The sequence below is a fragment of the Salvelinus alpinus genome, chromosome 4, assembly GCF_045679555.1.
Source record: "Salvelinus alpinus chromosome 4, SLU_Salpinus.1, whole genome shotgun sequence".
NCBI classification, from domain to species: domain Eukaryota; kingdom Metazoa; phylum Chordata; class Actinopteri; order Salmoniformes; family Salmonidae; genus Salvelinus; species Salvelinus alpinus.
In genome coordinates, this window is record NC_092089.1 from 6,821,143 (window position 1) to 6,893,231 (window position 72,089).

Consider the following 72,089-nt stretch of genomic DNA (forward strand, 5'->3'; position numbering starts at 1 on the left):
CTCCATGGTAATAACCTCATAATGCTCCATGGTAATAACCTCATAATGCTCCATGGTAATAACCTCATAATGCTCCATGGTAATAACCTCATAATGCTCCATGGTAATAACCTCATAATGCTCCATGGTAATAACCTCATAATGCTCCATGGTAATAACCTCATAATGCTCCATGGTAATAACCTCATAATGCTCCATGGTAATAACCTCATAATGCTCCATGGTAATAACCTCATAATGCTCCATGGTAATAACCTCATAATGCTCCATGGTAATAACCTCATAATGTTCCATGGTAATAACCTCATAATTCTCCATGGTAATAACCTAATAATGCTCCATGGTAATAACCCAATAGTGGTCCATGCTAATAACCTAATAATGTTCCATGGTAATAACCTCATAATGCTCCATGGTAATAACCTCATAATGCTCCATGGTAATAACCTCATAATGCTCCATGGTAATAACCTCATAATGCTCCATGGTAATAACCTCATAATGCTCCATGGTAATAACCTCATAATGCTCCATGGTAATAACCTCATAATGCTCCATGGTAATAACCTCATAATGCTCCATGGTAATAACCTCATAATGCTCCATGGTAATATCCTAATAATGCTCCATGGTAATAACCTCATAATGCTCCATGGTAATAACCTAATAGTGGTCCATGCTAATAGCCTAATAATGGATGTCAGTGATGTCATATAGTATAGGCTACAATAAGTACAAAAGATAAGCTGTCTTTTCCACTGAGTTACATTTACACAAAGGATCTGATTTGCCTCTACAGACACGAGAGAGAGAGAGACAGAGAGAGAGAGACAGAGAGAGAGAGAGAGAGAGAGGAGAGAGAGAGAGACATAGAGAAAGAGACAGAGACAGAGAGAGAGAGACAGAGAGAGAGAGAGAGAGAGGAGAGAGAGAGAGACATAGAGAAAGAGACAGAGACAGAGACAGAGAGGGAGACAGAGAGAGAGAGAGAGAGAGGGAGAGAGAGAGAGAGAGGGAGAGAGAGACAGAGACAGGGAGAGAGAGAGAGAGACAGGGAGAGAGAGAGAGAGAGAGAGAGAGAGAGAGAGAGACAGAGACAGAGAGAGAGAGAGAGACAGAGAGAGAGAGAGAGAGAGAGAGAGAGAGAGAGAGAGAGAGAGAGAGAGAGCTCTTTGAAATGGATCAAAACACAACAAGGCCATAATTGAGCCTAGGAGATGAAAGTGAAACAATCTCAATTCTGTCAAGAGGGAGAGCGAATGCTCCGGCTCCCTTCAGTGGACACTAACTGGCTGAGCATGTGTCCCAGTGACACTCTATTCCCTGTATCCCTATAGAGCACTGCTGTTGACCAGTCCAGAAGTCGTGCACTATGTAGGGAATACGGTGCCATTTGGAACACAGCCTGACTGTAACATCTAAAATGCTCCCCTTATTTTCTTCAAACCGACCAACGGTCCAATCAGAAGCAATTATGTTCTCTCTGAGATGGAAGAGACCAGACATTCAGAGGCTTGTTGGTTCTCTCTCTGAGATGGAAGAGACCAGACATTCAGAGGCTTGGTGGTTCTCTCTCTCTGAGATGGAAGAGACCAGACATTCAGAGGCTTGTTGGTTCTCTCTCTGAGATGGAAGAGACCAGACATTCAGAGACTTGGTGGTTCTCTCTCTCTGAGATGGAAGAGACCAGACATTCAGAGGCTTGGTGGTTCTCTCTCTCTGAGATGGAAGAGACCAGACATTCAGAGGCTTGTTGGTTCTCTCTCTGAGATGGAAGAGACCAGACATTCAGAGGCTTGGTGGTTCTCTCTCTCTGAGATGGAAGAGACCAGACATTCAGAGGCTTGTTGGTTCTCTCTCTGAGATGGAAGAGACCAGACATTCAGAGGCTTGGTGGTTCTCTCTCTGAGATGGAAGAGACCAGACATTCAGAGGCTTGGTGGTTCTCTCTCTCTGAGATGGAAGAGACCAGACATTCAGAGGCTTGGTGGTTCTCTCTCTCTGAGATGGAAGAGACCAGACATTTAGAGGCTTGGTGGTTCTCTCTCTGAGATGGAAGATACCAGACATTCAGAGGCTTGGTGGTTCTCTCTCTCTGAGATGGAAGAGACCAGACATTCAGAGGCTTGGTGGTTCTCTCTCTCTGAGATGGAAGAGACCAGACATTCAGAGGCTTGGTGGTTCTCTCTCTCTGAGATGGAAGAGACCAGACATTCAGAGGCTTGGTGGTTCTCTCTCTGAGAAGGAAGAGACCAGACATTCAGAGGCTTGGTGGTTCTCTCTCTCTGAGATGGAGGAGACCAGACATTCAGAGGCTTGGTGGTTCTCTCTCTGAGATGGAAGAGACCAGGCTTTCAGAGGCTTGGTGGTTCTCTCTCTGAGATGGAAGAGATAAGAGACCAGACATTCAGAGGCTTGGTGGTTCTCTCTCTGAGATGGAAGAGACCAGACATTCAGAGGCTTGGTGGTTCTCTCTCTCTGAGATGGAAGAGACCAGGCTTTCAGAGGCTTGGTGGTTCTCTCTCTCTGAGATGGAAGAGACCAGACATTCAGAGGCTTGGTGGTTCTCTCTCTGAGATGGAAGAGACCAGACATTCAGAGGCTTGGTGGTTCTCTCTCTCTGAGATGGAAGAGACCAGACATTCAGAGGCTTGGTGGTTCTCTCTCTGAGATGGAAGAGTCCAGACATTCAGAGGCTTGGTGGTTCTCTCTCTCTGAGATGGAAGAGACCAGACATTCAGAGGCTTGGTGGTTCTCTCTCTCTGAGATGGAAGAGACCAGACATTCAGAGGCTTGGTGGTTCTCTCTCTGAGATGGAAGAGACCAGACATTCAGAGGCTTGGTGGTTCTCTCTCTCTGAGATGGAAGAGACCAGACATTCAGAGGCTTGGTGGTTCTCTCTCTGAGATGGAAGAGACCAGACATCCAGAGGCTTGGTGGTTCTCTCTCTCTGAGATGGAAGAGACCAGACATTCAGAGGCTTGGTGGTTCTCTCTCTGAGATGGAAGAGACCAGACGTTCAGGGGCTTGGTGGTTCTCTCTCTCTGAGATGGAAGAGACCAGACATTCAGAGGCTTGGTGGTTCTCTCCCTCTGAGATGGAAGAGACCAGACATCCAGAGGCTTGGTGGTTCTCTCTCTCTGAGATGGAAGAGACCAGACATTCAGAGGAGAGAAAAGAAAGAAAAGCAAATTTTTTGTCAATTAAAATAACATCAAATTTATCAGAAATACAGTGTAGACATTGCTAATGTAAATGACTATTGTAGCTGGAAACAGCTGATTTTTAATGGAATATCTACATAGGCGTACAGAGGCCCATTATCAGCAACCATCACTTCTGTGTTCCAATGGCACGTTGTGTTAGCTAATCCAAGTTTATCATTTTAAAAGACTAATTGATCATTAGAAAACCCTTTTGCAATTATGTTAGCACAGCTGAAAACTGTTGTCCTGATTAAAGAAGCAATAAAACTGGCCTTCTTTAGACTAGTTGAGCATCAGCATTTGTGGGTTCGATTACAGGCTCAAAATGTCCAGAAACAAAGACCTTTCTTCTGAAACTTGTCAGTCTATTCTTGTTCTGAGAAATGAAGGTTATTCCATGCGAGAAATTGCCAAGAAACTGAAGATCTCGTACAACTCTGTGTACTACTCCCTTCACAGAACAGCGCAAACTGGCTCTAACCAGAATAGAAAGAGGAGTGGGAGGCCCAGGTGTACAACTGAGCAAGAGGACAAGTACATTAGAGTGTCTAGTTTGAGAAACAGACGGCTCACAAGTCCTCAACCAGGCGTCAACAGTGAAGAGGCGACTCCGGGATGCTGGCCTTCTAGGCAGAGTTCCTCTGTCCAGTCTCAACGTCAACAGTGAAGAGGCGACTCCGGCCTTCTAGACAGAGTTGCAATGAAAAAGCCATATCTCTGTCCAGTGTCTGTGTTCTTTCGCCCATCTTTAATCTTTTATTTTTATTGGCCAGTCTGAGATATGGCTTTTTTATCTTTGCAACTCTGCCTAGAAGGCCAGCATCCCCGGAGTCGCCTCTTCACTGTTGCCTACAGAGGCTTGTTGATTTCAACGAGGAGTATTTACAGTGTCCAGAGTGCTACTAGGTCCTTCAGATATTGGTTGTGGATGATAACATTATACTGTACATAACGCCTGGATAAACTCTCCCAAAAAATGTGTAAAAATGTGTAAAGATGAAAACAAAAAAAAGCCAGAAGTTGAACAAATTATAGCTTCCAAATCCAGCAGCTCAGATCTATAAGAAGACTTGACAAAGGACAATCCTCTGCCCTTGTCACGCCCTGACCTTAGAGAGTCTTTTTATGTCTCTAGTTGGTTTGGTCAGGGTGTGATGTGGGGTGGGCATTCTATGCTTTGTTTTCTATGTTTCTGTATTTCTATGTTTTGGCCGAGTATGGTTCTCAATCAGGGACAGCTGTCTATCGTTGTCTCTGATTGGGAATCATACTTAGGTAGCCCTTTTCCCCTCCTGTCAGTGTGGGTAGTTGATTTTGTTAGTGGCCCTGTAAGCTTCACGGTTGTTTTCATCGTTTGTTGTTTTGCTGGTGTCATTTTAAATAAAAGGAAAATGTACGCTGACCACGCTGCACCTTGGTCTTCTGCTTTCGACGGCCGTGACAGCCCCCTTAGTAATAGAAGGACTGGGCCATTTCCTATTCTGTCCCCCCTTTTGTTCCATATTTACAATTACCAGTGTTAGTGTTACTTTAATAATCAACAGGAGAGACGTCTCTACAGGGGAGGTCAACTCTCCGTCCTTGAGGTTGCATTTCCCTGTACTGTCCGTATACAGACATATAGTCTGTCTAGGACTATCTCATACCCACGATTAGCAAGCCTTTTCCTTCAATGACAGAGACGTCTCTCTTTTAGCAGCATATTATCTGCTTCCATAGAGGTCTCGTGGTTTAACAATATAGAGACTGTCTGCTGGGACACATCCACTGTCCCACGGGTAGGTGATGGTGTAATACATGAAGATACTGTACTCTACCTCAACTTTTATCATGATGTCTCCTTATTAAATGGTATAACTCTCATCATAACACCAGTCCCATAATGTCTCCTTATCATAACACCAGTCCCATAATGTCTCCTTATTAAATGGTATAACTCTTATCATAACACCAGTCCCATAATGTCTCCTTATCATAACACCAGTCCCATAATGTCTCCTTATCATAACACCAGTCCCATAATGTCTCCTTATCATAACACCAGTCCCATAATGTCTCCTTATTAAATGGTATAACTCTCATCATAACACCAGTCCCATAATGTCTCCTTATCATAACACCAGTCCCATAATGTCTCCTTATCATAACACCAGTCCCATAATGTCTCCTTATTAAATGGTATAACTCTTATCATAACACCAGTCCCATAATGTCTCCTTATCATAACACCAGTCCCATAATGTCTCCTTATCATAACACCAGTCCCATAATGTCTCCTTATCATAACACCAGTCCCATAATGTCTCCTTATCATAACACCAGTCCCATAATGTCTCCTTATTAAATGGTATAGCTCTTATCATAACACCAGTCCCATAATGTCTCCTTATCATAACACCAGTCCCATAATGTCTCCTTATTAAATGGTATAGCTCTTATCATAACACCAGTCCCATAATGTCTCCTTATTATAACACCAGTCCCATAATGTCTCCTTATCATAACACCAGTCCCATAATGACTCCTTATTAAATGGTATAACTCTTATCATAACACCAGTCCCATAATGGCTCCTTATTAAATGGTATAACTCTCATCATAACACCAGTCCCATAATGTCTCCTTATTAAATGGTATTTCTGGCCAGAGGGTAGTGATAATAGATTGTAGAAGCAGACATTCTGACTGAAGGCTCATCTTGAAGATGGAATCTTCTCCTGACGGTGATACGTCACTTAGCAAAGCAGAGGGACAGACACTTTGTTCTAGGGTGTGTCCCAGATAGAACCCTTGTTCCCTCTATTGTGTATCTCTGGCCAGAAGTAGGGCACTACAAGGTAAGGAGCAGTTCAGACTCAGTGTGAAATCTCAGCTGTATATTTAACAGGAACAGGAAATAAAGATGTGTTGTAAGGAGGTGTTACTTATTCAATTAGACAAGGAGAAATCCTCTTGCCCCCCCCCCCCCCACACACCACACGGCTGGTAGCAGGACATCAACACTAGATGGCGGTGGAGTATTTCACTGGATGAAAGTGAACCAGGATCAACACGTTAAATAACCAGGGATAGTCTGACCTACGATATAAAGCTCAGGATCAATGCCAACTGAATGTAGAATGGTGAAACCCATTTAAAAAGGCTTAGGTGAACCACATGCGTTTGCTTTGGGCGTATATACTGACTAATATAATCGCAACTTGATCCCATGTTTCATGAACTGAATTAAAACATCCCAGAATTCTTCCATACGCACAAAAATATTATTTCTCAAAATAATTTGTTCACAGATTTGTTTGCATTCCTGTTAGTGAGTATTTCTCCTTCGCCAAGATAATCCATCAACCTGACAGGTGTGGCATATCAATAAGTCGATTAAACAGCATGATCATTACACAGGTGCACCTTGTGCTGGGGGACAATAAAAGGCCACTCTATGAAAATGTGCAGTTTTGTCACACAACACAATGCCACAGATGTCTCTAGTTGAGGGAGCGTGTAGTTGGCATGCCGACTACAGGAATGTCCACCAGAGCTGTTCCCAGAGAGTTGAATGTTTATTTCTCTACCATAAGCCGCCTCCAACATAATTTTAGAGAATTTGTCAGTACATCCAACCAGCCACACAACCGCAGACCACGTGTAACCACGCCAGCCCAGGACCTCCACATCCAGCTTCTTCACCTGCGGGATCGTCTGAGACCAGCCACCTGGACAGCTGATGAAACTGAGGAGTATTTCTGTCTGTAATAAAACCCTTTTGTGGGGAAAAAACTAATTCTGATTGGCTGGGCCTGGTTCCCCAGTGGGTGGGCCTATGCCCTCCTAGGCTGTGCCCCTGCCCACACATGTGAAATCCAAAGATTAGGACCTAATGAATTCATTTCAATTGACTGATTTCCTTTAAATAAACTGTAACTCGGTAAAATCGTTGAAATTGTTGCATGTTTGTGTTTCTATATATTTTTGTTTGTTCAGTGTACATGACATTTACTTTCCCACTGGATGAGTCAACAACACTTCTTCTGTCGACGCTGTCCTCCTCGTTGATTTGTGATCCCGCTCCGGGACTGAACCTGAAACCCGCTGTGTTGTTTTGAACAGGTCTATCAGTCATGGACCGGGTTTCAGCTGAGCGGTGATGAATGACCACGGAGGGAATTCATTCCAAACCCGAACCAGTTATAACAGTCACATGAGTCGTTATAACAGTCACATGAGTCGTTATAACAGCCATATGAGTCGTTATAACAGTCATATGAGCCGTTATAACAGTCATATGAGTCGTTATAACAGCCATATGAGTCTTTATAACAGTCATATGAGTCATTATAACAGTCATATGAGTCGTTATAACAGTCATATGAGTCGTTATAACAGCCATATGAGTCTTTATAACAGTCATATGAGTCGTTATAACAGCCATATGAGTCGTTATAACAGCCATATGAGTCTTTATAACAGTCATATGAGTCGTTATAACAGCCATATGAGTCTTTATAACAGTCATATGAGTCGTTATAACAGCCATATGAGTCTTTATAACAGTCATATGAGTCATTATAACAGTCATATGAGTCGTTATAACAGCCATAGGAGTCTTTATAACAGTCATATGAGTAGTTATAACGGCTTTAACAAACAGCTATTTTGGGGCGTGCATAGACATGCCATTGCTAATCCAGGTTGTTGTGACCTAGGTCTTACATTCAGCTGTCCCTGCCATTACCACCTCTCTGTCTGGGTTCAAAATGGAACCCTATTCCCTATGGGCTCTGGTCAAAAGTAGTGCACTATGTAGGGAATATGGTTCTATAGGGCCCTGGTCTAAAGTAGTGCACTATGTAGGGAATAGGGTGCCATTTGAGAGGCAGCCATGTCTGTGTGTGTTTACATGGCTGTCAAGGTAACACTACCCAGGTCACTGTGTCGAGGCCAGCCAGCACCTCGCAAACAGCCTCCTCTCCTGTAACTGTCCCAGTACCTGGCCACAGACTCCTCTACTGTAACTGTCCCAGTACCTGACCACAGACTCCTCTCCTACAACTGTCCCAGTACCTGACAACAGACTCCTCTCCTGTACCTGTCCCAGCACCTGGCCACAGACCCCTCTCCTGTAACTGTCCCAGCACCTGGCCACAGCCTCCTCTCCTTTAACTGTCCCAGCACCTTGCAAACAGCCTCCTCTCCTGTAAATGTCCCAGCACCTGGCCACAGCCTCCTCTCCTGTAAATGTCCCAGCACCTGGCCACAGCCTCCTCTCATGTAACTGTCCCAGCACCTGACCACAGACTCTTCTCCTTTAACTGTCCCAGCACCTGACCACAGACTCCTCTCCTGTAACTGTCCCAGTACCTGGCCACAGACTCCTCTCCTGTAACTGTCCCAGTACCTGGCCACAGCCTCCTCTCCTTTAACTGTCCCAGCACCTGACCACAGACTCCTCTCCTGTAACTGTCCCAGTACCTGGCCACAGACCCCTCTCCTGTAACTGTCCCAGCACCTGGCCACAGACTCCTCTCCTACAACTGTCCCAGTACCTGACCACAGACTCCTCTCCTGTACCTGTCCCAGCACCTGGCCACAGACCCCTCTCCTGTAACTGTCCTAGTACCTGGCCACAGACTCCTCTCCTGTAACTGTCCCCGCACCTGGCCACAGACTCCTCTCCTTTAACTGTCCCAGCACCTGACCACAGACTCTTCTCCTGTAACTGTCCCAGCACCTGGCCACAGCCTCCTCTCCTGTAACTGTCCTAGTACCTGGCCACAGACTCCTCTCCTTTAACTGTCCCAGTACCTGACCACAGACTCCTCTCCTACAACTGTCCCAGTACCTGACCACAGACTCCTCTCCTGTACCTGTCCCAGCACCTGGCCACAGACTCCTCTCCTGTAACTGTCCCAGCACCTGACCACAGACTCCTCTCCTGTAACTGTCCCAGCACCTGACCACAGACTCCTCTCATGTAACTGTCCCAGTACCTGGCCACAGACTCCTCTCCTTTAACTGTCCCAGTACCTGACCACAGACTCCTCTCCTACAACTGTCCCAGTACCTGACCACAGACTCCTCTCCTGTACCTGTCCCAGCACCTGGCCACAGACTCCTCTCCTGTAACTGTCCCAGCACCTGACCACAGACTCCTCTCCTGTAACTGTCCCAGCACCTGACCACAGACTCCTCTCATGTAACTGTCCCAGTACCTGGCCACAGACTCCTCTCCTTTAACTGTCCCAGTACCTGGCCATAGACTCTTCTCCTTTAACTGTCCCAGCACCTGACCACAGACTCCTCTCCTGTAACTGTCCCAGTACCTGGCCACAGACTCCTCTCCTTTAACTGTCCCAGCACCTGGCCACAGACTCCTCTCCTGTAACTGTCCCAGTTCCTGGCCACAGCCTCCTCTCCTGTAACTGTCCCAGCACCTGGCCACAGCCTCCTCTCCTGTAACTGTCCCAGCACCTGGCCACAGACTCCTCTCCTTTAACTGTCCCAGTACCTGGCCACAGACTCCTTTCCTGTACCTGTCCCAGCACCTGGCCACAGACTCCTCTCCTGTAACTGTCCCAGTACCTGGCCACAGACTCCTCTCCTGTAACTGTCCCAGGACCTGGCCACAGACTCCTCTCCTACAACTGTCCCAGATCATCTCTGTTTAACACTGATGTAAACATACAGGAGCATGGGTTGTGTACGGCAGACAGGGGGAGGACGAGAGGGGGAGAGAGAAAGAAAGAGAGAGAGAGAGAGAGAAAGAGAGAGAGAAAAAGAGGGAGAGAGAGAGAGAGAGAGAGAAAGAGAGGGGGAGAGAGAGAGAGAGAGAGAGAGAAGGGCAGTCACATGCGAGGCTGCTGGGGTGTTGCTAAAGAGTGGGGTCTATTTTTAAACAGGAATGTACACAGAGCCGGAGACCTCATGGAAAGAGACCATAACAACAAACACAGAACAGTTTCTCTACAAACAACCCTTCCTTCACTGAGAGAGAACCACCAGCAGGAGAAAGAGCGAGAGAGAGAGAGAGAGAGAGAGAGGGAGAGAGGGAGGGAGAGAGAGAGAGGGAGAGAGAGAGAGAGAGGGGGGGAGCGAGAGAGAGGGAGAGAGGGAGGGAGAGAGAGAGAGGGGGGGGGGGGGGAGCGAGAGAGAAGGAAATGTCTGGGTGAATGTTGCTGATAGCAGAGCAATCAGAAGACTGAGTGGAAGGATACCTACCTCAGACGCATTAGAAGACAGAGTGGAAGGATACCTACTTCAGACGCATTAGAAGACTGAGACAAGGTAAGGAAGGTGTGTCGTACTGAGGTGTAGAGGTTGACCTGCTGAATGTAGCTGACTGTAACATGGATGATGATCAACATCAGTTTGTTTTACCCATAAATCAGATGCAACAACAACCAGAGTTATTCTAACATTCTGTTGGCTGAGAATGATCAACGGACTTCTGATCAATCATCCTACTAGCTGCTGACTGATCAATCATCCTACTAGCTGCTGATTGATCAATCATCCTACTAGCTGCTGACTGATCAATCATCCTACTAGCTGCTGACTGATCAATCATCCTACTAGCTGCTGATAGATCAATCATCCTACTAGCTGCTGACTGATCAATCATCCTACTAGCTGCTGACTGATCAATCATCCTACTAGCTGCTGACTGATCAATCATCCTTCTAGCTGCTGATAGATCAATCATCCTACTAGCTGCTGATAGATCAATCATCCTACTAGCTGCTGACTGATCAATCATCCTACTAGCTGCTGACTGATCAATCATCCTACTAGCTGCTGACTGATCAATCATCCTACTAGCTGCTGACTGATCAATCATCCTACTAGCTGCTGATAGATCAATCATCCTACTAGCTGCTGACTGATCAATCATCCTACTAGCTGCTGATAGATCAATCATCCTACTAGCTGCTGACTGATCAATCATCCTACTAGCTGCTGACTGATCAATCATCCTACTAGCTGCTGACTGTTCAATCATCCTACTAGCTGCTGACTGATCAATCATCCTACTAGCTGCTGATTGATCAATCATCCTACTAGCTGCTGACTGATCAATCATCCTACTAGCTGCTGACTGATCAATCATCCTACTAGCTGCTGATAGATCAATCATCCTACTAGCTGCTGACTGATCAATCATCCTACTAGCTGCTGACTGATCAATCATCCTACTAGCTGCTGACTGATCAATCATCCTACTAGCTGCTGATAGATCAATCATCCTACTAGCTGCTGATAGATCAATCATCCTACTAGCTGCTGACTGATCAATCATCCTACTAGCTGCTGACTGATCAATCATCCTACTAGCTGCTGACTGATCAATCATCCTACTAGCTGCTGACTGATCAATCATCCTACTAGCTGCTGATAGATCAATCATCCTACTAGCTGCTGACTGATCAATCATCCTACTAGCTGCTGATAGATCAATCATCCTACTAGCTGCTGACTGATCAATCATCCTACTAGCTGCTGACTGATCAATCATCCTACTAGCTGCTGACTGTTCAATCATCCTACTAGCTGCTGACTGATCAATCATCCTACTAGCTGCTGACTGATCAATCATCCTACTAGCTGCTGACTGTTCAATCATCCTACTAGCTGCTGACTGATCAATCATCCTACTAGCTGCTGACTGATCAATCATCCTACTAGCTGCTGACTGATCAATCATCCTACTAGCTGCTGACTGATCAATCATCCTACTAGCTGCTGACTGATCAAACATCCTACTAGCTGCTGATTGATCAATCATCCTACTAGCTGCTGACTGATCAATCATCCTACTAGCTGCTGATAGATCAATCATCCTACTAGCTGCTGACTGATCAATCATCCTACTAGCTGCTGACTGATCAATCATCCTACTAGCTGCTGACTGATCAATCATCCTACTAGCTGCTGACTGATCAATCAGCCGACTAGCTGCTGACTGATAAATCATCCTACTAGCTGCTGACTGATCAATCATCTTACTAGCTGCTGACTGATCAATCATCCTACTAGCTGCTGACTGATCAATCATCCTACTAGCTGCTGACTGATCAATCATCCTACTAGCTGCTGACTGATCAATCATCCTACTAGCTGCTGACTGATCAATCATCCTACTAGCTGCTGACTGATCAATCATCCGACTAGCTGCTGACTGATCAATCATCCTACTAGCTGCTGACTGATCAATCATCCTACTAGCTGCTGATTGGTCAATCAGCCGACTAGCTGCTTTCAATGTCTTAGGTTAGAAACAAACAATAACAAGTTGATATCAAATGTAGTAATCTGTGTTTGAACAATGTACTGTAACTATTATATCAAGCTAATGATTCTCATTTGAAACAGATAGTTCATTCATTGAATTGCTGAGCACTTGTCGACCTAGATTCTGCTATAGGTCAGGTTGAGGTTATTACCATGGATACTTGACACTTGTTTGCAAGTGTGGAAAAAGTAATATATAACGAATAGAAATATTAGGTCACATATTATGTTGCTTTTCTGTTTCTGTCTCCATAATATATACCATACTATATACCATAATATATACCATAATATATACTATAATATATACTATAATTTATACCATAATATATACCATAATATACACCATAATATATACCATAATATACACCATAATATATACCATTATATACACCATAATATACACCATAATATATACCATAATATATACCATAATATACACCATAATATATACCATAATATACACCATAATATACACCCTAATATATACCATAATATATACCATAATATATACCATAATATACACCATAATATACACCATAATATATACCATAATATATACCATAATATACACCATAATATACACCATAATATATACCATAATATACACCATAATATATACCATAATATACACCATAATATACACCATAATATACACCCTAATATATACCATAATATACACCATAATATATACCATAATATACACCATAATATATACCATTATATATACCATAATATTCACCATAATATACACCCTAGTATACACCATAATATACACCATAATATACACCATAATATATACCATAATATACACCATAATATACACCATAATATACACCCTAATATATACCATAATATACACCATAATATATACCATAATATACACCATAATATATACCATTATATACACCATAATATTCACCATAATATACACCCTAGTATATACCATTATATACACCATAATATACACCATAATATACACCCTAGTATATACCATAATATACACCATAATATACACCCTAGTATATACCATAATATACACCATAATATACATCATAATATACACCCTAATATATACCATAATATACACCATAATATACACCATAATATATACCATAATATACACCATAATATACACCATAATATACACTATAATATACACCCTAATATATACCATAATATACACCATAATATACACCATAATATACACTATAATATACACCCTAATATATACCATAATATATGCCATAATATACACCATAATATACACCCTAATATATACCATAATATACACCCTAATATATACCATTATATACACCCTAATATATACCATTATATACACCATAATATATACCATAATATACACCATAATATACACCATAATATACACCATAATATATACCATAATATACACCATAATATATACCATAATATACACCATAATATACACCCTAATATACACCATAATATACACTATAATATACACCCTAATATATACCATACTATATACCATAATACATACTATAATATACACCCTAATATATACCATTATGTACATTGCATTCGGAAAGTATTCAGACCCCCAGACTTTTTCCACATGTTGCTACGTTACAGCCTTATTCTAAAATTGATTAAATAAATACAAATCCTCATACATCTATACACAAGACTCCATAATGACGAAGCGAAAACAGGTTTATAGACATTTTTGCAAATGTATTAAAAATTATAACCAGAAATACCTTATTTACATTATTAATATTCAGACCCTTTGCTATGAGACTTGAAATTGAGCTCAGGTGCATCCTGTTTCCATTGATCATCCTTGAGATGTTTCTACAACTTGATTGGAGTCCACCTGTGGTAAATTCAATTGATTGGACATGATTTGGAAAGGCACACACCTGTCTATATAAGGTCCCACAGTTGACAGTGCATGTCAGAGCAAAAACCAAGCCATGAGGTAGAAGGAATTGTCCGTAGAGCTCCGAGACAGGATTGTGTCGAGGCACAGATCTGTGGAAGGGTACCAAAAAATGTCTGCAGCAGTCAAGGTCCCTAAGAACACAGTGGCCTCCATCATTCTTAAATGAATAAGTTTGGAACCATCGAGACTCTTCCTAGAGCTGGCCGCACGGCCAAACTGAGCAATCGGGGGAAAAGGGGCTTGGTCAGGGAAGTGACCAAGAACCCGATGGTCACTATGACAGAGTTCTAGAGTTCCTCTGTGGAGATGGGAGAACCATCCAGAAGGACAACCATCTCTTCAGCACTCCACCAATCAGGCCTTTATGGTAGAGTGGCCAGACGGAAGCCACTCCTCAGTAAAAGGCACATGACAGCCCGCTTGGAGTTTGCCAAGAAGCACCTAAAGGACTCTCAGACCATGAGAAACAATATTCTGTGGTCTGATGAAACTTATCTCTGGTCTCTTTGGCCTGAATGCCAAGCGTCACGTCTGGAGGAAACCTGCCACCATCTCTACGGTGAAGCATGGTGGTGGCAGCATCATGCTGTGGGGATGTTTTTCAGCAGCAGGGACTGGGATACCTTTCAGGTTGAGGGAAAGATGAACGGAGCAAAGTACAGAGAGATCCTTGATGAAAACCTGCTCCAAAGCGCTCAGGACCTCAGACTGGGGCGAAGGTTCACCTTCCAACAGAACAATGACTCTAAGCACACAGCCAAGACAACGCAGGAGTGGCTTCGGGACAAGTCTCTGAATGTCCTTGAGTGGCCCAGCCAGAGCCTGGACTTGAACCCGATCAAACATCTCTGGAGAGACCTGAAAATAACTGTGACAGAAAATAACTACAGACCATATAACTATAGACTACAACTACAGACTGTGACTACAGACTATGACTACAGACCATATAACTATAGACTATATACCTACAGACTATATACCCATAGACTATACCTACAGACTATATGACTACAGACTATATAACTATAGACTATATAACTATAGACTATATAACTATAGACTATATAACTATAGACTATAACTACAGACTATATACCTACAGACTATATAACTATAGACTATATAACTATAGACTATAACTACAGACTATATAACTATAGACTATATAACTACAGACTACATGACTATAGACTATACCTACAGACTATATAACTATAGACTATATACCTACAGACTATATAACTATAGACTATATAACTACAGACTATATGACTATAGACTATATAACTATAGACTATATAACTACAGACTATATGACTATAGACTATATAACTATAGACTATATAACTACAGACTATATAACTATAAACTATATAACTACAGACTATATGACTATAGACTATATAACTATAGACTATATAACTACAGACTATATGACTATAGACTATATAACTATAGACTATATAACTACAGTCTATATGACTATAGACTATATAACTATAGACTATATAACTACAGACTATATAACTACAGACTATATAACTACAGACTATATAACTACAGACTATATGACTATAGACTATATGACTACAGACTATATAACTACAGACTATATGACTACAGACTATTACTACAGACTATATAACTATAGACTATATAACTACAGACTATATAACTATATACTATATAACTACAGACTATATAACTATAGACTATATAACTACAGACTATATAACTACAGACTATATACCTACAGACTATACAACTACAGACTATATACCTACAGACTACATAACTACAGACTATATACCTATAGACTATACCTACAGACTATATAACTATAGACTATATACCTATAGACTATACCTACAGACTATATAACTATAGACTATACCTACAGACTATATAACTATAGACTATACCTACAGACTATATAACTATAGACTATATAACCATAGACTATATAACTATAGACTATAGACTAAATGACTACAGACTATATAACTATAGACTATATACCTACAGACTATATAACTATAGACTATATACAGTGGGGAGAACAAGTATTTGATACACTGCCGATTTTGCAGGTTTTCCTACTTACAAAGCATGTAGAGGTCTGTAATTTTTATCATAGGTACACTTCAACTATGAGAGACGGAATCTAAAACAAAAATCCAGAAAATCACATTGTATGATTTTTAAGTAATTAATTTGCATTTTATTGCATGACATAAGTATTTGATACATCAGAAAAGCAGAACTTAATATTTGGTACAGAAACCTTTGTTTGCAATTACAGAGATCATACGTTTCCTGTAGTTCTTGACTAGGTTTGCACACACTGCAGCAGGGATTTTGGCCCACTCCTCCCTACAGATCTTCTCCAGATCCTTCAGGTTTCGGGGCTGTCGCTGGGCAATACGGACGTTCAGCTCCCTCCAAAGATTTTCTATTGGGTTCAGGTCTGGAGACTGGCTAGGCCACTCCAGGACCTTGAGATGCTTCTTACGGAGCCACTCCTTAGTTGCCATGGCTGTGTGCTTCGTGTCGTTGTCATGCTGGAAGACCCAGCCACGACCCATTTTCAATGCTCTTACTGAGGGAAGGAGGTTGTTGGCCAAGATCTCGCGATACATGGCCCCATCCATCCTCCCCTCAATACGGTGCAGTCGTCCTGTCCCCTTTGCAGAAAAGCATCTCCAAAGAATGATGTTTCCACCTTCATGCTTCACGGTTGGGATGGTGTTCTTGGGGTTGTACTCATACTTCTTCTTCCTCCAAACACGGTGAGTGGAGTTAGACCAAAAAGCTCTATTTTTGTCTCATCAGACCACATGACCTTCTCCCATTCCTCCTCTGGATCATCCAGATGGTCATTGGCAAACTTCAGACAGGCCTGGACATGCACTGGCTTAAGCAGGGGGACCTTGCGTGCGCTGCAGGATTTTAATCCATGACGGCGTAGTGTGTTACTAATGGTTTTCTTTGAGACTGTGGTCCCAGCTCTCTTCAGGTCATTGACCAGGTCCTGCCGTGTAGTTCTGGGCTGATCCCTCACCTTCCTCATGATCATTGATGCCCCACGAGGTGAAATCTTGCATGGAGCCCCAGACCGAGGGTGATTGACCGTCATCTTGAACTTCTTCCATTTTCTAATAATTGCGCCAACAGTTGTTTCCTTCTCACCAAGCTCCTTGCCTATTGTCCTGTAGCCCATCCCAGCCTTGTGCAGGTCTACAATTGTATCCCTGATGTCCTTACACAGCTCTCTGGTCTTGGCCATTGTGGAGAGGTTGGAATCTGTTTGATTGAGTGTGTGGACAGGTGTCTTTTATACAGGTAACGAGTTCAAACAGGTGCAGTTAATACAGTTAATGAGTGGAGAACAGGAGGGCTTCTTAAAGAAAAACTAACAGGTCTGTGAGAGACGGAATTCTTACTGGTTGGTAGGTGATCAAATACTTATGTCATGCAATAAAATGCAAATTAATTATTTAAAAATCATACAATGTGATTTTCTGGATTTTTGTTTTAGATTCCGTCTCTCACAGTTGAAGTGTACCTATGATAAAAATGACAGACCTCTACATGCTTTGTAAGTAGGAAAACCTGCAAAATCGGCAGTGTATCAAATACTTGTTCTCCCCACTGTAACTATAGACTATAGACCATATGACTACAGACTGACTACAGACTATATAACTACAGACTATATGACTATAGACTATATACCTACAGACTATATAACTATAGACTATATAACTATAGACTATATAACCATAGACTATATAACTATAGACTATATAACTATAGACTATATGACTACAGACTGACTACAGACTATATAACCACAGACTATATGACTATAGACTATATAACTACATACTATATACCTACAGACTATATAACTATAGACTATATGACTACAGACTATATAACTACAGACTATATACCTATAGACTATATAACTACAGACTATATACCTATAGACTATATAACTATAGACTATATAACTACATACTATATACCTACAGACTATATAACTACAGACTATATAACTACAGACTATATAACTACAGACTGCAGAAATATCACCATAGCGGTATTGTTGGTCTGTCTTGATCCATGAGACTAAATTGGGATGATGTCTGACTCCAGGCTAATCAGACAATCCTAACCGAGTGTTGGTAATAGCGCTAGTGAATGTGTTGTGTCCCAATGCTGGTACAGTCAAGGACGTGGTGCTTGGCCTAGTCCGAGACCTCCAGCTGTGTTATGACAGGACTACTATAATAAGGACCTGGTGTTTGGCCTAGTCCTAGACCCCCAGCTGTGTTATGACAGGACTACTATAATAAGGACCTGGTGTTTGGCCTAGTCCTAGACCCCCAGCTGTGTTATGACAGGACTACTATAATAAGGACCTGGTGTTTGGCCTAGTCCTAGACCCCCAGCTGTGTTATGACAGGACTACTATAATAAGGACCTGGTGTTTGGCCTAGTCCGAGACCCCCAGCTGTGTTATGACAGGACTACTATAATAAGGACCTGGTGTTTGGCCTAGTCCTAGACCCCCAGCTGTGTTATGACAGGACTACTATAATAAGGACCTGGTGTTTGGCCTAGTCCTAGACCCCCAGCTGTGTTATGACAGGACTACTATAATAAGGACGTGGTGTTTGGCCTAGTCCTAGACCCCCAGCTGTGTTATGACAGGACTACTATAATAAGGACCTGGTGTTTGGCCTAGTCCTAGACCCCCAGCTGTGTTATGACAGGACTACTATAATAAGGACGTGGTGTTTGGCCTAGTCCTAGACCCCCAGCTGTGTTATGACAGGACTACTATAATAAGGACCTGGTGTTTGGCCTAGTCCTAGACCCCCAGCTGTGTTATGACAGGACTACTATAATAAGGACCTGGTGTTTGGCCTAGTCCTAGACCCCCAGCTGTGTTATGACAGGACTACTATAATAAGGACCTGGTGTTTGGCCTAGTCCTAGACCCCCAGCTGTGTTATGACAGGACTACTATAATAAGGACCTGGTGTTTGGCCTAGTCCTAGACCCCCAGCTGTGTTATGACAGGACTACTATAATAAGGACCTGGTGTTTGGCCTAGTCCTAGACCCCCAGCTGTGTTATGACAGGACTACTATAATAAGGACCTGGTGTTTGGCCTAGTCCTAGACCCCCAGCTGTGTTATGACAGGACTACTATAATAAGGACCTGGTGTTTGGCCTAGTCCTAGACCCCCAGCTGTGTTATGACAGGACTACTATAATAAGGACCTGGTGTTTGGCCTAGTCCTAGACCCCCAGCTGACAGGACTACTATAATAAGGACGTGGTGCTTGGCCTAGTCCTAGACTCCCAGCTGTGTTATGACAGGACTACTATAACAAGGACCTGGTGTTTGGCCTAGTCCTAGACCCCCCAGCTGTGTTATGACAGGACTACTATAATAAGGACCTGGTGTTTGGCCTAGTCCTAGACCCCCAGCTGTGTTATGACAGGACTACTATAATAAGGACCTGGTGTTTGGCCTAGTCCTAGACCCCCAGTTGTGTTATGACAGGACTACTATAATAAGGACGTGGTGTTTGGCCTAGTCCTAGACCCCCAGCTGTGTTATGACAGGACTACTATAATAAGGACCTGGTGTTTGGCCTAGTCCTAGACCCCCAGCTGTGTTATGACAGGACTACTATAATAAGGACGTGGTGTTTGGCCTAGTCCTAGACCCCCAGCTGTGTTATGACAGGACTACTATAATAAGGACCTGGTGTTTGGCCTAGTCCTAGACCCCCAGCTGTGTTATGACAGGACTACTATAATAAGGACCTGGTGTTTGGCCTAGTCCTAGACCCCCAGCTGTGTTATGACAGGACTACTATAATAAGGACCTGGTGTTTGGCCTAGTCCTAGACCCCCAGCTGTGTTATGACAGGACTACTATAATAAGGACCTGGTGTTTGGCCTAGTCCTAGACCCCCAGCTGTGTTATGACAGGACTACTATAATAAGGACGTGGTGTTTGGCCTAGTCCTAGACCCCCAGCTGTGTTATGACAGGACTACTATAATAAGGACCTGGTGTTTGGCCTAGTCCTAGACCCCCAGCTGTGTTATGACAGGACTACTATAATAAGGACCTGGTGTTTGGCCTAGTCCTAGACCCCCAGCTGTGTTATGACAGGACTACTATAATAAGGACCTGGTGTTTGGCCTAGTCCTAGACCCCCAGCTGTGTTATGACAGGACTACTATAATAAGGACCTGGTGTTTGGCCTAGTCCTAGACCCCCAGCTGACAGGACTACTATAATAAGGACCTGGTGTTTGGCCTAGTCCTAGACCCCCAGCTGTGTTATGACAGGACTACTATAATAAGGACGTGGTGTTTGGCCTAGTCCTAGACCCCCAGCTGTGTTATGACAGGACTACTATAATAAGGACCTGGTGTTTGGCCTAGTCCGAGACCCCCAGCTGTGTTATGACAGGACTACTATAATAAGGACCTGGTGTTTGGCCTAGTCCTAGACCCCCAGCTGTGTTATGACAGGACTACTATAATAAGGACCTGGTGTTTGGCCTAGTCCTAGACCCCCAGCTGTGTTATGACAGGACTACTATAATAAGGACCTGGTGTTTGGCCTAGTCCTAGACCCCCAGCTGTGTTATGACAGGACTACTATAATAAGGACCTGGTGTTTGGCCTAGTCCTAGACCCCCAGCTGTGTTATGACAGGACTACTATAATAAGGACCTGGTGTTTGGCCTAGTCCTAGACCCCCAGCTGTGTTATGACAGGACTACTATAATAAGTGAATGTTGATCACGAGCCTCATGCTATCTGCATTGGGAATTCTTCGTGCAGAAAACAGCACCCTACTGAAAATACAATTTCTAAAAGCAATTTGAGGTGTTTATGATCGTGATGGAGTCACAGTCGGAGGTGGGAAACACCTCAGCCTTGGATTCTGCAGGAAATATGTGTGTGTGATGGAGAAAACATTCAAATGTTAGCGAAAAATAGTTGACCAAGGCTTTCTATTCATTCATGTCATTGGCTTGTCCAAACTATACACACTCATCTCTACAGAGAAAAAAAATAAAACCAAATCGAATCCATTTCCTCCCAAATCAAACCATGTCCTTTCTTTTCCAGAATGGACCAATCAAAGCCACACGTGGAGGTGTTCCACTACAGGAACAAGGAACAGTCCTCCTCCCTCCTGCTTCAGCTGAACCGTCTGAGACAGGACAGGATCCTTACTGACGTGCTGCTCTGTTCAGATAACACAGAGATCCCCTGCCACCGCAACATCCTGGCCTCCAGCAGTCCTTACTTCACAGCCATGTTCTGTCACCACTTCAGAGAGGCAAACCAGGACAAGGTGGATCTCAAGGTAGGCTTGATTAACTTTTTCTTTTGCATTTTTGCCTTTTTAAAAGAAAAAGAATGCTTGTTTTTTTGGTAAAACTAGACTAGTGTCCTGCCTCACTCTACAGAAACAGGAGAAGGCTTGCTTTTATGTAAAGTGCTGTGTGGTTTCTGCCTGTCAATGAAAGGTGCTGTACAAATCAAATATAATCTTATTATTATTATTGTTATTGTTATTATTATTGTTGTTATTATTGTTGTTGTTGTTATTATTAATAATAATTGTAGTATTATTATTGTTATTACTATTATTATATTTGGTGTTATTATTATTATTGCTATTATTATTGTTATTATTATTATTAGTGGTATTGTTGTCATTGTTATTGTTATTATTGTTATTATTATTAGTAGTGTTATTGTTATTATTATTAGTATTATTATTATTGTTATTAATATTGTTGTTGTTGTTATTGTTATTAATATTGTTGTTGTTATTATTGTTATTATTATTGGTATTGTTATTATTATTATTGTTATTATTATTATTAGTAGTAGTATTGTTGTTATTATTGTTGTTGTTGTTATTATTGTTGTTGTTATTATTATTGTTATTATTGAAGGGGATCACCTCCAGCATCCTGAGTGACATCGTGGACTACGTCTACACAGGGCTCATCACCATCACCATGGAGATAGTCCTGCCCCTTATGCAGGCGTCCTCCATGCTCCAGTACACCAGGCTGTTTGAGGCCTGCTCCTCTTTCCTGCAGGTGACCACAGATTCATTAGCTTCCTGGCTCAAACTCTGGCTCTTTCACATTGATGTTGAAACTTTAATAGGATTAAATAATGTGTGTTTTTGTCCCTGGTAAATACATTTACATTTTTACATTTCATATATTTCAGGAGCAGCTGAGCCCAGACAACTGTCTCAGCATGATCCGGCTCTCAGAGATATTACACTGCAGCAGCCTGAAGGAGAAGGTCAGTAGAATTTATATGTTAGGTCACTTGGCAGCCTAGGGACCCTGGTGTAGTTGGTTCACTTGGCAGCCTAGGGGCCCTGGTATTGTTGGTTCACTTGGCAGCCTAGGGGCCCTGGTATTGTTGGTTCACTTGGCAGCCTAGGGGCCCTGGTGTAGTTGGTTCACTTGGCAGCCTAGGGGCCCTGGTATTGTTGGTTCACTTGGCAGCCTAGGGGCCCTGGTATTGTTGGTTCACTTGGCAGCCTAGGGGCCCTGGTATTGTTGGTTCACTTGGCAGCCTAGGGGCCCTGGTATTGTTGGTTCACTTGGCAGCCTAGGGGCCCTGGTATTGTTGGTTCACTTGGCAGCCTAGGGGCCCTGGTGTAGTTGGTTCACTTGGCAGCCTAGGGGCCCTGGTATTGTTGGTTCACTTGGCAGCCTAGGGGCCTTGGTGTAGTTGGTTCACTTGGCAGCCTAGGGGCCCTGGTATTGTTGGTTCACTTGGCAGCCTAGGGGCCCTGGTATTGTTGGTTCACTTGGCAGCCTAGGGGCCCTGGTATTGTTGGTTCACTTGGCAGCCTAGGGGCCCTGGTGTAGTTGGTTCACTTGACAGCCTAGGGGCCCTGGTATTGTTGGTTCACTTGGCAGCCTAGAGACCCTGGTGTAGTTGGTTCACTTGGCAGCCTAGGGGCCCTGGTGTAGTTGGTTCACTTGACAGCCTAGGGGCCCTGGTATTGTTGGTTCACTTGGCAGCCTAGGGGCCCTGGTATTGTTGGTTCACTTGGCAGCCTAGGGGCCCTGGTATAGTTGGTTCACTTGGCAACCTAGGGGCCCTGGTATTGTTGGTTCACTTGGCAGCCTAGGGGCCCTGGTGTAGTTGGTTTACTTGGCAGCCTAGGGGCCCTGGTATTGTTGGTTCACTTGGCAACCTAGGGGCCCTGGTATTGTTGGTTCACTTGGCAGCCTAGGGGCCCTGGTATAGTTGGTTCACTTGGCAGCCTAGGGGCCCTAGTATAGTTGGTTCACTTGGCAGCCTAGGGGCCCTAGTATAGTTGGTTCACTTGGCAGCCTAGGGGCCCTGGTATAGTTGGTTCACTTGGCAGCCTAGGGGCCCTGGTATAGTTGGTTCACTTGGTAGCCTAGGGGCCCTGGTATTGTTGGTTCACTTGGCAGCCTAGGGGCCCTGGTGTAGTTAGTTCACTTGGCAGCCTAGGGGCCCTGGTATAGTTGGTACACTTGGCAGCCTAGGGGCCCTGGTCAAAAGTAGTGTACTAAAAGGAATTAGGGAAAATGGTACTATTTCGCACTCAGCCCATGTGTATCGTCAATGGCATTCATTCATTCCTTCATTCATTCATTCATTCATTCATTCCTTCATTCATTCATTCATTCATTCATTCATTCATTCCTTCATTGATTCCTTCATTCATTCATTCCTTCATTCATTCATTCATTCATTCATTCATTCATTCCTTCATTCATTGATTCCTTCATTCATTCATTCATTCCTTCCTTCATTCATTCATTCCTTCATTCATTCATTCCTTCATTGATTCCTTCATTCATTCCTTCATTCATTCATTCCTTCATTAATTCCTTCATTCATTCCTTCATTGATTCCTTCATTGATTCCAGGCCAGGGAGATGGCAGTCCAGAGCTTCTCTGACGTCTCTACCTCTGAGGACCTGTGTGAGCTCTCCTTACCTGAGCTGATGGGTTACCTGGAGGATGACTGGCTCTGTGCCGAGGAAGAGCAGGTAAGATAAGATAATACTTTATACGAATCCCTAGAAATAAACACCCCAATCAACAACAATAATAACGGCCAGACGGCCAGACGGACAGACGGCCACTAAAAGCAGCAGCGCATCATCAACAAAGTTAAAACTATCAATGGATGTTTAAGAACTAAGTGTTGAAATTAAAATAGCTTTTTTTCTTCTTTTTTTTTAACCAGGTGTTCGAGACGTTACTGGCGTGGATCCACCACGACCCGTTCTCCCGGCGCGGGGCGATCTCCGACCTCTTCAGGAAGGTGCGTCTGCGTTACATCCATCCCACCTACCTGTTCCAGTTCATCGCCAGCGACCCCCTCGTCCAGTCCTCCACCCTGTGCACCGAGGTCATCGAGTCCGTCCGACGCCTCATGTTCTCCATCACTACCAAGTGTGGGTCGGACCTCAAGCCCCTGTGGGTGACGCCGCGGCGCTTCACCTGCCGGGAGACCCTGGTTCTAGTTGGCGGCCGCAAGAACAACGAGCAGACGTCTCGCGAAGCACTCCTGTTCGACGAGAGGACTCAGCGCTGGCAGTGGCTGGCCAAGCTGCCCTTACGACTCTATAAGGCCTCCTACGTCTGTATCCACAGTATCCTGTATGTTCTGGGAGGCCTCACCATGAACACCAAGCACAGAGTGGTTAGCACCACTGTCTATACGTTGTCTCTGAAGACTAACCAGTGGAGGACGACCGAGCCCATGATCCAGCCTCGCTTCGCCCACCAGTCTGTCTCCTACCTGCACTTTATCTTCGTCCTGGGTGGCCTGGGGCCGGAGAAGCAGGTGTGTGACACGGTGGAAAGGTACAATAGTATGTTCAACCAATGGGAGGCTATGGTTCCCATGCCGACGGCTGTGCTACACCCGGCGGTTGCCGCTAACGATCAAAGGATCTACATGTTCGGGGGAGAGGACGCGATGCAAAACCCTGTCAGAATGATACAGGTAGGCAGAATGTCCTTCTGTTGAGGTTGCTGTTTAGTGGTGAACTTGAGTCTTGAAGTCTTGGGTGTTGGGAAGTACTGAAGTCTTGAAGTCTTGGGTGTTGGGAAGTACTGAAGACTTGAAGTCTTGGGTGTTGGGAAGTACTGAAGACAACTCCCGGGTGGCGCAGTGGTCTAGGGCACTGCATCGCAGTGCTAGCTGCGCCACCAGAGTCTCTGGGTTCACGCCCAGGCTGGGCTGGGTTCGCGCCCAGGCTCTGTCGCAGCCGGCCGCAACCGGGAGATCCGTGGGGCGACGCACAATTGGCATAGCGTCGTCCGGGTTAGGGAGGGTTTGGCCGGTAGGGAGGGTTTGGCCGGTAGGAATATCCTTGTCTCAGTATGTAAAAATGTAATAAAATGTATGCACTCTACTGTAAGTTGCTCTGGATAAGAGCGTCTGCTAAATGACTAAAATGTAAAAAAATGTTGAAGTCTTGGGTGTTTAATTACTGAATACTTGAAGTCTTGGGTGTTGAAGTACTGAAGACTTGAAGTCTTGGGTGTTTAATTACTGAAGACTTGAAGTCTTGGGTGTTGAAGTACTGAAGACTTGAAGTCTTGGGTGTTGAAGACTTGAAGTCTTGGAGTTTGCTGTTAATTCTTTGAAACTTTTTTTTTGGGGGGGGGGACAAATCTTGGCGGACAAAAACACTTAAACTCTTCTAAACCCTATCCCTTTTTCTCCAGGTGTATCACATTGGCAGGAATATGTGGTCTATGATGGAGACCAGGACAGTGAAGAACGTTTCTGCACCAGCAGCTGTCATCGATGACAAGATCTACATTATCGGAGGTAGGTGAAGGCTGGGTCTGTTGCTTTAGTCAGGGGGGGGGGGGAAAGGACAATCTAATGTTTCAATTAAAATACAACTTTATTTGGTCTACTTAGGACTTTGAGATCTTCGATATCTCTTCTGTCTTTTGTCAAGACAACTTTATTTGGTCTACTTAGGACTTTGAGATCTTCGATATCTCTTCTGTCTTTTGTCAAGACAACTTTATCAGCAGCTCTTTGTCCTAACTGTCTCCTATGTCCTTTTTAACAGGCTACACCAGAAGAATGATAGCGTACGACACCAAAGCCAACCGCTTTATGAAGTGTGAGAACCTGAAGCAGAGGAGGATGCATCACGCCGTCACGGTGCTCGACGACAAACTGTACGTGACCGGAGGACGCTTCATCAACGGACATGACGTCATAGAGGACTCCGACAGCTTCGAGTGCTACGACCCGAAGACTGACGCGTGGACGACTAAAGGGACGTTGCCGTACAAGCTGTTCGACCACGGTTCTCTGTCCCTGGTGTGTGTCTCCAACACATCGAAGCCTCCCTGAGTGTGTGTTGTGGGTGTGTGTGTCTGTCCCCTTCAGATGATACTCTGCCCCTACTGAGCAAAAACACTACTGCTCATAGTGTGGAACTGAGAAAAAGGGCTTTTATTTACCTTGGTTTCACAGTAACTTTATGCAGTTACTGGTTAACGTTGACCCCCATTTTCTCCAATAACACAATACAATCGAGGATACTGGTCCACCTGATTAGACATGTATTTAATGGAGCAAAAAAAAATGATATTAACTCATTTTGGACCAAATGAGCAGTTCCTGCCTTTTTGCTTGGTCGGGCAGTACTGTCTATGTATGTGTCGCTGCTTGGATGTGACACTGACAGACACACAGATGTTGCAAAGAACATCTCTGGTGTCCTTTCCTGTCCCACAAATTCCCTCAATGGGGGACCGTTTGTCCAGCATCGAATCTTAAATCAATTGAGATTTTTTTTGAGATTTTACTTCTTGTCGTGTGGAAGCGAAGCCCCGGGCAGTTAATTGTTGTGTCGAACTGAAGGCTATAGGTGATTACAGTACTGTAGGCTATAGGTGATTACAGTACTGTAGGCTATAGGTGATTACAGTACTGTAGGCTATAGGTGATTACAGTACTGTATGCTATAGGTGATTACAGTACTGTAGGCTATAGGTGATTACAGTACTGTAGGCTATAGGTGATTACAGTACTGTAGGCTATAGGTGATTACAGTACTGTAGGCTATAGGTGATTACAATACTGTAGGCTATAGGTGATTACAGTACTGTAGGCTATAGGTGATTACAGTACTGTAGGCTATAGGTGATTACAGTACTGTAGGCTATAGGTGATTACAGTACTGTAGGTTATAGGTGATTACAGTACTGTAGGCTATAGGTGATTACAGTACTGAAGGCTATAGGTGATTACAGTACTGTAGGCTATAGGTGATTACAGTACTGTAGGCTATAGGTGATTACAGTACTGAAGGCTATAGGTGATTACAGTACTGTAGGCTATAAGTGATTACAGTACTGTAGGCTATAGGTGATTACAGTACTGAAGGCTATAGGTGATTACAATACTGTAGGCTATAGGTGATTACAGTACTGTAGGCTATAGGTGATTACAGTACTGAAGGCTATAGGTGATTACAGTACTGAAGGCTATAGGTGATTACAGTACTGAAGGCTATAGGTGATTACAGTACTGAAGGCTATAGGTGATTACAGTACTGTAGGCTATAGGTGATTACAGTACTGAAGGCTATAGGTGATTACAATACTGTAGGCTATAGGTGATTACAGTACTGAAGGCTATAGGTGATACAGTACTGTAGGCTATAGGTGATTACAGTACTGTAGGCTATAGGTGATTACAGTACTGAAGGCTATAGGTGATTACAGTACTGTAGGTTATAGGTGATTACAGTACTGTAGGCTATAGGTGATTACAGTACTGAAGGCTATAGGTGATTACAGTACTGTAGGCTATAGGTGATTACGGTACTGTAGGCTATAGTACTGTAATAACAATACCAAACCCATTCGGTAGGCCAAACATGATGTGAGACAGTAGTCTCTGGTAACAGACTGTAGCTAGCCAGCGCACGCAGGATTTGGTTCTGGGTTCTGAGATGAATGAGACAGTAATGACGTTCCCTGTGTTACTAAGCATCGTCACAAACCCAGGGTGGTGCCCGTTCACCCTCTGAATGGCACACGTACACAATCCATGTCTCAATTGTCTCAAGGCTTAAAGATCATTCTTTAACCTGTCTCCTCCCCTTCATCTACACTGATTTAAGTGGATTTAACAACTGACATCAATAAGGGATCATAGCTTTCACCTGGATTCACCTGGTCAGTCTATGTCATCGAAAGAGCAGGTGTTCTTAATGTTTTGTCCCCTCAGTGCATATTTATTAATAACATTCCCCTGAAGTGACGTGGATGGAATTAGTCATATTTTAGTGAGAATTTATAACCAAGTGAACGGACATCAGATTTAACAATACCATATGCACGTGATAAGAATGACATCATAGTTATATTCGAAGAGTGATAGGGCGATTGCTCTGTATGTTTACATGTATCTTTTAACTGTGTGTGGTGACACCGTACAAATCGTTTGCTGACAGATCTATGCGATCGCCTCATATAAATATTTTTTCATTTGAAGTGATTTTTATATTCGTGTTTGTTTTTGTAATTTTGTTTATTAATAAAAAAATTAAAAAAATGTTATCACAAAGACTGTGGCAGTCAATTTCATTTAAAATTCTTCGGTACTCCTCTCTCTATAAAGAGGTCTCAGTCCCTCTGTGAGGTTTCAGTCCCTCTGTGAGGTCTCAGTCCCTCTGTGAGGTCTCAGTCCCTCTGTGAGGTGTCAGTCCCACTGTGAGGTCTCAGTCCCACTGTGAGGTCTCAGTCTCATTGTGAGGTCTCAGTCCCAATCTGAGGTCTCAGTCCCTCTGTGAGGTCTCAGTCCCTCTGTGAGGTCTCAGTCCCACTGTGAGGTCTCAGTCCCTCTGTGAGGTGTCAGTCCCTCTGTGGAGGTGTCAGTCCCACTGTAAAGTCTCAGTCCCACTGTGAGGTCTCAGTCCCACTGTGAGGTCTCAGTCCCACTCTGAGGTCTCAGTCCCTCTGTGAGATCTCAGTCCCTCTGTGAGGTCTCAGTCCCACTGTGAGGTCTCAGTCCCTCTGTGAGGTGTCAGTCCCTCTGTGAGGTGTCAGTCCCTCTGTGAGGTGTCAGTCCCACTGTAACGTCTCAGTCCCACTGTGAGGTCTCAGTCCCTCTGTGAGGTCTCAGTCCCACTGTAAAGTCTCAGTCCCTCTGTGAGGTCTCAGTCCCACTGTGAGGTCTCAGTCTCATTGTGAGGTCTCAGTCCCACTGTGAGGTCTCAGTCCCACTGTGAGGTCTGAGTCCCACTGTGAGGTCTCAGTCCCACTGTGAGGTCTCAGTCCCACTGTGAGGTCTCAGTCCCACTGTGAGGTCTCAGTCCCACTGTAAAGTCTCAGTCCCACTGTGAGGTCTCAGTCCCACTGTGAGGTCTCAGTCCCACTGTAACGTCTCAGTCCCTCTGTGAGGTCTCAGTCCCTCTGTGAGGTGTCAGTCCCACTGTAACGTCTCAGTCCCACTGTGAGGTCTCAGTCCCTCTGTGAGGTCTCAGTCCCACTGTAATGTCTCAGTCCCTCTGTGAGGTCTCAGTCCCACTGTGAGGTCTCAGTTCCACTGTAACGTCTCAGTTCCACTGTGAGGTCTCAGTCCCTCTGTGAGGTCTCAGTCCCTCTGTGAGGTCTCAGTCCCACTGTAACGTCTCAGTCCCACTGTGAGGTCTCAGTCCCACTGTGAGGTCTCAGTCCCACTGTGAGGTCTCAGTCCCACTGTGAGGTCTCAGTCCCTCTGTGAGGTCTCAGTCCCACTGTGAGGTCTCAGTCCCACTGTGAGGTCTCAGTCCCACTGTGAGGTCTCAGTCCCACTGTAACGTCTCAGTCCCTCTGTGAGGTCTCAGTCCCAATGTAACGTCTCAGTCCCACTGTAACGTCTCAGTCCCTCTGTGAGGTCTCAGTCCCACTGTGAGGTCTCAGTCCCTCTGTGAGGTCTCAGTACCTCTGTGAGGTCTCAGTCCCACTGTGAGGTCTCAGTCCCTCTGTGAGGTCTCAGTCCCTCTGTGAGGTCTCAGTCCCTCTGTGAGGTCTCAGTCCCACTGTGAGGTCTCAGTCCCACTGTGAGGTCTCAGTCCCACTGTGAGGTCTCAGTCTCATTGTGAGGTCTCAGTCCCACTGTGAGGTCTCAGTCCCACTGTGAGGTCTCAGTCCCTCTGTGAGGTCTCAGTCCCACTGTGAGGTCTCAGTCCCACTGTGAGGTCTCAGTCCCACTGTGAGGTCTCAGTCCCACTGTAACGTCTCAGTCCCTCTGTGAGGTCTCAGTCCCAATGTAACGTCTCAGTCCCACTGTAACGTCTCAGTCCCTCTGTGAGGTCTCAGTCCCACTGTGAGGTCTCAGTCCCTCTGTGAGGTCTCAGTACCTCTGTGAGGTCTCAGTCCCACTGTGAGGTCTCAGTCCCTCTGTGAGGTCTCAGTCCCTCTGTGAGGTCTCAGTCCCTCTGTGAGGTCTCAGTCCCACTGTGAGGTCTCAGTCCCACTGTGAGGTCTCAGTCCCACTGTAATGTCTCAGTCCCTCTGTAAGACCAGTGAGGACCAGCTGAACTGGGGTCACAGACTTTACATGAGAGATAGATGGGCTGCTCAGGTTACATATGTTCTCTAGACATGACTACATGAAGAGGCATGTCTTACGACAGAGGAGGAGAGGACAGCTTATTGTATTTTCCGATTTCAACATTTAAATAAATATCCCAATAAATCCCTGATAGTACATCACAATCTATCTCATATTCCACAACACATGGCATATCATATCCCCTGTAATAGTAGACTAAGATTATACAACAAGTTACTCTCGCTGTTTCAGGAATGATTTAATAATAATTGTTACTTATGACTTCTGAAACATCATGACCCCGTCTCTGCCAACACTCCTTTCTGAGCCACTTCAATGTCTCTATGCTGAGTGAATGACAGTCTCGTGACAGCCCAACCTCTATGCTGAGTAAATGACAGTCTCGTGACAGCCCAACCTCTATGCTGAGTGAATGACAGTCTCGTGACAGCCCAACGTCTATGCTGAGTGAATGGCAGTCTCGTGACAGCCCAACCTCTATGCTGAGTGAATGACAGTCTCGTGACAGCCCAACCTCTATGCTGAGTGAATGACAGTCTCGTGACAGCCCAACGTCTATGCTGAGTGAATGGCAGTCTCGTGACAGCCCAACCTCTATGCTGAGTGAATGACAGGCTCGTGACAGCCCAACCTCTATGCTGAGTGAATGACAGTCTCGTGACAGCCCAACGTCTATGCTGAGTGAATGGCAGTCTCGTGACAGCCCAACGTCTATGCTGAGTGAATGACAGGCTCGTGACAGCCCAACCTCTATGCTGAGTGAATGGCAGTCTCGTGACAGCCCAACGTCTATGCTGAGTGAATGACAGTCTCGTGACAGCCCAACCTCTATGCTGAGTGAATGACAGGCTCGTGACAGCCCAACGTCTATGCTGAGTGAATGACAGGCTCGTGACAGCCCAACCTCTATGCTGAGTGAATGGCAGGCTCGTGACAGCCCAACCTCTATGCTGAGTGAATGACAGTCTCGTGACAGCCCAACCTCTATGCTGAGTGAATGACAGTCTCGTGACAGCCCAACGTCTATGCTGAGTGAATGGCAGTCTCGTGACAGCCCAACGTCTATGCTGAGTGAATGACAGTCTCGTGACAGCCCAACCTCTATGCTGAGTGAATGACAGTCTCGTGACAGCCCAACCTCTATGCTGAGTGAATGACAGTCTCGTGACAGCCCAACCTCTATGCTGAGTGAATGGCAGTCTCGTGACAGCCCAACCTCTATGCTGAGTGAATGACAGGCTCGTGACAGCCCAACCTCTATGCTGAGTGAATGACAGTCTCGTGACAGCCCAACCTCTATGCTGAGTGAATGACAGGCTCGTGACAGCCCAACGTCTATGCTGAGTGAATGGCAGTCTCGTGACAGCCCAACCTCTATGCTGAGTGAATGGCAGTCTCGTGACAGCCCAACGTCTATGCTGAGTGAATGGCAGTCTCGTGACAGCCCAACCTCTATGCTGAGTAAATGGCAGTCTCGTGACAGCCCAACCTCTATGCTGAGTGAATGACAGGCTCGTGACAGCCCAACGTCTATGCTGAGTGAATGACAGGCTCGTGACAGCCCAACGTCTATGCTGAGTGAATGGCAGTCTCGTGACAGCCCAACCTCTATGCTGAGTGAATGGCAGTCTCGTGACAGCCCAACGTCTATGCTGAGTGAATGACAGTCTCGTGACAGCCCAACGTCTATGCTGAGTGAATGACAGGCTCGTGACAGCCCAACCTCTATGCTGAGTGAATGACAGTCTCGTGACAGCCCAACGTCTATGCTGAGTGAATGACAGGCTCGTGACAGCCCAACCTCTATGCTGAGTGAATGACAGTCTCGTGACAGCCCAACGTCTATGATGAGTGAATGACAGTCTCGTGACAGCCCAACCTCTATGCTGAGTGAATGACAGTCTCGTGACAGCCCAACGTCTATGCTGAGTGAATGACAGTCTCGTGACAGCCCAACGTCTATGCTGAGTAAATGACAGTCTCGTGACAGCCCAACGTCTATGCTGAGTGAATGACAGTCTCGTCACAGCCCAACCTCTATGCTGAGTGAATGACAGGCTCGTGACAGCCCAACGTCTATGCTGAGTGAATGGCAGTCTCGTGACAGCCCAACGTCTATGCTGAGTGAATGACAGTCTCGTGACAGCCCAACGTCTATGCTGAGTGAATGACAGTCTCGTGACAGCCCAACGTCTATGCTGAGTGAATGACAGTCTCGTGACAGCCCAACGTCTATGCTGAGTGAATGGCAGTCTCGTGACAGCCCAACCTCTATGCTGAGTAAATGGCAGTCTCGTGACAGCCCAACGTCTATGCTGAGTGAATGGCAGTCTCGTGACAGCCCAACCTCTATGCTGAGTAAATGGCAGTCTCGTGACAGCCCAACCTCTATGCTGAGTGAATGACAGGCTCGTGACAGCCCAACGTCTATGCTGAGTGAATGACAGGCTCGTGACAGCCCAACGTCTATGCTGAGTGAATGACAGTCTCGTGACAGCCCAACCTCTATGCTGAGTGAATGACAGTCTCGTGACAGCCCAACCTCTATGCTGAGTGAATGGCAGTCTCGTGACAGCCCAACGTCTATGCTGAGTGAATGGCAGTCTCGTGACAGCCCAACCTCTATGCTGAGTAAATGGCAGTCTCGTGACAGCCCAACCTCTATGCTGAGTGAATGACAGGCTCGTGACAGCCCAACGTCTATGCTGAGTGAATGACAGGCTCGTGACAGCCCAACGTCTATGCTGAGTGAATGGCAGTCTCGTGACAGCCCAACGTCTATGCTGAGTGAATGGCAGTCTCGTGACAGCCCAACCTCTATGCTGAGTGAATGGCAGTCTCGTGACAGCCCAACGTCTATGCTGAGTGAATGGCAGTCTCGTGACAGCCCAACCTCTATGCTGAGTGAATGGCAGTCTCGTGACAGCCCAACGTCTATGCTGAGTGAATGACAGTCTCGTGACAGCCCAACGTCTATGCTGAGTGAATGACAGGCTCGTGACAGCCCAACCTCTATGCTGAGTGAATGACAGTCTCGTGACAGCCCAACGTCTATGCTGAGTGAATGACAGGCTCGTGACAGCCCAACCTCTATGCTGAGTGAATGACAGTCTCGTGACAGCCCAACGTCTATGCTGAGTGAATGACAGTCTCGTGACAGCCCAACCTCTATGCTGAGTGAATGACAGTCTCGTGACAGCCCAACGTCTATGCTGAGTGAATGACAGTCTCGTGACAGCCCAACGTCTATGCTGAGTAAATGACAGTCTCGTGACAGCCCAACGTCTATGCTGAGTGAATGACAGTCTCGTGACAGCCCAACCTCTATGCTGAGTGAATGACAGGCTCGTGACAGCCCAACGTCTATGCTGAGTGAATGGCAGTCTCGTGACAGCCCAACCTCTATGCTGAGTGAATGGCAGTCTCGTGACAGCCCAACGTCTATGCTGAGTGAATGGCAGTCTCGTGACAGCCCAACGTCTATGCTGAGTGAATGACAGTCTCGTGACAGCCCAACGTCTATGCTGAGTGAATGGCAGTCTCGTGACAGCCCAAACTCTATGCTGAGTGAATGACAGTCTCGTGACAGCCCAACGTCTATGCTGAGTGAATGACAGGCTCGTGACAGCCCAACCTCTATGCTGAGTGAATGGCAGTCTCGTGACAGCCCAACCTCTATGCTGAGTGAATGGCAGTCTCGTGACAGCCCAACCTCTATGCTGAGTGAATGACAGTCTCGTGACAGCCCAACCTCTATGCTGAGTGAATGACAGTCTCGTGACAGCCCAACCTCTATGCTGAGTGAATGGCAGTCTCGTGACAGCCCAACCTCTATGCTGAGTGAATGACAGTCTCGTGACAGCCCAACCTCTATGCTGAGTGAATGACAGTCTCGTGACAGCCCAACGTCTATGCTGAGTGAATGGCAGTCTCGTGACAGCCCAACCTCTATGCTGAGTGAATGACAGTCTCGTGACAGCCCAACCTCTATGCTGAGTGAATGACAGTCTCGTGACAGCCCAACCTCTATGCTGAGTGAATGACAGTCTCGTGACAGCCCAACGTCTATGCTGAGTGAATGGCAGTCTCGTGACAGCCCAACCTCTATGCTGAGTGAATGACAGTCTCGTGACAGCCCAACCTCTATGCTGAGTGAATGACAGTCTCGTGACAGCCCAACGTCTATGCTGAGTGAATGGCAGTCTCGTGACAGCCCAACCTCTATGCTGAGTGAATGACAGGCTCGTGACAGCCCAACCTCTATGCTGAGTGAATGACAGTCTCGTGACAGCCCAACGTCTATGCTGAGTGAATGGCAGTCTCGTGACAGCCCAACGTTTATGCTGAGTGAATGACAGGCTCGTGACAGCCCAACCTCTATGCTGAGTGAATGGCAGTCTTGTGACAGCCCAACGTCTATGCTGAGTGAATGACAGTCTCGTGACAGCCCAACCTCTATGCTGAGTGAATGACAGGCTCGTGACAGCCCAACGTCTATGCTGAGTGAATGACAGGCTCGTGACAGCCCAACCTCTATGCTGAGTGAATGGCAGGCTCGTGACAGCCCAACCTCTATGCTGAGTGAATGACAGTCTCGTGACAGCCCAACCTCTATGCTGAGTGAATGACAGTCTCGTGACAGCCCAACGTCTATGCTGAGTGAATGGCAGTCTCGTGACAGCCCAACGTCTATGCTGAGTGAATGACAGTCTCGTGACAGCCCAACCTCTATGCTGAGTGAATGACAGTCTCGTGACAGCCCAACCTCTATGCTGAGTGAATGACAGTCTCGTGACAGCCCAACCTCTATGCTGAGTGAATGGCAGTCTCGTGACAGCCCAACCTCTATGCTGAGTGAATGACAGGCTCGTGACAGCCCAACCTCTATGCTGAGTGAATGACAGTCTCGTGACAGCCCAACCTCTATGCTGAGTGAATGACAGGCTCGTGACAGCCCAACGTCTATGCTGAGTGAATGACAGGCTCGTGACAGCCCAACCTCTATGCTGAGTGAATGACAGGCTCGTGACAGCCCAACCTCTATGCTGAGTGAATGACAGTCTCGTGACAGCCCAACCTCTATGCTGAGTGAATGACAGTCTCGTGACAGCCCAACGTCTATGCTGAGTGAATGGCAGTCTCGTGACAGCCCAACCTCTATGCTGAGTGAATGACAGGCTCGTGACAGCCCAACCTCTATGCTGAGTGAATGACAGTCTCGTGACAGCCCAACGTCTATGCTGAGTGAATGGCAGTCTCGTGACAGCCCAACGTTTATGCTGAGTGAATGACAGGCTCGTGACAGCCCAACCTCTATGCTGAGTGAATGGCAGTCTCGTGACAGCCCAACGTCTATGCTGAGTGAATGACAGTCTCGTGACAGCCCAACCTCTATGCTGAGTGAATGACAGGCTCGTGACAGCCCAACGTCTATGCTGAGTGAATGACAGTCTCGTGACAGCCCAACGTCTATGCTGAGTGAATGGCAGTCTCGTGACAGCCCAACGTCTATGCTGAGTGAATGACAGTCTCGTGACAGCCCAACCTCTATGCTGAGTGAATGACAGTCTCGTGACAGCCCAACGTTTATGCTGAGTGAATGACAGGCTCGTGACAGCCCAACCTCTATGCTGAGTGAATGGCAGTCTCGTGACAGCCCAACGTCTATGCTGAGTGAATGACAGTCTCGTGACAGCCCAACCTCTATGCTGAGTGAATGACAGTCTCGTGACAGCCCAACCTCTATGCTGAGTGAATGACAGTCTCGTGACAGCCCAACGTCTATGCTGAGTGAATGGCAGTCTCGTGACAGCCCAACCTCTATGCTGAGTGAATGACAGTCTCGTGACAGCCCAACCTCTATGCTGAGTGAATGACAGTCTCGTGACAGCCCAACGTCTATGCTGAGTGAATGGCAGTCTCGTGACAGCCCAACCTCTATGCTGAGTGAATGACAGGCTCGTGACAGCCCAACCTCTATGCTGAGTGAATGACAGTCTCGTGACAGCCCAACGTCTATGCTGAGTGAATGGCAGTCTCGTGACAGCCCAACGTTTATGCTGAGTGAATGACAGGCTCGTGACAGCCCAACCTCTATGCTGAGTGAATGGCAGTCTCGTGACAGCCCAACGTCTATGCTGAGTGAATGACAGTCTCGTGACAGCCCAACCTCTATGCTGAGTGAATGACAGGCTCGTGACAGCCCAACGTCTATGCTGAGTGAATGACAGGCTCGTGACAGCCCAACCTCTATGCTGAGTGAATGGCAGGCTCGTGACAGCCCAACCTCTATGCTGAGTGAATGACAGTCTCGTGACAGCCCAACCTCTATGCTGAGTGAATGACAGTCTCGTGACAGCCCAACGTCTATGCTGAGTGAATGGCAGTCTCGTGACAGCCCAACGTCTATGCTGAGTGAATGACAGTCTCGTGACAGCCCAACCTCTATGCTGAGTGAATGACAGTCTCGTGACAGCCCAACCTCTATGCTGAGTGAATGACAGTCTCGTGACAGCCCAACCTCTATGCTGAGTGAATGGCAGTCTCGTGACAGCCCAACCTCTATGCTGAGTGAATGACAGGCTCGTGACAGCCCAACCTCTATGCTGAGTGAATGACAGTCTCGTGACAGCCCAACCTCTATGCTGAGTGAATGACAGGCTCGTGACAGCCCAACGTCTATGCTGAGTGAATGACAGGCTCGTGACAGCCCAACCTCTATGCTGAGTGAATGACAGGCTCGTGACAGCCCAACCTCTATGCTGAGTGAATGACAGTCTCGTGACAGCCCAACCTCTATGCTGAGTGAATGACAGTCTCGTGACAGCCCAACGTCTATGCTGAGTGAATGGCAGTCTCGTGACAGCCCAACCTCTATGCTGAGTGAATGACAGGCTCGTGACAGCCCAACCTCTATGCTGAGTGAATGACAGTCTCGTGACAGCCCAACGTCTATGCTGAGTGAATGGCAGTCTCGTGACAGCCCAACGTTTATGCTGAGTGAATGACAGGCTCGTGACAGCCCAACCTCTATGCTGAGTGAATGGCAGTCTCGTGACAGCCCAACGTCTATGCTGAGTGAATGACAGTCTCGTGACAGCCCAACCTCTATGCTGAGTGAATGACAGGCTCGTGACAGCCCAACGTCTATGCTGAGTGAATGACAGGCTCGTGACAGCCCAACCTCTATGCTGAGTGAATGGCAGGCTCGTGACAGCCCAACCTCTATGCTGAGTGAATGACAGTCTCGTGACAGCCCAACCTCTATGCTGAGTGAATGACAGTCTCGTGACAGCCCAACGTCTATGCTGAGTGAATGGCAGTCTCGTGACAGCCCAACGTCTATGCTGAGTGAATGACAGTCTCGTGACAGCCCAACCTCTATGCTGAGTGAATGACAGTCTCGTGACAGCCCAACGTTTATGCTGAGTGAATGACAGGCTCGTGACAGCCCAACCTCTATGCTGAGTGAATGGCAGTCTCGTGACAGCCCAACGTCTATGCTGAGTGAATGACAGTCTCGTGACAGCCCAACCTCTATGCTGAGTGAATGACAGGCTCGTGACAGCCCAACGTCTATGCTGAGTGAATGACAGGCTCGTGACAGCCCAACCTCTATGCTGAGTGAATGGCAGGCTCGTGACAGCCCAACCTCTATGCTGAGTGAATGACAGTCTCGTGACAGCCCAACCTCTATGCTGAGTGAATGACAGTCTCGTGACAGCCCAACGTCTATGCTGAGTGAATGGCAGTCTCGTGACAGCCCAACGTCTATGCTGAGTGAATGACAGTCTCGTGACAGCCCAACCTCTATGCTGAGTGAATGACAGTCTCGTGACAGCCCAACCTCTATGCTGAGTGAATGACAGTCTCGTGACAGCCCAACCTCTATGCTGAGTGAATGGCAGTCTCGTGACAGCCCAACCTCTATGCTGAGTGAATGACAGGCTCGTGACAGCCCAACCTCTATGCTGAGTGAATGACAGTCTCGTGACAGCCCAACCTCTATGCTGAGTGAATGACAGGCTCGTGACAGCCCAACGTCTATGCTGAGTGAATGACAGGCTCGTGACAGCCCAACCTCTATGCTGAGTGAATGACAGGCTCGTGACAGCCCAACCTCTATGCTGAGTGAATGACAGTCTCGTGACAGCCCAACCTCTATGCTGAGTGAATGACAGTCTCGTGACAGCCCAACGTCTATGCTGAGTGAATGGCAGTCTCGTGACAGCCCAACCTCTATGCTGAGTGAATGACAGGCTCGTGACAGCCCAACCTCTATGCTGAGTGAATGACAGTCTCGTGACAGCCCAACGTCTATGCTGAGTGAATGGCAGTCTCGTGACAGCCCAACGTTTATGCTGAGTGAATGACAGGCTCGTGACAGCCCAACCTCTATGCTGAGTGAATGGCAGTCTCGTGACAGCCCAACGTCTATGCTGAGTGAATGACAGTCTCGTGACAGCCCAACCTCTATGCTGAGTGAATGACAGGCTCGTGACAGCCCAACGTCTATGCTGAGTGAATGACAGGCTCGTGACAGCCCAACCTCTATGCTGAGTGAATGGCAGGCTCGTGACAGCCCAACCTCTATGCTGAGTGAATGACAGTCTCGTGACAGCCCAACCTCTATGCTGAGTGAATGACAGTCTCGTGACAGCCCAACGTCTATGCTGAGTGAATGGCAGTCTCGTGACAGCCCAACGTCTATGCTGAGTGAATGACAGTCTCGTGACAGCCCAACCTCTATGCTGAGTGAATGACAGTCTCGTGACAGCCCAACCTCTATGCTGAGTGAATGACAGTCTCGTGACAGCCCAACCTCTATGCTGAGTGAATGGCAGTCTCGTGACAGCCCAACCTCTATGCTGAGTGAATGACAGGCTCGTGACAGCCCAACCTCTATGCTGAGTGAATGACAGTCTCGTGACAGCCCAACCTCTATGCTGAGTGAATGACAGGCTCGTGACAGCCCAACGTCTATGCTGAGTGAATGACAGGCTCGTGACAGCCCAACCTCTATGCTGAGTGAATGACAGGCTCGTGACAGCCCAACGTCTATGCTGAGTGAATGGCAGTCTCGTGACAGCCCAACGTCTATGCTGAGTGAATGACAGTCTCGTGACAGCCCAACGTCTATGCTGAGTGAATGACAGTCTCGTGACAGCCCAACGTCTATGCTGAGTGAATGACAGTCTCGTGACAGCCCAACGTCTATGCTGAGTGAATGGCAGTCTCGTGACAGCCCAACCTCTATGCTGAGTAAATGGCAGTCTCGTGACAGCCCAACGTCTATGCTGAGTGAATGGCAGTCTCGTGACAGCCCAACCTCTATGCTGAGTAAATGGCAGTCTCGTGACAGCCCAACCTCTATGCTGAGTGAATGACAGGCTCGTGACAGCCCAACGTCTATGCTGAGTGAATGACAGGCTCGTGACAGCCCAACGTCTATGCTGAGTGAATGGCAGTCTCGTGACAGCCCAACGTCTATGCTGAGTGAATGGCAGTCTCGTGACAGCCCAACCTCTATGCTGAGTGAATGGCAGTCTCGTGACAGCCCAACGTCTATGCTGAGTGAATGGCAGTCTCGTGACAGCCCAACCTCTATGCTGAGTGAATGGCAGTCTCGTGACAGCCCAACGTCTATGCTGAGTGAATGACAGTCTCGTGACAGCCCAACGTCTATGCTGAGTGAATGACAGGCTCGTGACAGCCCAACCTCTATGCTGAGTGAATGACAGTCTCGTGACAGCCCAACGTCTATGCTGAGTGAATGACAGGCTCGTGACAGCCCAACCTCTATGCTGAGTGAATGACAGTCTCGTGACAGCCCAACGTCTATGCTGAGTGAATGACAGTCTCGTGACAGCCCAACCTCTATGCTGAGTGAATGACAGTCTCGTGACAGCCCAACGTCTATGCTGAGTGAATGACAGTCTCGTGACAGCCCAACGTCTATGCTGAGTAAATGACAGTCTCGTGACAGCCCAACGTCTATGCTGAGTGAATGACAGTCTCGTGACAGCCCAACCTCTATGCTGAGTGAATGACAGGCTCGTGACAGCCCAACGTCTATGCTGAGTGAATGGCAGTCTCGTGACAGCCCAACCTCTATGCTGAGTGAATGGCAGTCTCGTGACAGCCCAACGTCTATGCTGAGTGAATGGCAGTCTCGTGACAGCCCAACGTCTATGCTGAGTGAATGACAGTCTCGTGACAGCCCAACGTCTATGCTGAGTGAATGGCAGTCTCGTGACAGCCCAAACTCTATGCTGAGTGAATGACAGTCTCGTGACAGCCCAACGTCTATGCTGAGTGAATGACAGGCTCGTGACAGCCCAACCTCTATGCTGAGTGAATGGCAGTCTCGTGACAGCCCAACCTCTATGCTGAGTGAATGGCAGTCTCGTGACAGCCCAACCTCTATGCTGAGTGAATGACAGTCTCGTGACAGCCCAACCTCTATGCTGAGTGAATGACAGTCTCGTGACAGCCCAACGTCTATGCTGAGTGAATGGCAGTCTCGTGACAGCCCAACCTCTATGCTGAGTGAATGACAGTCTCGTGACAGCCCAACCTCTATGCTGAGTGAATGACAGTCTCGTGACAGCCCAACCTCTATGCTGAGTGAATGACAGTCTCGTGACAGCCCAACGTCTATGCTGAGTGAATGGCAGTCTCGTGACAGCCCAACCTCTATGCTGAGTGAATGACAGTCTCGTGACAGCCCAACCTCTATGCTGAGTGAATGACAGTCTCGTGACAGCCCAACGTCTATGCTGAGTGAATGGCAGTCTCGTGACAGCCCAACCTCTATGCTGAGTGAATGACAGGCTCGTGACAGCCCAACCTCTATGCTGAGTGAATGACAGTCTCGTGACAGCCCAACGTCTATGCTGAGTGAATGGCAGTCTCGTGACAGCCCAACGTTTATGCTGAGTGAATGACAGGCTCGTGACAGCCCAACCTCTATGCTGAGTGAATGGCAGTCTCGTGACAGCCCAACGTCTATGCTGAGTGAATGACAGTCTCGTGACAGCCCAACCTCTATGCTGAGTGAATGACAGGCTCGTGACAGCCCAACGTCTATGCTGAGTGAATGACAGGCTCGTGACAGCCCAACCTCTATGCTGAGTGAATGGCAGGCTCGTGACAGCCCAACCTCTATGCTGAGTGAATGACAGTCTCGTGACAGCCCAACCTCTATGCTGAGTGAATGACAGTCTCGTGACAGCCCAACGTCTATGCTGAGTGAATGGCAGTCTCGTGACAGCCCAACGTCTATGCTGAGTGAATGACAGTCTCGTGACAGCCCAACCTCTATGCTGAGTGAATGACAGGCTCGTGACAGCCCAACGTCTATGCTGAGTGAATGGCAGTCTCGTGACAGCCCAACGTCTATGCTGAGTGAATGGCAGTCTCGTGACAGCCCAACCTCTATGCTGAGTTCTCTTGAACGTCTATGCTGAGTGAATGACAGTCTCGTGACAGCCCAACCTCTATGCTGAGTGAATGACAGTCTCGTGACAGCCCAACCTCTATGCTGAGTGAATGGCAGTCTCGTGACAGCCCAACCTCTATGCTGAGTGAATGGCAGTCTCGTGACAGCCCAACCTCTATGCTGAGTGAATGACAGGCTCGTGACAGCCCAACGCCCAACGTCTATGCTGAGTGAATGACAGTCTCGTGACAGCCCAACCTCTATGCTGAGTGAATGACAGGCTCGTGACAGCCCAACGTCTATGCTGAGTGAATGGCAGGCTCGTGACAGCCCAACCTCTATGCTGAGTGAATGGCAGTCTCGTGACAGCCCAACGTCTATGCTGAGTGAATGGCAGTCTCGTGACAGCCCAACGTCTATGCTGAGTGAATGACAGTCTCGTGACAGCCCAACGTCTATGCTGAGTGAATGGCAGTCTCGTGACAGCCCAAACGTCTATGCTGAGTGAATGACAGTCTCGTGACAGCCCAACGTCTATGCTGAGTGAATGACAGGCTCGTGACAGCCCAACCTCTATGCTGAGTGAATGGCAGTCTCGTGACAGCCCAACCTCTATGCTGAGTGAATGGCAGTCTCGTGACAGCCCAACCTCTATGCTGAGTGAATGACAGTCTCGTGACAGCCCAACCTCTATGCTGAGTGAATGACAGTCTCGTGACAGCCCAACGTCTATGCTGAGTGAATGGCAGTCTCGTGACAGCCCAACCTCTATGCTGAGTGAATGACAGTCTCGTGACAGCCCAACCTCTATGCTGAGTGAATGACAGTCTCGTGACAGCCCAACCTCTATGCTGAGTGAATGACAGTCTCGTGACAGCCCAACGTCTATGCTGAGTGAATGGCAGTCTCGTGACAGCCCAACCTCTATGCTGAGTGAATGACAGTCTCGTGACAGCCCAACCTCTATGCTGAGTGAATGGCAGTCTCGTGACAGCCCAACGTCTATGCTGAGTGAATGGCAGTCTCGTGACAGCCCAACTCGTGACAGCCCAACCTCTATGCTGAGTGAATGACAGTCTCGTGACAGCCCAACCTCTATGCTGAGTGAATGGCAGTATCGTGACAGCCCAACGTCTATGCTGAGTGAATGGCAGTCTCGTGACAGCCCAACGTCTATGCTGAGTGAATGGCAGTCTCGTGACAGCCCAACCTCTATGCTGAGTAAATGGCAGTCTCGTGACAGCCCAACCTCTATGCTGAGTGAATGACAGGCTCGTGACAGCCCAACGTCTATGCTGAGTGAATGACAGGCTCGTGACAGCCCAACGTCTATGCTGAGTGAATGACAGTCTCGTGACAGCCCAACCTCTATGCTGAGTGAATGACAGTCTCGTGACAGCCCAACCTCTATGCTGAGTGAATGGCAGTCTCGTGACAGCCCAACGTCTATGCTGAGTGAATGGCAGTCTCGTGACAGCCCAACGTCTATGCTGAGTGAATGGCAGTCTCGTGACAGCCCAACCTCTATGCTGAGTGAATGACAGGCTCGTGACAGCCCAACCTCTATGCTGAGTGAATGACAGGCTCGTGACAGCCCAACGTCTATGCTGAGTGAATGGCAGGCTCGTGACAGCCCAACTTCTATGCTGAGTGAATGGCAGTCTCGTGACAGCCCAACCTCTATGCTGAGTGAATGGCAGTCTCGTGACAGCCCAACGTCTATGCTGAGTGAATGGCAGTCTCGTGACAGCCCAACCTCTATGCTGAGTGAATGGCAGTCTCGTGACAGCCCAACGTCTATGCTGAGTGAATGACAGTCTCGTGACAGCCCAACGTCTATGCTGAGTGAATGACAGGCTCGTGACAGCCCAACCTCTATGCTGAGTGAATGACAGTCTCGTGACAGCCCAACGTCTATGCTGAGTGAATGACAGGCTCGTGACAGCCCAACCTCTATGCTGAGTGAATGACAGTCTCGTGACAGCCCAACGTCTATGCTGAGTGAATGACAGTCTCGTGACAGCCCAACCTCTATGCTGAGTGAATGACAGTCTCGTGACAGCCCAACGTCTATGCTGAGTGAATGACAGTCTCGTGACAGCCCAACGTCTATGCTGAGTAAATGACAGTCTCGTGACAGCCCAACGTCTATGCTGAGTGAATGACAGTCTCGTGACAGCCCAACCTCTATGCTGAGTGAATGACAGGCTCGTGACAGCCCAACGTCTATGCTGAGTGAATGGCAGTCTCGTGACAGCCCAACCTCTATGCTGAGTGAATGGCAGTCTCGTGACAGCCCAACGTCTATGCTGAGTGAATGGCAGTCTCGTGACAGCCCAATGTCTATGCTGAGTGAATGACAGTCTCGTGACAGCCCAACGTCTATGCTGAGTGAATGGCAGTCTCGTGACAGCCCAAACTCTATGCTGAGTGAATGACAGTCTCGTGACAGCCCAACGTCTATGCTGAGTGAATGACAGGCTCGTGACAGCCCAACCTCTATGCTGAGTGAATGGCAGTCTCGTGACAGCCCAACCTCTATGCTGAGTGAATGGCAGTCTCGTGACAGCCCAACCTCTATGCTGAGTGAATGACAGTCTCGTGACAGCCCAACCTCTATGCTGAGTGAATGACAGTCTCGTGACAGCCCAACGTCTATGCTGAGTGAATGGCAGTCTCGTGACAGCCCAACCTCTATGCTGAGTGAATGACAGTCTCGTGACAGCCCAACCTCTATGCTGAGTGAATGACAGTCTCGTGACAGCCCAACCTCTATGCTGAGTGAATGACAGTCTCGTGACAGCCCAACGTCTATGCTGAGTGAATGGCAGTCTCGTGACAGCCCAACCTCTATGCTGAGTGAATGACAGTCTCGTGACAGCCCAACCTCTATGCTGAGTGAATGACAGTCTCGTGACAGCCCAACGTCTATGCTGAGTGAATGGCAGTCTCGTGACAGCCCAACCTCTATGCTGAGTGAATGACAGGCTCGTGACAGCCCAACCTCTATGCTGAGTGAATGACAGTCTCGTGACAGCCCAACGTCTATGCTGAGTGAATGACAGTCTCGTGACAGCCCAACGTCTATGCTGAGTGAATGGCAGTCTCGTGACAGCCCAACGTCTATGCTGAGTGAATGACAGTCTCGTGACAGCCCAACCTCTATGCTGAGTGAATGACAGTCTCGTGACAGCCCAACCTCTATGCTGAGTGAATGACAGTCTCGTGACAGCCCAACCTCTATGCTGAGTGAATGGCAGTCTCGTGACAGCCCAACCTCTATGCTGAGTGAATGACAGGCTCGTGACAGCCCAACCTCTATGCTGAGTGAATGACAGTCTCGTGACAGCCCAACCTCTATGCTGAGTGAATGACAGGCTCGTGACAGCCCAACGTCTATGCTGAGTGAATGACAGGCTCGTGACAGCCCAACCTCTATGCTGAGTGAATGACAGGCTCGTGACAGCCCAACCTCTATGCTGAGTGAATGACAGTCTCGTGACAGCCCAACCTCTATGCTGAGTGAATGACAGTCTCGTGACAGCCCAACGTCTATGCTGAGTGAATGGCAGTCTCGTGACAGCCCAACCTCTATGCTGAGTGAATGACAGGCTCGTGACAGCCCAACCTCTATGCTGAGTGAATGACAGTCTCGTGACAGCCCAACGTCTATGCTGAGTGAATGGCAGTCTCGTGACAGCCCAACGTTTATGCTGAGTGAATGACAGGCTCGTGACAGCCCAACCTCTATGCTGAGTGAATGGCAGTCTCGTGACAGCCCAACGTCTATGCTGAGTGAATGACAGTCTCGTGACAGCCCAACCTCTATGCTGAGTGAATGACAGGCTCGTGACAGCCCAACGTCTATGCTGAGTGAATGACAGGCTCGTGACAGCCCAACCTCTATGCTGAGTGAATGGCAGGCTCGTGACAGCCCAACCTCTATGCTGAGTGAATGACAGTCTCGTGACAGCCCAACCTCTATGCTGAGTGAATGACAGTCTCGTGACAGCCCAACGTCTATGCTGAGTGAATGGCAGTCTCGTGACAGCCCAACGTCTATGCTGAGTGAATGACAGTCTCGTGACAGCCCAACCTCTATGCTGAGTGAATGACAGTCTCGTGACAGCCCAACCTCTATGCTGAGTGAATGACAGTCTCGTGACAGCCCAACCTCTATGCTGAGTGAATGGCAGTCTCGTGACAGCCCAACCTCTATGCTGAGTGAATGACAGGCTCGTGACAGCCCAACCTCTATGCTGAGTGAATGACAGTCTCGTGACAGCCCAACCTCTATGCTGAGTGAATGACAGGCTCGTGACAGCCCAACGTCTATGCTGAGTGAATGACAGGCTCGTGACAGCCCAACCTCTATGCTGAGTGAATGACAGGCTCGTGACAGCCCAACGTCTATGCTGAGTGAATGGCAGTCTCGTGACAGCCCAACGTCTATGCTGAGTGAATGACAGTCTCGTGACAGCCCAACGTCTATGCTGAGTGAATGACAGTCTCGTGACAGCCCAACGTCTATGCTGAGTGAATGACAGTCTCGTGACAGCCCAACGTCTATGCTGAGTGAATGGCAGTCTCGTGACAGCCCAACCTCTATGCTGAGTAAATGGCAGTCTCGTGACAGCCCAACGTCTATGCTGAGTGAATGGCAGTCTCGTGACAGCCCAACCTCTATGCTGAGTAAATGGCAGTCTCGTGACAGCCCAACCTCTATGCTGAGTGAATGACAGGCTCGTGACAGCCCAACGTCTATGCTGAGTGAATGACAGGCTCGTGACAGCCCAACCTCTATGCTGAGTGAATGACAGTCTCGTGACAGCCCAACGTCTATGCTGAGTGAATGACAGGCTCGTGACAGCCCAACCTCTATGCTGAGTGAATGACAGTCTCGTGACAGCCCAACGTCTATGCTGAGTGAATGACAGTCTCGTGACAGCCCAACCTCTATGCTGAGTGAATGACAGTCTCGTGACAGCCCAACGTCTATGCTGAGTGAATGACAGTCTCGTGACAGCCCAACGTCTATGCTGAGTAAATGACAGTCTCGTGACAGCCCAACGTCTATGCTGAGTGAATGACAGTCTCGTGACAGCCCAACCTCTATGCTGAGTGAATGACAGGCTCGTGACAGCCCAACGTCTATGCTGAGTGAATGGCAGTCTCGTGACAGCCCAACCTCTATGCTGAGTGAATGGCAGTCTCGTGACAGCCCAACGTCTATGCTGAGTGAATGGCAGTCTCGTGACAGCCCAACGTCTATGCTGAGTGAATGACAGTCTCGTGACAGCCCAACGTCTATGCTGAGTGAATGGCAGTCTCGTGACAGCCCAAACTCTATGCTGAGTGAATGACAGTCTCGTGACAGCCCAACGTCTATGCTGAGTGAATGACAGGCTCGTGACAGCCCAACCTCTATGCTGAGTGAATGGCAGTCTCGTGACAGCCCAACCTCTATGCTGAGTGAATGGCAGTCTCGTGACAGCCCAACCTCTATGCTGAGTGAATGACAGTCTCGTGACAGCCCAACCTCTATGCTGAGTGAATGACAGTCTCGTGACAGCCCAACGTCTATGCTGAGTGAATGACAGTCTCGTGACAGCCCAACGTCTATGCTGAGTGAATGGCAGTCTCGTGACAGCCCAACGTTTATGCTGAGTGAATGACAGGCTCGTGACAGCCCAACCTCTATGCTGAGTGAATGGCAGTCTCGTGACAGCCCAACGTCTATGCTGAGTGAATGACAGTCTCGTGACAGCCCAACCTCTATGCTGAGTGAATGACAGGCTCGTGACAGCCCAACGTCTATGCTGAGTGAATGACAGGCTCGTGACAGCCCAACCTCTATGCTGAGTGAATGGCAGGCTCGTGACAGCCCAACCTCTATGCTGAGTGAATGACAGTCTCGTGACAGCCCAACCTCTATGCTGAGTGAATGACAGTCTCGTGACAGCCCAACGTCTATGCTGAGTGAATGGCAGTCTCGTGACAGCCCAACGTCTATGCTGAGTGAATGACAGTCTCGTGACAGCCCAACCTCTATGCTGAGTGAATGACAGTCTCGTGACAGCCCAACCTCTATGCTGAGTGAATGACAGTCTCGTGACAGCCCAACCTCTATGCTGAGTGAATGGCAGTCTCGTGACAGCCCAACCTCTATGCTGAGTGAATGACAGGCTCGTGACAGCCCAACCTCTATGCTGAGTGAATGACAGTCTCGTGACAGCCCAACCTCTATGCTGAGTGAATGACAGGCTCGTGACAGCCCAACGTCTATGCTGAGTGAATGACAGGCTCGTGACAGCCCAACCTCTATGCTGAGTGAATGATAGGCTCGTGACAGCCCAACGTCTATGCTGAGTGAATGGCAGTCTCGTGACAGCCCAACGTCTATGCTGAGTGAATGACAGTCTCGTGACAGCCCAACGTCTATGCTGAGTGAATGACAGGCTCGTGACAGCCCAACCTCTATGCTGAGTGAATGACAGTCTCGTGACAGCCCAACGTCTATGCTGAGTGAATGACAGGCTCGTGACAGCCCAACCTCTATGCTGAGTGAATGACAGTCTCGTGACAGCCCAACGTCTATGCTGAGTGAATGACAGTCTCGTGACAGCCCAACCTCTATGCTGAGTGAATGACAGTCTCGTGACAGCCCAACGTCTATGCTGAGTGAATGACAGTCTCGTGACAGCCCAACGTCTATGCTGAGTAAATGACAGTCTCGTGACAGCCCAACGTCTATGCTGAGTGAATGACAGTCTCGTGACAGCCCAACCTCTATGCTGAGTGAATGACAGGCTCGTGACAGCCCAACGTCTATGCTGAGTGAATGGCAGTCTCGTGACAGCCCAACCTCTATGCTGAGTGAATGGCAGTCTCGTGACAGCCCAACGTCTATGCTGAGTGAATGGCAGTCTCGTGACAGCCCAACGTCTATGCTGAGTGAATGACAGTCTCGTGACAGCCCAACGTCTATGCTGAGTGAATGGCAGTCTCGTGACAGCCCAAACTCTATGCTGAGTGAATGACAGTCTCGTGACAGCCCAACGTCTATGCTGAGTGAATGACAGGCTCGTGACAGCCCAACCTCTATGCTGAGTGAATGGCAGTCTCGTGACAGCCCAACCTCTATGCTGAGTGAATGGCAGTCTCGTGACAGCCCAACCTCTATGCTGAGTGAATGACAGTCTCGTGACAGCCCAACCTCTATGCTGAGTGAATGACAGTCTCGTGACAGCCCAACGTCTATGCTGAGTGAATGGCAGTCTCGTGACAGCCCAACCTCTATGCTGAGTGAATGACAGTCTCGTGACAGCCCAACCTCTATGCTGAGTGAATGGCAGTCTCGTGACAGCCCAACGTCTATGCTGAGTGAATGGCAGTCTCGTGACAGCCCAACCTCTATGCTGAGTAAATGGCAGTCTCGTGACAGCCCAACCTCTATGCTGAGTGAATGACAGGCTCGTGACAGCCCAACGTCTATGCTGAGTGAATGACAGGCTCGTGACAGCCCAACGTCTATGCTGAGTGAATGGCAGTCTCGTGACAGCCCAACGTCTATGCTGAGTGAATGGCAGTCTCGTGACAGCCCAACCTCTATGCTGAGTGAATGGCAGTCTCGTGACAGCCCAACGTCTATGCTGAGTGAATGGCAGTCTCGTGACAGCCCAACCTCTATGCTGAGTGAATGGCAGTCTCGTGACAGCCCAACGTCTATGCTGAGTGAATGACAGTCTCGTGACAGCCCAACGTCTATGCTGAGTGAATGACAGGCTCGTGACAGCCCAACCTCTATGCTGAGTGAATGACAGTCTCGTGACAGCCCAACGTCTATGCTGAGTGAATGACAGGCTCGTGACAGCCCAACCTCTATGCTGAGTGAATGGCAGTCTCGTGACAGCCCAACGTCTATGCTGAGTGAATGACAGTCTCGTGACAGCCCAACGTCTATGCTGAGTGAATGACAGGCTCGTGACAGCCCAACCTCTATGCTGAGTGAATGACAGTCTCGTGACAGCCCAACGTCTATGCTGAGTGAATGACAGGCTCGTGACAGCCCAACCTCTATGCTGAGTGAATGACAGTCTCGTGACAGCCCAACGTCTATGCTGAGTGAATGACAGTCTCGTGACAGCCCAACCTCTATGCTGAGTGAATGACAGTAACGTGACAGCCCAACGTCTATGCTGAGTGAATGACAGTCTCGTGACAGCCCAACGTCTATGCTGAGTAAATGACAGTATCGTGACAGCCCAACGTCTATGCTGAGTGAATGACAGTCTCGTGACAGCCCAACCTCTATGCTGAGTGAATGACAGGCTCGTGACAGCCCAACGTCTATGCTGAGTGAATGGCAGTCTCGTGACAGCCCAACCTCTATGCTGAGTGAATGGCAGTCTCGTGACAGCCCAACGTCTATGCTGAGTGAATGGCAGTCTCGTGACAGCCCAACGTCTATGCTGAGTGAATGACAGTCTCGTGACAGCCCAACGTCTATGCTGAGTGAATGGCAGTCTCGTGACAGCCCAACCTCTATGCTGAGTGAATGACAGTCTCGTGACAGCCCAACGTCTATGCTGAGTGAATGACAGGCTCGTGACAGCCCAACCTCTATGCTGAGTGAATGGCAGTCTCGTGACAGCCCAACCTCTATGCTGAGTGAATGGCAGTCTCGTGACAGCCCAACCTCTATGCTGAGTGAATGACAGTCTCGTGACAGCCCAACCTCTATGCTGAGTGAATGACAGTCTCGTGACAGCCCAACGTCTATGCTGAGTGAATGGCAGTCTCGTGACAGCCCAACCTCTATGCTGAGTGAATGACAGTCTCGTGACAGCCCAACCTCTATGCTGAGTGAATGACAGTCTCGTGACAGCCCAACCTCTATGCTGAGTGAATGACAGTCTCGTGACAGCCCAACGTCTATGCTGAGTGAATGGCAGTCTCGTGACAGCCCAACCTCTATGCTGAGTGAATGACAGTCTCGTGACAGCCCAACCTCTATGCTGAGTGAATGACAGTCTCGTGACAGCCCAACGTCTATGCTGAGTGAATGGCAGTCTCGTGACAGCCCAACCTCTATGCTGAGTGAATGACAGGCTCGTGACAGCCCAACCTCTATGCTGAGTGAATGACAGTCTCGTGACAGCCCAACGTCTATGCTGAGTGAATGGCAGTCTCGTGACAGCCCAACGTTTATGCTGAGTGAATGACAGGCTCGTGACAGCCCAACCTCTATGCTGAGTGAATGGCAGTCTCGTGACAGCCCAACGTCTATGCTGAGTGAATGACAGTCTCGTGACAGCCCAACCTCTATGCTGAGTGAATGACAGGCTCGTGACAGCCCAACGTCTATGCTGAGTGAATGACAGGCTCGTGACAGCCCAACCTCTATGCTGAGTGAATGGCAGGCTCGTGACAGCCCAACCTCTATGCTGAGTGAATGACAGTCTCGTGACAGCCCAACCTCTATGCTGAGTGAATGACAGTCTCGTGACAGCCCAACGTCTATGCTGAGTGAATGGCAGTCTCGTGACAGCCCAACGTCTATGCTGAGTGAATGACAGTCTCGTGACAGCCCAACCTCTATGCTGAGTGAATGACAGTCTCGTGACAGCCCAACCTCTATGCTGAGTGAATGACAGTCTCGTGACAGCCCAACCTCTATGCTGAGTGAATGGCAGTCTCGTGACAGCCCAACCTCTATGCTGAGTGAATGACAGGCTCGTGACAGCCCAACCTCTATGCTGAGTGAATGACAGTCTCGTGACAGCCCAACCTCTATGCTGAGTGAATGACAGGCTCGTGACAGCCCAACGTCTATGCTGAGTGAATGACAGGCTCGTGACAGCCCAACCTCTATGCTGAGTGAATGACAGGCTCGTGACAGCCCAACCTCTATGCTGAGTGAATGACAGTCTCGTGACAGCCCAACCTCTATGCTGAGTGAATGACAGTCTCGTGACAGCCCAACGTCTATGCTGAGTGAATGGCAGTCTCGTGACAGCCCAACCTCTATGCTGAGTGAATGACAGGCTCGTGACAGCCCAACCTCTATGCTGAGTGAATGACAGTCTCGTGACAGCCCAACGTCTATGCTGAGTGAATGGCAGTCTCGTGACAGCCCAACGTTTATGCTGAGTGAATGACAGGCTCGTGACAGCCCAACCTCTATGCTGAGTGAATGACAGTCTCGTGACAGCCCAACGTCTATGCTGAGTGAATGGCAGTCTCGTGACAGCCCAACGTCTATGCTGAGTGAATGACAGTCTCGTGACAGCCCAACCTCTATGCTGAGTGAATGACAGTCTCGTGACAGCCCAACCTCTATGCTGAGTGAATGACAGTCTCGTGACAGCCCAACCTCTATGCTGAGTGAATGGCAGTCTCGTGACAGCCCAACCTCTATGCTGAGTGAATGACAGGCTCGTGACAGCCCAACCTCTATGCTGAGTGAATGACAGTCTCGTGACAGCCCAACCTCTATGCTGAGTGAATGACAGGCTCGTGACAGCCCAACGTCTATGCTGAGTGAATGACAGGCTCGTGACAGCCCAACCTCTATGCTGAGTGAATGACAGGCTCGTGACAGCCCAACGTCTATGCTGAGTGAATGACAGTCTCGTGACAGCCCAACGTCTATGCTGAGTGAATGGCAGTCTCGTGACAGCCCAAACTCTATGCTGAGTGAATGACAGTCTCGTGACAGCCCAACGTCTATGCTGAGTGAATGACAGGCTCGTGACAGCCCAACCTCTATGCTGAGTGAATGGAAGTCTCGTGACAGCCCAACCTCTATGCTGAGTGAATGGCAGTCTCGTGACAGCCCAACCTCTATGCTGAGTGAATGACAGTCTCGTGACAGCCCAACCTCTATGCTGAGTGAATGACAGTCTCGTGACAGCCCAACGTCTATGCTGAGTGAATGGCAGTCTCGTGACAGCCCAACCTCTATGCTGAGTGAATGACAGGCTCGTGACAGCCCAACCTCTATGCTGAGTGAATGACAGTCTCGTGACAGCCCAACCTCTATGCTGAGTGAATGACAGGCTCGTGACAGCCCAACGTCTATGCTGAGTGAATGACAGGCTCGTGACAGCCCAACCTCTATGCTGAGTGAATGACAGGCTCGTGACAGCCCAACGTCTATGCTGAGTGAATGACAGTCTCGTGACAGCCCAACGTCTATGCTGAGTGAATGGCAGTCTCGTGACAGCCCAAACTCTATGCTGAGTGAATGACAGTCTCGTGACAGCCCAACGTCTATGCTGAGTGAATGACAGGCTCGTGACAGCCCAACCTCTATGCTGAGTGAATGGCAGTCTCGTGACAGCCCAACCTCTATGCTGAGTGAATGGCAGTCTCGTGACAGCCCAACCTCTATGCTGAGTGAATGACAGTCTCGTGACAGCCCAACCTCTATGCTGAGTGAATGACAGTCTCGTGACAGCCCAACGTCTATGCTGAGTGAATGGCAGTCTCGTGACAGCCCAACCTCTATGCTGAGTGAATGACAGTCTCGTGACAGCCCAACCTCTATGCTGAGTGAATGACAGTCTCGTGACAGCCCAACCTCTATGCTGAGTGAATGACAGTCTCGTGACAGCCCAACGTCTATGCTGAGTGAATGGCAGTCTCGTGACAGCCCAACCTCTATGCTGAGTGAATGACAGTCTCGTGACAGCCCAACCTCTATGCTGAGTGAATGACAGTCTCGTGACAGCCCAACGTCTATGCTGAGTGAATGGCAGTCTCGTGACAGCCCAACCTCTATGCTGAGTGAATGACAGGCTCGTGACAGCCCAACCTCTATGCTGAGTGAATGACAGTCTCGTGACAGCCCAACGTCTATGCTGAGTGAATGGCAGTCTCGTGACAGCCCAACGTTTATGCTGAGTGAATGACAGGCTCGTGACAGCCCAACCTCTATGCTGAGTGAATGGCAGTCTCGTGACAGCCCAACGTCTATGCTGAGTGAATGACAGTCTCGTGACAGCCCAACCTCTATGCTGAGTGAATGACAGGCTCGTGACAGCCCAACGTCTATGCTGAGTGAATGACAGGCTCGTGACAGCCCAACCTCTATGCTGAGTGAATGGCAGGCTCGTGACAGCCCAACCTCTATGCTGAGTGAATGACAGTCTCGTGACAGCCCAACCTCTATGCTGAGTGAATGACAGTCTCGTGACAGCCCAACGTCTATGCTGAGTGAATGGCAGTCTCGTGACAGCCCAACGTCTATGCTGAGTGAATGACAGTCTCGTGACAGCCCAACCTCTATGCTGAGTGAATGACAGTCTCGTGACAGCCCAACCTCTATGCTGAGTGAATGACAGTCTCGTGACAGCCCAACCTCTATGCTGAGTGAATGGCAGTCTCGTGACAGCCCAACCTCTATGCTGAGTGAATGACAGGCTCGTGACAGCCCAACCTCTATGCTGAGTGAATGACAGTCTCGTGACAGCCCAACCTCTATGCTGAGTGAATGACAGGCTCGTGACAGCCCAACGTCTATGCTGAGTGAATGACAGGCTCGTGACAGCCCAACCTCTATGCTGAGTGAATGACAGGCTCGTGACAGCCCAACCTCTATGCTGAGTGAATGACAGTCTCGTGACAGCCCAACCTCTATGCTGAGTGAATGACAGTCTCGTGACAGCCCAACGTCTATGCTGAGTGAATGGCAGTCTCGTGACAGCCCAACCTCTATGCTGAGTGAATGACAGGCTCGTGACAGCCCAACCTCTATGCTGAGTGAATGACAGTCTCGTGACAGCCCAACGTCTATGCTGAGTGAATGGCAGTCTCGTGACAGCCCAACGTTTATGCTGAGTGAATGACAGGCTCGTGACAGCCCAACCTCTATGCTGAGTGAATGGCAGTCTCGTGACAGCCCAACGTCTATGCTGAGTGAATGACAGTCTCGTGACAGCCCAACCTCTATGCTGAGTGAATGACAGGCTCGTGACAGCCCAACGTCTATGCTGAGTGAATGACAGGCTCGTGACAGCCCAACCTCTATGCTGAGTGAATGGCAGGCTCGTGACAGCCCAACCTCTATGCTGAGTGAATGACAGTCTCGTGACAGCCCAACCTCTATGCTGAGTGAATGACAGTCTCGTGACAGCCCAACGTCTATGCTGAGTGAATGGCAGTCTCGTGACAGCCCAACGTCTATGCTGAGTGAATGACAGTCTCGTGACAGCCCAACCTCTATGCTGAGTGAATGACAGTCTCGTGACAGCCCAACCTCTATGCTGAGTGAATGACAGTCTCGTGACAGCCCAACCTCTATGCTGAGTGAATGGCAGTCTCGTGACAGCCCAACCTCTATGCTGAGTGAATGACAGGCTCGTGACAGCCCAACCTCTATGCTGAGTGAATGACAGTCTCGTGACAGCCCAACCTCTATGCTGAGTGAATGACAGGCTCGTGACAGCCCAACGTCTATGCTGAGTGAATGACAGGCTCGTGACAGCCCAACCTCTATGCTGAGTGAATGACAGGCTCGTGACAGCCCAACGTCTATGCTGAGTGAATGGCAGTCTCGTGACAGCCCAACGTCTATGCTGAGTGAATGACAGTCTCGTGACAGCCCAACGTCTATGCTGAGTGAATGACAGTCTCGTGACAGCCCAACGTCTATGCTGAGTGAATGACAGTCTCGTGACAGCCCAACGTCTATGCTGAGTGAATGGCAGTCTCGTGACAGCCCAACCTCTATGCTGAGTAAATGGCAGTCTCGTGACAGCCCAACGTCTATGCTGAGTGAATGGCAGTCTCGTGACAGCCCAACCTCTATGCTGAGTAAATGGCAGTCTCGTGACAGCCCAACCTCTATGCTGAGTGAATGACAGGCTCGTGACAGCCCAACGTCTATGCTGAGTAAATGACAGGCTCGTGACAGCCCAACCTCTATGCTGAGTGAATGACAGTCTCGTGACAGCCCAACGTCTATGCTGAGTGAATGACAGGCTCGTGACAGCCCAACCTCTATGCTGAGTGAATGACAGTCTCGTGACAGCCCAACGTCTATGCTGAGTGAATGACAGTCTCGTGACAGCCCAACATCTATGCTGAGTGAATGACAGTCTCGTGACAGCCCAACGTCTATGCTGAGTGAATGACAGTCTCGTGACAGCCCAACGTCTATGCTGAGTAAATGACAGTCTCGTGACAGCCCAACGTCTATGCTGAGTGAATGACAGTCTCGTGACAGCCCAACCTCTATGCTGAGTGAATGGCAGTCTCGTGACAGCCCAACGTCTATGCTGAGTGAATGGCAGTCTCGTGACAGCCCAACGTCTATGCTGAGTGAATGACAGTCTCGTGACAGCCCAACGTCTATGCTGAGTGAATGGCAGTCTCGTGACAGCCCAAACTCTATGCTGAGTGAATGACAGTCTCGTGACAGCCCAACGTCTATGCTGAGTGAATGACAGGCTCGTGACAGCCCAACCTCTATGCTGAGTGAATGGCAGTCTCGTGACAGCCCAACCTCTATGCTGAGTGAATGGCAGTCTCGTGACAGCCCAACCTCTATGCTGAGTGAATGACAGTCTCGTGACAGCCCAACCTCTATGCTGAGTGAATGACAGTCTCGTGACAGCCCAACGTCTATGCTGAGTGAATGACAGTCTCGTGACAGCCCAACGTCTATGCTGAGTAAATGACAGTCTCGTGACAGCCCAACGTCTATGCTGAGTGAATGGCAGTCTCGTGACAGCCCAACCTCTATGCTGAGTGAATGGCAGTCTCGTGACAGCCCAACGTCTATGCTGAGTGAATGGCAGTCTCGTGACAGCCCAACGTCTATGCTGAGTGAATGACAGTCTCGTGACAGCCCAACGTCTATGCTGAGTGAATGGCAGTCTCGTGACAGCCCAAACTCTATGCTGAGTGAATGACAGTCTCGTGACAGCCCAACGTCTATGCTGAGTGAATGACAGGCTCGTGACAGCCCAACCTCTATGCTGAGTGAATGGCAGTCTCGTGACAGCCCAACCTCTATGCTGAGTGAATGGCAGTCTCGTGACAGCCCAACCTCTATGCTGAGTGAATGACAGTCTCGTGACAGCCCAACCTCTATGCTGAGTGAATGACAGTCTCGTGACAGCCCAACGTCTATGCTGAGTGAATGGCAGTCTCGTGACAGCCCAACCTCTATGCTGAGTGAATGACAGTCTCGTGACAGCCCAACCTCTATGCTGAGTGAATGACAGTCTCGTGACAGCCCAACCTCTATGCTGAGTGAATGACAGTCTCGTGACAGCCCAACGTCTATGCTGAGTGAATGGCAGTCTCGTGACAGCCCAACCTCTATGCTGAGTGAATGACAGTCTCGTGACAGCCCAACCTCTATGCTGAGTGAATGACAGTCTCGTGACAGCCCAACGTCTATGCTGAGTGAATGGCAGTCTCGTGACAGCCCAACCTCTATGCTGAGTGAATGACAGGCTCGTGACAGCCCAACCTCTATGCTGAGTGAATGACAGTCTCGTGACAGCCCAACGTCTATGCTGAGTGAATGGCAGTCTCGTGACAGCCCAACGTTTATGCTGAGTGAATGACAGGCTCGTGACAGCCCAACCTCTATGCTGAGTGAATGGCAGTCTCGTGACAGCCCAACGTCTATGCTGAGTGAATGACAGTCTCGTGACAGCCCAACCTCTATGCTGAGTGAATGACAGGCTCGTGACAGCCCAACGTCTATGCTGAGTGAATGACAGGCTCGTGACAGCCCAACCTCTATGCTGAGTGAATGGCAGGCTCGTGACAGCCCAACCTCTATGCTGAGTGAATGACAGTCTCGTGACAGCCCAACCTCTATGCTGAGTGAATGACAGTCTCGTGACAGCCCAACGTCTATGCTGAGTGAATGGCAGTCTCGTGACAGCCCAACGTCTATGCTGAGTGAATGACAGTCTCGTGACAGCCCAACCTCTATGCTGAGTGAATGACAGTCTCGTGACAGCCCAACCTCTATGCTGAGTGAATGACAGTCTCGTGACAGCCCAACCTCTATGCTGAGTGAATGGCAGTCTCGTGACAGCCCAACCTCTATGCTGAGTGAATGACAGGCTCGTGACAGCCCAACCTCTATGCTGAGTGAATGACAGTCTCGTGACAGCCCAACCTCTATGCTGAGTGAATGACAGGCTCGTGACAGCCCAACGTCTATGCTGAGTGAATGACAGGCTCGTGACAGCCCAACCTCTATGCTGAGTGAATGACAGGCTCGTGACAGCCCAACGTCTATGCTGAGTGAATGGCAGTCTCGTGACAGCCCAACGTCTATGCTGAGTGAATGACAGTCTCGTGACAGCCCAACGTCTATGCTGAGTGAATGACAGTCTCGTGACAGCCCAACGTCTATGCTGAGTGAATGACAGTCTCGTGACAGCCCAACGTCTATGCTGAGTGAATGGCAGTCTCGTGACAGCCCAACCTCTATGCTGAGTAAATGGCAGTCTCGTGACAGCCCAACGTCTATGCTGAGTGAATGGCAGTCTCGTGACAGCCCAACCTCTATGCTGAGTAAATGGCAGTCTCGTGACAGCCCAACCTCTATGCTGAGTGAATGACAGGCTCGTGACAGCCCAACGTCTATGCTGAGTGAATGACAGGCTCGTGACAGCCCAACGTCTATGCTGAGTGAATGACAGTCTCGTGACAGCCCAACCTCTATGCTGAGTGAATGACAGTCTCGTGACAGCCCAACCTCTATGCTGAGTGAATGGCAGTCTCGTGACAGCCCAACGTCTATGCTGAGTGAATGGCAGTCTCGTGACAGCCCAACCTCTATGCTGAGTAAATGGCAGTCTCGTGACAGCCCAACCTCTATGCTGAGTGAATGACAGGCTCGTGACAGCCCAACGTCTATGCTGAGTGAATGACAGGCTCGTGACAGCCCAACGTCTATGCTGAGTGAATGGCAGTCTCGTGACAGCCCAACGTCTATGCTGAGTGAATGGCAGTCTCGTGACAGCCCAACCTCTATGCTGAGTGAATGGCAGTCTCGTGACAGCCCAACGTCAATGCTGAGTGAATGGCAGTCTCGTGACAGCCCAACCTCTATGCTGAGTGAATGGCAGTCTCGTGACAGCCCAACGTCTATGCTGAGTGAATGACAGTCTCGTGACAGCCCAACGTCTATGCTGAGTGAATGACAGGCTCGTGACAGCCCAACCTCTATGCTGAGTGAATGACAGTCTCGTGACAGCCCAACGTCTATGCTGAGTGAATGACAGGCTCGTGACAGCCCAACCTCTATGCTGAGTGAATGACAGTCTCGTGACAGCCCAACGTCTATGCTGAGTGAATGACAGTCTCGTGACAGCCCAACCTCTATGCTGAGTGAATGACAGTCTCGTGACAGCCCAACGTCTATGCTGAGTGAATGACAGTCTCGTGACAGCCCAACGTCTATGCTGAGTAAATGACAGTCTCGTGACAGCCCAACGTCTATGCTGAGTGAATGACAGTCTCGTGACAGCCCAACCTCTATGCTGAGTGAATGACAGGCTCGTGACAGCCCAACGTCTATGCTGAGTGAATGGCAGTCTCGTGACAGCCCAACCTCTATGCTGAGTGAATGGCAGTCTCGTGACAGCCCAACGTCTATGCTGAGTGAATGGCAGGCTCGTGACAGCCCAACGTCTATGCTGAGTGAATGGCAGTCTCGTGACAGCCCAAACTCTATGCTGAGTGAATGACAGTCTCGTGACAGCCCAACGTCTATGCTGAGTGAATGACAGGCTCGTGACAGCCCAACCTCTATGCTGAGTGAATGGCAGTCTCGTGACAGCCCAACCTCTATGCTGAGTGAATGACAGTCTCGTGACAGCCCAACCTCTATGCTGAGTGAATGACAGGCTCGTGACAGCCCAACCTCTATGCTGAGTGAATGGCAGTCTCGTGACAGCCCAACCTCTATGCTGAGTGAATGACAGGCTCGTGACAGCCCAACCTCTATGCTGAGTGAATGACAGGCTTGTGACAGCCCAACCTCTATGCTGAGTGAATGGCAGTCTCGTGACAGCCCAACCTCTATGCTGAGTGAATGGCAGTCTCGTGACAGCCCAACCTCTATGCTGAGTGAATGACAGTCTCGTGACAGCCCAACGTCTATGCTGAGTGAATGACAGTCTCGTGACAGCCCAACCTCTATGCTGAGTGAATGACAGTCTCGTGACAGCCCAACGTCTATGCTGAGTGAATGGCAGTCTCGTGACAGCCCAACCTCTATGCTGAGTGAATGACAGGCTCGTGACAGCCCAACCTCTATGCTGAGTGAATGGCAGGCTCGTGACAGCCCAACCTCTATGCTGAGTGAATGACAGTCTCGTGACAGCCCAACGTCTATGCTGAGTGAATGGCAGTCTCGTGACAGCCCAACCTCTATGCTGAGTGAATGGCAGTCTCGTGACAGCCCAACCTCTATGCTGAGTGAATGGCAGTCTCGTGACAGCCCAACCTCTATGCTGAGTGAATGACAGTCTCGTGACAGCCCAACGTCTATGCTGAGTGAATGACAGTCTCGTGACAGCCCAACCTCTATGCTGAGTGAATGACAGTCTCGTGACAGCCCAACGTCTATGCTGAGTGAATGGCAGTCTCGTGACAGCCCAACCTCTATGCTGAGTGAATGACAGGCTCGTGACAGCCCAACCTCTATGCTGAGTGAATGGCAGGCTCGTGACAGCCCAACCTCTATGCTGAGTGAATGACAGTCTCGTGACAGCCCAACGTCTATGCTGAGTGAATGGCAGTCTCGTGACAGCCCAACGTCTATGCTGAGTGAATGACAGTCTCGTGACAGCCCAACCTCTATGCTGAGTGAATGACAGTCTCGTGACAGCCCAACCTCTATGCTGAGTGAATGACAGTCTCGTGACAGCCCAACCTCTATGCTGAGTGAATGACAGGCTCGTGACAGCCCAACCTCTATGCTGAGTGAATGACAGTCTCGTGACAGCCCAACCTCTATGCTGAGTGAATGACAGGCTCGTGACAGCCCAACGTCTATGCTGAGTGAATGACAGGCTCGTGACAGCCCAACCTCTATGCTGAGTGAATGACAGGCTCGTGACAGCCCAACGTCTATGCTGAGTGAATGACAGTCTCGTGACAGCCCAACGTCTATGCTGAGTAAATGACAGTCTCGTGACAGCCCAACGTCTATGCTGAGTGAATGACAGTCTCGTGACAGCCCAACCTCTATGCTGAGTGAATGACAGGCTCGTGACAGCCCAACGTCTATGCTGAGTGAATGGCAGTCTCGTGACAGCCCAACCTCTATGCTGAGTGAATGGCAGTCTCGTGACAGCCCAACGTCTATGCTGAGTGAATGGCAGTCTCGTGACAGCCCAACGTCTATGCTGAGTGAATGACAGTCTCGTGACAGCCCAACGTCTATGCTGAGTGAATGGCAGTCTCGTGACAGCCCAAACTCTATGCTGAGTGAATGACAGTCTCGTGACAGCCCAACGTCTATGCTGAGTGAATGACAGGCTCGTGACAGCCCAACCTCTATGCTGAGTGAATGGCAGTCTCGTGACAGCCCAACCTCTATGCTGAGTGAATGGCAGTCTCGTGACAGCCCAACCTCTATGCTGAGTGAATGACAGTCTCGTGACAGCCCAACCTCTATGCTGAGTGAATGACAGTCTCGTGACAGCCCAACGTCTATGCTGAGTGAATGGCAGTCTCGTGACAGCCCAACCTCTATGCTGAGTGAATGACAGTCTCGTGACAGCCCAACCTCTATGCTGAGTGAATGACAGGCTCGTGACAGCCCAACCTCTATGCTGAGTGAATGGCAGTCTCGTGACAGCCCAACCTCTATGCTGAGTGAATGACAGGCTCGTGACAGCCCAACCTCTATGCTGAGTGAATGACAGGCTTGTGACAGCCCAACCTCTATGCTGAGTGAATGGCAGTCTCGTGACAGCCCAACCTCTATGCTGAGTGAATGGCAGTCTCGTGACAGCCCAACCTCTATGCTGAGTGAATGACAGTCTCGTGACAGCCCAACGTCTATGCTGAGTGAATGACAGTCTCGTGACAGCCCAACCTCTATGCTGAGTGAATGACAGTCTCGTGACAGCCCAACGTCTATGCTGAGTGAATGGCAGTCTCGTGACAGCCCAACCTCTATGCTGAGTGAATGGCAGTCTCGTGACAGCCCAACCTCTATGCTGAGTGAATGACAGGCTCGTGACAGCCCAACGTCTATGCTGAGTGAATGACAGGCTCGTGACAGCCCAACCTCTATGCTGAGTGAATGGCAGGCTCGTGACAGCCCAACCTCTATGCTGAGTGAATGACAGTCTCGTGACAGCCCAACCTCTATGCTGAGTGAATGACAGTCTCGTGACAGCCCAACGTCTATGCTGAGTGAATGGCAGTCTCGTGACAGCCCAACGTCTATGCTGAGTGAATGACAGTCTCGTGACAGCCCAACCTCTATGCTGAGTGAATGACAGTCTCGTGACAGCCCAACCTCTATGCTGAGTGAATGACAGTCTCGTGACAGCCCAACCTCTATGCTGAGTGAATGACAGGCTCGTGACAGCCCAACCTCTATACTGAGTGAATGACAGTCTCGTGACAGCCCAACCTCTATGCTGAGTGAATGACAGGCTCGTGACAGCCCAACGTCTATGCTGAGTGAATGACAGGCTCGTGACAGCCCAACCTCTATGCTGAGTGAATGACAGGCTCGTGACAGCCCAACGTCTATGCTGAGTGAATGGCAGTCTCGTGACAGCCCAACGTCTATGCTGAGTGAATGACAGTCTCGTGACAGCCCAACGTCTATGCTGAGTGAATGACAGTCTCGTGACAGCCCAACGTCTATGCTGAGTGAATGACAGTCTCGTGACAGCCCAACGTCTATGCTGAGTGAATGGCAGTCTCGTGACAGCCCAACCTCTATGCTGAGTAAATGGCAGTCTCGTGACAGCCCAACGTCTATGCTGAGTGAATGGCAGTCTCGTGACAGCCCAACCTCTATGCTGAGTAAATGGCAGTCTCGTGACAGCCCAACCTCTATGCTGAGTGAATGACAGGCTCGTGACAGCCCAACGTCTATGCTGAGTGAATGACAGGCTCGTGACAGCCCAACCTCTATGCTGAGTGAATGACAGTCTCGTGACAGCCCAACGTCTATGCTGAGTGAATGACAGTCTCGTGACAGCCCAACCTCTATGCTGAGTGAATGACAGTCTCGTGACAGCCCAACGTCTATGCTGAGTGAATGACAGTCTCGTGACAGCCCAACGTCTATGCTGAGTAAATGACAGGCTCGTGACAGCCCAACCTCTATGCTGAGTGAATGGCAGTCTCGTGACAGCCCAACCTCTATGCTGAGTGAATGACAGGCTCGTGACAGCCCAACCTCTATGCTGAGTGAATGACAGGCTTGTGACAGCCCAACCTCTATGCTGAGTGAATGGCAGTCTCGTGACAGCCCAACCTCTATGCTGAGTGAATGGCAGTCTCGTGACAGCCCAACGTCTATGCTGAGTGAATGACAGTCTCGTGACAGCCCAACCTCTATGCTGAGTGAATGACAGTCTCGTGACAGCCCAACGTCTATGCTGAGTGAATGGCAGTCTCGTGACAGCCCAACCTCTATGCTGAGTGAATGGCAGTCTCGTGACAGCCCAACCTCTATGCTGAGTGAATGACAGGCTCGTGACAGCCCAACGTCTATGCTGAGTGAATGACAGGCTCGTGACAGCCCAACCTCTATGCTGAGTGAATGGCAGGCTCGTGACAGCCCAACCTCTATGCTGAGTGAATGACAGTCTCGTGACAGCCCAACCTCTATGCTGAGTGAATGACAGTCTCGTGACAGCCCAACGTCTATGCTGAGTGAATGGCAGTCTCGTGACAGCCCAACGTCTATGCTGAGTGAATGACAGTCTCGTGACAGCCCAACCTCTATGCTGAGTGAATGACAGTCTCGTGACAGCCCAACCTCTATGCTGAGTGAATGACAGTCTCGTGACAGCCCAACCTCTATGCTGAGTGAATGACAGGCTCGTGACAGCCCAACCTCTATGCTGAGTGAATGACAGTCTCGTGACAGCCCAACCTCTATGCTGAGTGAATGACAGGCTCGTGACAGCCAACGTCTATGCTGAGTGAATGACAGGCTCGTGACAGCCCAACCTCTATGCTGAGTGAATGACAGGCTCGTGACAGCCCAACGTCTATGCTGAGTGAATGGCAGTCTCGTGACAGCCCAACGTCTATGCTGAGTGAATGACAGTCTCGTGACAGCCCAACGTCTATGCTGAGTGAATGACAGTCTCGTGACAGCCCAACGTCTATGCTGAGTGAATGACAGTCTCGTGACAGCCCAACGTCTATGCTGAGTGAATGGCAGTCTCGTGACAGCCCAACCTCTATGCTGAGTAAATGGCAGTCTCGTGACAGCCCAACGTCTATGCTGAGTGAATGGCAGTCTCGTGACAGCCCAACCTCTATGCTGAGTAAATGGCAGTCTCGTGACAGCCCAACCTCTATGCTGAGTGAATGACAGGCTCGTGACAGCCCAACGTCTATGCTGAGTGAATGACAGGCTCGTGACAGCCCAACCTCTATGCTGAGTGAATGACAGTCTCGTGACAGCCCAACCTCTATGCTGAGTGAATGACAGTCTCGTGACAGCCCAACGTCTATGCTGAGTGAATGGCAGTCTCGTGACAGCCCAACCTCTATGCTGAGTGAATGACAGTCTCGTGACAGCCCAACCTCTATGCTGAGTGAATGACAGTCTCGTGACAGCCCAACGTCTATGCTGAGTGAATGGCAGTCTCGTGACAGCCCAACCTCTATGCTGAGTGAATGACAGGCTCGTGACAGCCCAACCTCTATGCTGAGTGAATGACAGTCTCGTGACAGCCCAACGTCTATGCTGAGTGAATGGCAGTCTCGTGACAGCCCAACGTTTATGCTGAGTGAATGACAGGCTCGTGACAGCCCAACCTCTATGCTGAGTGAATGGCAGTCTCGTGACAGCCCAACGTCTATGCTGAGTGAATGACAGTCTCGTGACAGCCCAACCTCTATGCTGAGTGAATGACAGGCTCGTGACAGCCCAACGTCTATGCTGAGTGAATGACAGGCTCGTGACAGCCCAACCTCTATGCTGAGTGAATGGCAGGCTCGTGACAGCCCAACCTCTATGCTGAGTGAATGACAGTCTCGTGACAGCCCAACCTCTATGCTGAGTGAATGACAGTCTCGTGACAGCCCAACGTCTATGCTGAGTGAATGGCAGTCTCGTGACAGCCCAACGTCTATGCTGAGTGAATGACAGTCTCGTGACAGCCCAACCTCTATGCTGAGTGAATGACAGTCTCGTGACAGCCCAACCTCTATGCTGAGTGAATGACAGTCTCGTGACAGCCCAACCTCTATGCTGAGTGAATGGCAGTCTCGTGACAGCCCAACCTCTATGCTGAGTGAATGACAGGCTCGTGACAGCCCAACCTCTATGCTGAGTGAATGACAGTCTCGTGACAGCCCAACCTCTATGCTGAGTGAATGACAGGCTCGTGACAGCCCAACGTCTATGCTGAGTGAATGACAGGCTCGTGACAGCCCAACCTCTATGCTGAGTGAATGACAGGCTCGTGACAGCCCAACCTCTATGCTGAGTGAATGACAGTCTCGTGACAGCCCAACCTCTATGCTGAGTGAATGACAGTCTCGTGACAGCCCAACGTCTATGCTGAGTGAATGGCAGTCTCGTGACAGCCCAACCTCTATGCTGAGTGAATGACAGGCTCGTGACAGCCCAACCTCTATGCTGAGTGAATGACAGTCTCGTGACAGCCCAACGTCTATGCTGAGTGAATGGCAGTCTCGTGACAGCCCAACGTTTATGCTGAGTGAATGACAGGCTCGTGACAGCCCAACCTCTATGCTGAGTGAATGGCAGTCTCGTGACAGCCCAACGTCTATGCTGAGTGAATGACAGTCTCGTGACAGCCCAACCTCTATGCTGAGTGAATGACAGGCTCGTGACAGCCCAACGTCTATGCTGAGTGAATGACAGGCTCGTGACAGCCCAACCTCTATGCTGAGTGAATGGCAGGCTCGTGACAGCCCAACCTCTATGCTGAGTGAATGACAGTCTCGTGACAGCCCAACCTCTATGCTGAGTGAATGACAGTCTCGTGACAGCCCAACGTCTATGCTGAGTGAATGGCAGTCTCGTGACAGCCCAACGTCTATGCTGAGTGAATGACAGTCTCGTGACAGCCCAACCTCTATGCTGAGTGAATGACAGTCTCGTGACAGCCCAACCTCTATGCTGAGTGAATGACAGTCTCGTGACAGCCCAACCTCTATGCTGAGTGAATGGCAGTCTCGTGACAGCCCAACCTCTATGCTGAGTGAATGACAGGCTCGTGACAGCCCAACCTCTATGCTGAGTGAATGACAGTCTCGTGACAGCCCAACCTCTATGCTGAGTGAATGACAGGCTCGTGACAGCCCAACGTCTATGCTGAGTGAATGACAGGCTCGTGACAGCCCAACCTCTATGCTGAGTGAATGACAGGCTCGTGACAGCCCAACGTCTATGCTGAGTGAATGGCAGTCTCGTGACAGCCCAACGTCTATGCTGAGTGAATGACAGTCTCGTGACAGCCCAACGTCTATGCTGAGTGAATGACAGTCTCGTGACAGCCCAACGTCTATGCTGAGTGAATGACAGTCTCGTGACAGCCCAACGTCTATGCTGAGTGAATGGCAGTCTCGTGACAGCCCAACCTCTATGCTGAGTAAATGGCAGTCTCGTGACAGCCCAACGTCTATGCTGAGTGAATGGCAGTCTCGTGACAGCCCAACCTCTATGCTGAGTAAATGGCAGTCTCGTGACAGCCCAACCTCTATGCTGAGTGAATGACAGGCTCGTGACAGCCCAACGTCTATGCTGAGTAAATGACAGGCTCGTGACAGCCCAACCTCTATGCTGAGTGAATGACAGTCTCGTGACAGCCCAACGTCTATGCTGAGTGAATGACAGGCTCGTGACAGCCCAACCTCTATGCTGAGTGAATGACAGTCTCGTGACAGCCCAACGTCTATGCTGAGTGAATGACAGTCTCGTGACAGCCCAACCTCTATGCTGAGTGAATGACAGTCTCGTGACAGCCCAACGTCTATGCTGAGTGAATGACAGTCTCGTGACAGCCCAACGTCTATGCTGAGTAAATGACAGTCTCGTGACAGCCCAACGTCTATGCTGAGTGAATGACAGTCTCGTGACAGCCCAACCTCTATGCTGAGTGAATGACAGGCTCGTGACAGCCCAACGTCTATGCTGAGTGAATGGCAGTCTCGTGACAGCCCAACCTCTATGCTGAGTGAATGGCAGTCTCGTGACAGCCCAACGTCTATGCTGAGTGAATGGCAGTCTCGTGACAGCCCAACGTCTATGCTGAGTGAATGACAGTCTCGTGACAGCCCAACGTCTATGCTGAGTGAATGGCAGTCTCGTGACAGCCCAAACTCTATGCTGAGTGAATGACAGTCTCGTGACAGCCCAACGTCTATGCTGAGTGAATGACAGGCTCGTGACAGCCCAACCTCTATGCTGAGTGAATGGCAGTCTCGTGACAGCCCAACCTCTATGCTGAGTGAATGGCAGTCTCGTGACAGCCCAACCTCTATGCTGAGTGAATGACAGTCTCGTGACAGCCCAACCTCTATGCTGAGTGAATGACAGTCTCGTGACAGCCCAACGTCTATGCTGAGTGAATGGCAGTCTCGTGACAGCCCAACCTCTATGCTGAGTGAATGACAGTCTCGTGACAGCCCAACCTCTATGCTGAGTGAATGACAGTCTCGTGACAGCCCAACCTCTATGCTGAGTGAATGACAGTCTCGTGACAGCCCAACGTCTATGCTGAGTGAATGGCAGTCTCGTGACAGCCCAACCTCTATGCTGAGTGAATGACAGTCTCGTGACAGCCCAACCTCTATGCTGAGTGAATGACAGTCTCGTGACAGCCCAACGTCTATGCTGAGTGAATGGCAGTCTCGTGACAGCCCAACCTCTATGCTGAGTGAATGACAGGCTCGTGACAGCCCAACCTCTATGCTGAGTGAATGACAGTCTCGTGACAGCCCAACGTCTATGCTGAGTGAATGGCAGTCTCGTGACAGCCCAACGTTTATGCTGAGTGAATGACAGGCTCGTGACAGCCCAACCTCTATGCTGAGTGAATGGCAGTCTCGTGACAGCCCAACGTCTATGCTGAGTGAATGACAGTCTCGTGACAGCCCAACCTCTATGCTGAGTGAATGACAGGCTCGTGACAGCCCAACGTCTATGCTGAGTGAATGACAGGCTCGTGACAGCCCAACCTCTATGCTGAGTGAATGGCAGGCTCGTGACAGCCCAACCTCTATGCTGAGTGAATGACAGTCTCGTGACAGCCCAACCTCTATGCTGAGTGAATGACAGTCTCGTGACAGCCCAACGTCTATGCTGAGTGAATGGCAGTCTCGTGACAGCCCAACGTCTATGCTGAGTGAATGACAGTCTCGTGACAGCCCAACCTCTATGCTGAGTGAATGACAGTCTCGTGACAGCCCAACCTCTATGCTGAGTGAATGACAGTCTCGTGACAGCCCAACCTCTATGCTGAGTGAATGGCAGTCTCGTGACAGCCCAACCTCTATGCTGAGTGAATGACAGGCTCGTGACAGCCCAACCTCTATGCTGAGTGAATGACAGTCTCGTGACAGCCCAACCTCTATGCTGAGTGAATGACAGGCTCGTGACAGCCCAACGTCTATGCTGAGTGAATGACAGGCTCGTGACAGCCCAACCTCTATGCTGAGTGAATGACAGGCTCGTGACAGCCCAACGTCTATGCTGAGTGAATGGCAGTCTCGTGACAGCCCAACGTCTATGCTGAGTGAATGACAGTCTCGTGACAGCCCAACGTCTATGCTGAGTGAATGACAGTCTCGTGACAGCCCAACGTCTATGCTGAGTGAATGACAGTCTCGTGACAGCCCAACGTCTATGCTGAGTGAATGGCAGTCTCGTGACAGCCCAACCTCTATGCTGAGTAAATGGCAGTCTCGTGACAGCCCAACGTCTATGCTGAGTGAATGGCAGTCTCGTGACAGCCCAACCTCTATGCTGAGTAAATGGCAGTCTCGTGACAGCCCAACCTCTATGCTGAGTGAATGACAGGCTCGTGACAGCCCAACGTCTATGCTGAGTGAATGACAGGCTCGTGACAGCCCAACGTCTATGCTGAGTGAATGACAGTCTCGTGACAGCCCAACCTCTATGCTGAGTGAATGACAGTCTCGTGACAGCCCAACCTCTATGCTGAGTGAATGGCAGTCTCGTGACAGCCCAACGTCTATGCTGAGTGAATGGCAGTCTCGTGACAGCCCAACCTCTATGCTGAGTAAATGGCAGTCTCGTGACAGCCCAACCTCTATGCTGAGTGAATGACAGGCTCGTGACAGCCCAACGTCTATGCTGAGTGAATGACAGGCTCGTGACAGCCCAACGTCTATGCTGAGTGAATGGCAGTCTCGTGACAGCCCAACGTCTATGCTGAGTGAATGGCAGTCTCGTGACAGCCCAACCTCTATGCTGAGTGAATGGCAGTCTCGTGACAGCCCAACGTCAATGCTGAGTGAATGGCAGTCTCGTGACAGCCCAACCTCTATGCTGAGTGAATGGCAGTCTCGTGACAGCCCAACGTCTATGCTGAGTGAATGACAGTCTCGTGACAGCCCAACGTCTATGCTGAGTGAATGACAGGCTCGTGACAGCCCAACCTCTATGCTGAGTGAATGACAGTCTCGTGACAGCCCAACGTCTATGCTGAGTGAATGACAGGCTCGTGACAGCCCAACCTCTATGCTGAGTGAATGACAGTCTCGTGACAGCCCAACGTCTATGCTGAGTGAATGACAGTCTCGTGACAGCCCAACCTCTATGCTGAGTGAATGACAGTCTCGTGACAGCCCAACGTCTATGCTGAGTGAATGACAGTCTCGTGACAGCCCAACGTCTATGCTGAGTAAATGACAGTCTCGTGACAGCCCAACGTCTATGCTGAGTGAATGACAGTCTCGTGACAGCCCAACCTCTATGCTGAGTGAATGACAGGCTCGTGACAGCCCAACGTCTATGCTGAGTGAATGGCAGTCTCGTGACAGCCCAACCTCTATGCTGAGTGAATGGCAGTCTCGTGACAGCCCAACGTCTATGCTGAGTGAATGGCAGGCTCGTGACAGCCCAACGTCTATGCTGAGTGAATGGCAGTCTCGTGACAGCCCAAACTCTATGCTGAGTGAATGACAGTCTCGTGACAGCCCAACGTCTATGCTGAGTGAATGACAGGCTCGTGACAGCCCAACCTCTATGCTGAGTGAATGGCAGTCTCGTGACAGCCCAACCTCTATGCTGAGTGAATGACAGTCTCGTGACAGCCCAACCTCTATGCTGAGTGAATGACAGGCTCGTGACAGCCCAACCTCTATGCTGAGTGAATGGCAGTCTCGTGACAGCCCAACCTCTATGCTGAGTGAATGACAGGCTCGTGACAGCCCAACCTCTATGCTGAGTGAATGACAGGCTTGTGACAGCCCAACCTCTATGCTGAGTGAATGGCAGTCTCGTGACAGCCCAACCTCTATGCTGAGTGAATGGCAGTCTCGTGACAGCCCAACCTCTATGCTGAGTGAATGACAGTCTCGTGACAGCCCAACGTCTATGCTGAGTGAATGACAGTCTCGTGACAGCCCAACCTCTATGCTGAGTGAATGACAGTCTCGTGACAGCCCAACGTCTATGCTGAGTGAATGGCAGTCTCGTGACAGCCCAACCTCTATGCTGAGTGAATGACAGGCTCGTGACAGCCCAACCTCTATGCTGAGTGAATGGCAGGCTCGTGACAGCCCAACCTCTATGCTGAGTGAATGACAGTCTCGTGACAGCCCAACGTCTATGCTGAGTGAATGGCAGTCTCGTGACAGCCCAACCTCTATGCTGAGTGAATGGCAGTCTCGTGACAGCCCAACCTCTATGCTGAGTGAATGGCAGTCTCGTGACAGCCCAACCTCTATGCTGAGTGAATGACAGTCTCGTGACAGCCCAACGTCTATGCTGAGTGAATGACAGTCTCGTGACAGCCCAACCTCTATGCTGAGTGAATGACAGTCTCGTGACAGCCCAACGTCTATGCTGAGTGAATGGCAGTCTCGTGACAGCCCAACCTCTATGCTGAGTGAATGACAGGCTCGTGACAGCCCAACCTCTATGCTGAGTGAATGGCAGGCTCGTGACAGCCCAACCTCTATGCTGAGTGAATGACAGTCTCGTGACAGCCCAACGTCTATGCTGAGTGAATGGCAGTCTCGTGACAGCCCAACGTCTATGCTGAGTGAATGACAGTCTCGTGACAGCCCAACCTCTATGCTGAGTGAATGACAGTCTCGTGACAGCCCAACCTCTATGCTGAGTGAATGACAGTCTCGTGACAGC

The 72,089-nt window shown here is 48.9% G+C and overlaps 1 protein-coding gene across 1 annotated transcript; it reads left to right on the top strand.

Annotated features, from left to right (window-relative positions):
• The first annotated feature begins 10,346 nt into the window (after positions 1-10,346).
• On the top strand, positions 10,347-27,421 carry LOC139572820 (kelch-like protein 38). The gene is made up of 8 exons (XM_071395608.1): positions 10,347-10,484; positions 21,591-21,831; positions 22,430-22,579; positions 22,716-22,793; positions 24,410-24,532; positions 24,733-25,497; positions 26,226-26,331; positions 26,585-27,421. Exons 2-8 carry the CDS (start codon positions 21,592-21,594, stop codon positions 26,872-26,874), a joined length of 1,752 nt encoding a protein of 583 aa, XP_071251709.1. The 5' UTR covers positions 10,347-10,484; position 21,591; the 3' UTR covers positions 26,875-27,421.
• Positions 27,422-72,089: the final 44,668 nt, after the last annotated feature.

Bases quoted from the DNA above. Each gene is read 5' to 3' on its own strand.
- LOC139572820 (XM_071395608.1), top strand. From the start codon at position 21,592: ATGGACCAATCAAAGCCACACGTGGAGGTGTTCCACTACAGGAACAAG. The intron at 22,794-24,409 runs GTCAGTAGAATT...CATTGATTCCAG, and splicing joins GCAGCAGCCTGAAGGAGAAG to GCCAGGGAGATGGCAGTCCA. The intron at 24,533-24,732 runs GTAAGATAAGAT...TTTTTTAACCAG, and splicing joins TCTGTGCCGAGGAAGAGCAG to GTGTTCGAGACGTTACTGGC.